The 72,089-nt window shown below is 38.5% G+C and overlaps 3 protein-coding genes and 1 long non-coding RNA gene across 4 annotated transcripts; 3 read left to right on the top strand and 1 right to left on the bottom strand.

The window, feature by feature from the left end:
• Positions 1-17,321: 17,321 nt before the first annotated feature.
• Positions 17,322-20,114, top strand: LOC114480320 (uncharacterized). The gene is made up of 3 exons (XR_003676084.1): positions 17,322-17,381; positions 18,857-18,964; positions 20,055-20,114. It is a non-coding gene; the product is annotated as an uncharacterized LOC114480320 (long non-coding RNA).
• A 643-nt stretch (positions 20,115-20,757) lies between these two features.
• On the top strand, positions 20,758-23,577 carry LOC114480318 (E3 ubiquitin-protein ligase TRIM21-like; the record flags this gene model as incomplete). The annotated part of the gene is made up of 2 exons (XM_028474348.1): positions 20,758-20,790; positions 21,533-23,577. Coding segments are annotated over 2 exons (1,371 nt in total), but the record flags the coding sequence as incomplete, so codon positions are not given.
• A 16,236-nt stretch (positions 23,578-39,813) lies between these two features.
• LOC114480313 (F-box/WD repeat-containing protein 7-like) lies at positions 39,814-59,596 on the top strand. The gene is made up of 13 exons (XM_028474341.1): positions 39,814-40,036; positions 44,408-44,490; positions 45,261-45,396; positions 46,884-47,018; positions 47,903-48,026; positions 50,560-50,669; positions 50,848-50,961; positions 52,019-52,200; positions 55,200-55,425; positions 56,594-56,660; positions 56,734-56,877; positions 58,087-58,236; positions 58,781-59,596. Exons 1-13 carry the CDS (start codon positions 39,998-40,000, stop codon positions 58,912-58,914), a joined length of 1,644 nt encoding a protein of 547 aa, XP_028330142.1. The 5' UTR covers positions 39,814-39,997; the 3' UTR covers positions 58,915-59,596.
• A 5,998-nt stretch (positions 59,597-65,594) lies between these two features.
• On the bottom strand, positions 65,595-70,281 carry anapc10 (anaphase promoting complex subunit 10). The gene is made up of 5 exons (XM_028474349.1): positions 70,130-70,281; positions 69,024-69,138; positions 67,297-67,508; positions 67,169-67,222; positions 65,595-65,889 (listed from the first exon to the last, which is right to left on the bottom strand). The coding sequence occupies exons 2-5, from the start codon at positions 69,136-69,138 to the stop codon at positions 65,710-65,712; spliced, it is 561 nt and encodes a 186-aa protein (XP_028330150.1). The 5' UTR covers positions 70,130-70,281; the 3' UTR covers positions 65,595-65,709.
• Between the last annotated feature and the right edge of the window lie 1,808 nt (positions 70,282-72,089).

Genomic DNA, 72,089 nt, shown 5'->3' with positions numbered 1-72,089 from the left:
ATAATTCTCCCAGCTTTATATTTTCATAAAGGCAAAGGTTGAGAGGTTCTCCTGCTTGTTCGGAGGTTTTCTTAAATCTCCGGAGTTACTAGTGGTCGAGGGTATAATTCTCCCTGGTTGAGAGGTTCTCCGGCTGATTCAGATATTTGCAGCTGTTAAAAGAGTTGAGTTTTAGTGCACGGCCGTGCCAATTCTGCCTGATCAGCAGCTAGCAGACTGTCAGTACTACCATGGGAAATAATCTAAGTGTAGACTCCGCCAAGGCGGAAGTAAAAAGGAGCGTACCTCTTATTAATCGGATGATACCAGTAAAAAGCAATTAATAAACGCTAAAAGGTTGCCAAGCATGGGGGGACAATAAGAGCTCATTGACCCCAAGAGAGGAGGTGGACTGCTATCGCCGCTGGTGGGTTAGATGAGGCCTATATTCTACTTAGACACTATGCAGCAAAACCTTGTGAATGCATGGACGTGAAAATTGAGGCATGAACGTGTGCGGTGCATGAATGACTGAATGATGACACGTTACGTATGCCTGAGAGAACCGCGTTGTGAGTGCGAATGTGCCGTGGACGTGTCATTGAGTGATTGACCGATGAATGGCTGTTTGACTACACATGTTCCTCTGTTTCACCTTCCTTTCCTCCTGGGTTTTTTTTGCACTAGATCTTCTCCCTGTTTTTGCCAATTATGTAGTGGGGTGTTCAGATCTCACTGCTGCTTGTTAATGGAATTATGATTTTAGGCCTTGGGCCTTCTAAAAAAGTTTACCAGGTTTTAAAGGTTACTTTTCTGGGTGTTTAAAAACACAAACGACATTTTCAATATATAATACCACTTTCAGTGGAATGACTGGCTTTGACCTTGACTGACCTTACTGTTCATGTTCAGTGTCCATGTTTTTGTTGTTGTATGTGTATACTTGTTGTTGTGTGCACTTGTCTATGTCTTCGTCTTAGTTGTTGTTATTGTGTTGTTTTTTCCAATATACAGGTCGCTGGCTGTATAATCAAAGGAGACGAATCAAATCCAACTAAAGAAAAGGGATATTTTAAATTATTCATTTAAGTCTAAATGTTTTCCTCTCTTTCTGTTTCTGAGTGTTTCCGAACAGAAAATGCCACCGCCTTTTCGACTCCGATCCTACCTCCTTCAGCCGTCATGCCTGGTCACTGCTTCTTGTGATGAAGGATGAGAATTAATGGGAAGTATTGTCCATAACTATAACTTGGAAGCAAAGGGGAAATAGATTGAAATAGACACGTGACAATATGACATATTGTGGATGTTCTAACATAATATCTATTCCAGAGACTACAGAGGCTTCCAATCCAACTGCGAAAGTGGGGACAGATCTTCAAATTTCCAAAAGGAGCGTACAGTTGACCCTGGCTTTGACCTTTATGGCTGAGGAGGAGGAGGTCGAGGAGGCTGGAGGGCACAAAGGCAGGCGGACACAAGGGAGAGGAAAACGGAGACACATCCAAAATGATCAGATAAGTGATTTTCCAATGATATTTATCATATGGTTTTAAGAATCCAAATGCATTCTTATGTAAAAAAAAAAAAAAAAAAGGGAAGGGAGGGGCCAACGTCCCTCTGATTTTTGATTTATATTTTATCATAGGAAAATATACCTCAAAACCCTCCAACCATTTTTTTTTTGTTCCACCAGCACTTAGCGTGCAAGACCATAAAACACCTTCACTGGGTTTAGACACTTTTAAGAGTAAAATTAAGTGTTCTCAACATTGGGTTGGTGGCCCAATCTGGGTCGCCTGAGATTTAAAAAGGGTCCTCCTGAAATTCTTGATAATTGATTGATATAAGAGATAGTTTAAAGTTAAGTAACTTCCAAGCATTTAAGGAAGCTCTCCAAACCGTGCTGGGGCTCGTCACTCCTACGAATGGGATAAACACAGAGAGCAAAAGACAATATGATTGTTTGACTCAACTTAACTTTAATTCTGTCTAACCTTAAAGGGCCAATAATCTTGCTTAACTCTGGTTCAGACACAGAATAGGAGACACTTTTGCCACCAATTGACCTTCAAAATTAAGTAAATTACATCTCAAATAATAATTATGAGGGAAAATAATGAAATAAATGAATTGACAAATTCAGCTCTATAAAAGAATTAGGCTATGTAATTAGGTGTGGAGTGTTAACATTATTCAGAATAAATAAAGGATAGAATAAGATTTCTCCTTCACAAATAAGAGATAGAAAAATAAAACAAACAATTTAAATAAATAAATAACATTATTTATTTATTTGGTTAAACTTATTTAGCTTTCTCACATCTCCATGTCTCCCAATTGTATGTATTTATCTTGAGAAGACATGTAGTCACACTCCACACTTCTCCGTCCGACTTGCATGTCCTTCTCCGTCTGACTTGCATGTCCTTGTAAACAGTGGTTCTCAAATTGTTGCTTCTCACCAGGTATCAGCGTACCACTGGTAGTAGACGTACCACAGTTTGAGAATCACTGCAACTCCAGCTATGCTTCTCCTTGCTCCAGGAAAGGAGAATCGAATTAATACTTCCTGCTTTTCTTTCAGCCTCATATTTTCCCACTCACGTGTGAATGGGCTACAGATAACGTTGAGCTAGCATGGCTAAAAGCTCACTAACCCACACCTAACCATTGTGTGATTGTGCAGCAGCACCTTTTAGGATCTGAAAAGCTCTCAGATCCTGACCTCTGACCTGCCTCTGCCTTCCTGGAAGCTATAACTGAGCACCAGAGCCATACTAACTATTCATTTAGTTAGTTAACTAACCCTAACACCCCGACTCTTTAAAATTTTATTTTATTTTATTTTATTTTATTTTATTTTATTTTATTTTATTTTATTTTATTTTATTTTGTTTTGTTTTGTTTTGTTTTGTTTTGTTTTGTTTCCCAGCCCCCCCCCCCCCCCCCCCCCCCCTTTTCTTCTGTTCAGGTACCAACCGATCCCAAGAGAGGTTGCCAGGTGTGTGGAGACTACCCTTCCTCAGACAACAACTGATTAAAGGGTGGACCGCTGTGAAGGTCGCAGAGCAAACCACGTGGCATCACACTGGAGGAAGGTGCCAACACCAGCCGACCCTGATCTTGAGGCGACTGGTCCAACGGAGGAAAAACCAACATCAGCACTGATCGAGGAACCGCAGTAAGGAGCGTTTCCTCTCTTCTGGATCGGGAGCAGTGCTTTGATGACCTTTCGTTTGCTTTGAAAGTTGCAAATGAAAGGGAAAAGGAAAAAGACCTCGGGGGGTCACGAGCTGACCTTTCTAACGGGGCATATGGTCTGTTGAAGCTTTTGAAATCCAACCTTGAGGACATCGTGGGAGTAAAGACGTCACAAGCCTTTCTCGCTGCGATTGAAGAGGTCACGAGCCCCTCTGTTTATGCCCCAGGAGCAGGCTGAAATCATGCCACCATTCTGTCGTTTCATGTCACTCGTGTTCTGGCCATCGATTGGCACGATGGTCCTGTCCGCAATTCCAGTACTCTTCTGGCTCCTGGCCTCCAGGGGGGCGATCGAGGACACTGGACTTGAACCAATGAATGCAAGTGTTGTTCCTAATGTGAATGCTTCTTTTTACAGGGTGACTAATGCAAGCAGAAATAAACGCTGGATAAACGACATCGTCCTGCACGACACTTTAGTCTCACGTAATATTCATTATGTGTTTATGGGGTTCTTTGCCTTTTCCTCCCTTTTCTTGCTCCAACTTTGGGGATGCCTGTGTCCCCTGAAAACAAATAATGCTTATATCCATAGTGTTATGACGGTGTCAATATCATTTGTCCTACGGACCATGAGGTTGCGCTACAATTACACTAATTTTTATTAATGTTTTATGTGTTTTGGGCTGTGCTTTGCTAAAGTTAAACAACTTACTAACTAATTTTGCTTTTTTTTGTGTTGGACTTTGTCCAAAAAGAGTGGATTGTTATGGCAAAATTATTAGTTATGCTTAATAATATATTTACTCATATATTTTAATCCTTAAGCCTTGGGTTGTAACTTTTCATTGCTTCTAGCTCTGGGTCAGGCCATCTCTTCAAAAGCACATGATGTCTTACCAAAACAATACTGAAATCTCACAAGGTTGAGACACACAGGCACCCTCTGTGTACGCACTCACATGCCTACACACACTCACATAGTCACACATACACACCCCATACACATCCATTCACACATTCAAACACATAAACGCACACACCTCCACTCTCATGGCAATCAGCAGATACCAAGAGAACTGGCTGTTTTGACTCAAGAAGAAACTGTTTGCTTTTCTTCACCCTCTGTCCTCACCTCCTCCCTTTCTCTCTCTATCTTTATCTCCCGGGGGGAGGAGGGAGGGGGGACTGAGGGGGAATATACGTGATGGTTTGGAATTGTGTTTCACTCTGTCTTTGGATCGCCTGGCCGGGCAGTCACTAATTTTGTCCATCTTTGTACTCTTTTTTACTTATTTTTATAATAAACCTTTTTTATAAAATCATCAATGCCTCGCCTGGACTCCATCACTCAACCAGAGCAATAAATCATGTCTCCAAATGAAATCAACCGCAAATTTGCCGTGACAACCTTTAATTAAAGTAAAACTGTGAGGTTTTGGTGTTTAAGATATTGACATTTATTCAACCATCCTTTTACAACACATAAAATTATAATTAGTAATTAAATAAATACTCAGTGTAATTATCATTTAATAAAAATCAAATCTAAAAGAATAACTAATTTTAATAAAATAACTACATTTTTCACATTGTGCCTCAGATCATTTACACATTTTTACCTTTTTTACTTCATTTACTTCAAGCTGTTGGAGATGCAGCTGAAACCCATTTAATTCATTTTTCATTTGTACATTTATGTCTGACTTACACTTTTTATATTTTTCCACTGTTATTTTGTATTTGTTTCATTTGGACTGTGATATTATTTGATGTACATGGGGAATCTATGTTGGTTTGCATTTTCATGAAAGGAATAAATACATTTATGTTGACATTTACTTTGGTTTTTTACCGTCTGCTCTTGTTTAATCGTGTTACTGTAACAAGTGAATTTACCATCAATAAAGATCTATTCTATTCTATTCTATTCTATTCTATTGTATTCTATTCTATTCTATTCTATTCTATTTTATTCTATTGTATTTCTTTAACCATCTCAGAAAGATGAACAACAGAATGTTATTTCCAACATAAACATTGTGTTGTATCCTAGGCTCACTGAAACAGAGCGCCCCCTGTGGTCAAACATGAAACTTATGTGTCGTAAAGGAATGTCATGTTGTAGCTGCTGCTCTTACAGTTTGCCCCCTGGTGGTCAAATAAAGCCATTGCAGTTGATTTCATCACTTCCTCATATCTAAGATTAGTCCTTAGATTTTTTAGACACATTAGCGTTGCAGCAACAATTGGTCAATGAATGTCCACTGGACATTTATGTTAATCATGTTACTATAAAAACGTAATAGAATCGTGGGAGTTTTTCTCTCATTTTGTGTGTTTTTGTCAAATGTCAGCACAGTTTTCCCACGCTTTTATCTAAATATTGCAGTCATTTTTAATCACAAATTGTTGAAAAATAAATCTTTGTCTTTTCTAAAATACTGCATAATTATTAAATTTATTCCACACATGTTTTCCCAAATTAAATAAAACAAAAATTGGTCACAAACTCAAGGAAATTTAAATATTGGATTTTGTCTGTAACGTCCAGTATTTTACATTTATTTTTTATTTCTATTTATTTATTTATTCAGTTCATTTCCGACATGGTTGCATTCACAGAAATTCATTTGACATTCAGAGCAAAATCACATCATTGTTTTTTTTTTTTTTTTTTTTTTTTTCCTTTTTCATGCCGGAAAGGGCGACGGAAAAAAGCATTATGCTTATCCAGATCCGTCCCCTAATTTGAACACAGATCATTTTACATCCAACCTCGTTTCTTCCTTTTTTTTTTTTTTTTTTTTCCTTTTTTATGTGATGTGTTCTCGTCTGCAGTCATTGTTCCTGTTGTTACTCCTCTTCACTGTCCTTTTTCTCCGTATCTCCTCGGGCTTTCTTTTCCAGTCGTTGTTTACGTTCCTCCAACTCTCCAAACGTAAAGTTCTTCTTCTTTCGGAGTACCTTCATATCCTCTGAAAGTCGCCTCAGCATACGATACATCAGAAAGGCACATGCACAGACACATACCCCCATCATTAGCAGGCCAAAGATCATGACCCCTAGCAGATAGATGTCCTCCACATCTTCCACTGTCAGCAGTGAGAGACAGAGCATCTGGCTTCTCCCTCATTCATCCATGACATATCCACCTGGGTATGTGTCCTTTGGACACGGTATTTCGTGCTGAAGCAATTGCCTCGTCGTGAAGATTTTGTCAATGGCGCTCAATGACCAGTTGATGAGTTCCATGTCGTCGCTGTAGAGTTCAATGAAGAGTTGACTTGAGATCTGTATGTGTGTAAAAATGTACTCCTCGTTTTCTCCTTAAATTGTTTCAGATTAATGGACTGTTGTGTCTCTTCGTCAAGACTGTTCCAGAGGTTCATGGCTCTATACACAGTACTATGTTTGCCAACGTTTGATATGACCCTGTTTGGTCTAAACACATTATTATGTCTGAATTCATAGGAATTTTGATTGTATGTGAAACGTTTTTGTATTTGATGTGGTAGTTTTTTAGATGAAGCCCTAAATGCGTGTATTTGTGTGTTGTAGTGTATTATTTCTTGCAGTTTTAGGTATTTTGACTTCTCAAATAATTCGTTTGTGTGTGTGTTGTGTGGTGCTTTATGTAAAATTCTTGTAGCTTTTTTTTGTTGTTTAAATAGTGGTTCAAGATACGTTTTGTAATTATTACCCCATATTTCGGAGCAGTAATTTAAGTGCGATGCTATGAGTGAAGAATAGATTGTTTGAAGTGATTTGGTATGTAGGATTTGTTGAAGCTTCCATAGGATGTAACTGCTTTTGGCAACTTTGTTTTTAACTATTTGTATATGTTTTTTCCAGGTCAGCTTGTCGTCCATCCACACTCCTAGTACCCTATATTCTTTTATTTCTTCTATTATTTCCTTGTTCAGTTTCAGTCTTATATCTACCATTTTTTTTCTCTTTCTGAAATTAATGAATTTTGTTTTACTGACGTTTAGGGCTAGTTTATTTACATCTAACCATGTCTGAATTTTTGATAGTTCTTCATTTGTTGACTCTATTAGAGTTTTAATGTCTTTGCCTGTGCGTAGAATGGTTGTGTCATCTGCAAACAACGTTAGTTTGAGGCTATGTGAGACTTTGAAAATGTCGTTTATGTATAGAATGAACAGTTTTGGCCCTAAAATTGAACCCTGTGGAACACCACATTGTATGGTTTGGCATTTTGATGTGTGTTCTTCAAAGTCAACGTTGTACTTTATTTCGTAATTTTGAAGTTTTTCTTCTAGAATATCGTGATTAATTGTGTCAAAGGCTTTTTTTAGGTCCAGAAAAATTCCGAATACAAATAGTTTTTTTTCTAATGCTTCTCTTATACTCTCCGTGATGTCAATTATAGCCATTGCTGTTGAACGTCCTTTTCTAAATCCGTATTGTCCTTCATGTAGTATATTATTGTCTTCTATAAATTTGTCGAGTCTGTTCATAAACAGTTTTTCCAGAATTTTTGATAATTGTGGTAATATTGATATAGGTCGATAATTAGTGAAATTCCATTTTTCTCCACCCTTGTAAATCGGTCTGATTTTTGCAATTTTCATCTTTTCTGGGAAAACACCATTCTTGAATGAGAGATTACTTATATGTGTTAATGGCGGGGTTATTTCAGGTGTTATGGTTTTTATTAGAGTCATAGTTAGATTATTAACGTCTCTGGATTTTTTTGAGGTACAGGTAGTGATTATTCTGTCCACCTCTGCTTCTGTTACTTCTTCAAGTACAAGGTACTTATCAATGTCTTTCTTCTCATTGTCAAAATGGTTCCATTTAAGTGTTGGGTGTTTATTTATCCCTTTCTCTATGTCTTTTCCAGTATTTATGAAAAAACTGTTGAGTTCTTGTGCTATTATGTTTTTATTGTATTCTTTTACATTGTTTATTATAAAATGGTCTGCATTTTTTTCTTTGCATTTGCGCATGGTTATGTTGTTTATTATTTCCCACAATTTTTTTGTTTTTGTTTTTATTCTCTTTTAATTGTTTTTCATAATATTCTCTTTTTTTTTCTCTCAGTAAATTATTAACTGTGTTTCTGTATTTTTTGTAACGTACTTCTGCTTTTAATGTTTTTTCTGTTATATATTTTTTATATAATATGTTTTTCTTTTTGCATACGTTGGCTATTTTCTTATTAATCCATGGTACATTGTTTATTTTACTTTTGGTTGTTATTTGTTTCAAAGGGCAGCATTTATCGTATATTGTCGTTATTGTGTCTGTAAATGTGTCATATGCTACGTTCACGTCTCCTTCCTTGAAGACACTCTCCCACGTCTCTCTTTTTATCTGTTGTTTAAAGTTTTCTAATTGTTTTTCTCCTTCCAGTCTCCTGTATGTCTGTGTGTTATGATTTTCACGGTTCTTCTTCTCTTTTGTGTTTAGTATCATAAATATTGGTAAATGATCAGAGATGTCATTTATTAATATACCACTCTTTAGATCTGTGTTTTGTATGTTTGTGAAGATGTTGTCTATCAGTGTTGAGCTGTGTTTATTAATTCTGGTTGGTTGCGTTATGAGAGGTTTTAATCCATTTGTGTACATGCAATTAGTAAAGTCTTCAATGTGTGTATTTTTTAAAGGATTTAAAATGTTTATATTGAAGTCTCCACATATCAGTAATCTCTTATTTTTAATTTCTTCTATCATTTTGGTTAGTTTCTCATTAAATATGTCTATTTTACAGTCAGGTGCACGATATAAACAACAGATTATTATCTTACGTCCCTCTGGACTTGTAATTTTCACTGTTATACATTCCATTACTTCTTCCACAGTTAAACTCAAAGACTCTATAATCTCCATCTCTATATTTTCTTTTATGAATAGTGCTACCCCTCCTCCTGGCTTATGTAATCTGTTCTTATAGACAAATTTATATCCTTTTATCATAAAATCCATGCCTTTTTTTCTTTCAGCCAAGTTTCTGATAGTGCTATTATGTCAAACCTATACAAAGTAGAGATGTAATCCTTAATGTCTTCAAAATTTGCATACATACTGCGACAATTACAGTGAACAAGTGACAGACCTTTTTCCTTCTTATTTTCCACTTTGAAGTCATTCTCTGTGTAGTAATGGCAGTTCGTGTATTGTTTCCAGTGTGAAAAGTTGTTTGGGTCCACTTCGTCTACTCGATTAATCTCCCGTTGTTGATGTTGATGATGTTGTGGATGATTTTTAGTGATTCTGTCCATATCCATGATTTTTATCAGTGTTCTTGACTTTTAGGTACCTCATTCGTATTTTTCCAGGTCTTCCATCCTTTGGACTAGAACGGGTTTTCCATTTTCTCCTCCTGGGGGTGTGACGTAAATCCTGCAGCCTCTGGTCCAGGTTTTCACAATTTTTCCTCCTTTCTTCAGTTGGCGTGCTTTCCATGCGATACTTGCATTCTGCTTCGTCAGGTTCTCGTTCATAAACACCATCGTTCCCACAAGTTTTCTTCCTTGTTTCATTATTTCAGCTTTATATTTCACGTTGGTAAATGTCATTTTCACATCTCTGGTGTCTTTGCGTTTTGGCAGCAGCTGGCAGTAGTTGATGTTGTCAGGGTTCACTTCAATACCTTTCGAGTCCAGGTAATCAATCACCTGTTCTTCAATCGATTTTTCGTCTTCGATGGTCGGATCCTCTGTTTGTCTTGTTGCACTGGCGTAGCTCCTTGGCCTTATCTTTAGGCCCGTGATGATGACATCCTTTTCTCTTTCTTTTCTTTCCAGATCTTCAACCCTCGCATCCAGCGTTTTTATCTTTTCAGCATTCTTTACATTTTCTTATTTCAGTACCTTGACATCATTCTCCAGTATTTTCAATGATTTCTCCAGGGCATTCGTCATGTTCTCCATCTTCGTAGATAGTTCCTGTCCTAAGGACGTGAGATCCTGTCTCATGTCCTTAATCATTTCTTTAAGCTCTTCCATTTTTGTTGAAGGCATGTTCTGGGCCCAATTTTCTCTCTCTTCAGATGCAGCTGGTCGCTGCTCGCTGGTAGTATATTTATATTTATAGAACATAATAATGGTATTTTTATGTGTTTTTGTCCAAAATGTGTATTTTTTTCTTTAATGTTTTTGTTGTTTTATTTGTTTTTATGGTTTTATTTTGTGTGTTTTTTGTGTGTCGTATTGTGTGTTTTTGTTGTTTAATTTTTTTAATTTAATTTAATTCAACTTTATTTATATAGCACAAATTACAACAATAGTCATCTCAAAGCACTATTATTTAGTATGTTTCTCTTTATTTTTGTGTTTTTGATGTCGTCGTGCATTTTTCGTGTCATTTTTTGTTGTTTGTTTTTGTGTAAAATTCTACATATTTTTTTTCTCATTTTGTGTGTTTTTCTTGTCAAATGTCAGCACATAGTTTTCCTATGGAAGCTTAAAAGAGTCATAATTAAATAAATAAAAACAACATATTGAAATAAATACTATTTTGATAAATAACAGACAAATATATAATATGGCCAATAAATTGTTAAATAAGTTAATATTATTATGAGATACATTTTTATTATTCTTTAATATTTTATTATTATTATTTTATTATAATTAAATATTTCATAATGATTCTTTTAACAACATCATACTTCTTCAAATAATAACTTTTTATTTTTTTTCCAAGATTTTATAAAATAAAAAACTCATGAAAAAAAAATTGACTTTGTTAAAAATGTTTTTTTATTTTTTAAAATCTTGGAAAATAATTTAAAAAGTCATTATTTTAAAAAGTACGACATTGTTAAAATAATTGTGAAATATACAATTTTAATAAAATAACAATTATTAGATATTTAAATTAATAAAACATATTTCATAATAATATTACCTTATTCACAATTTAATGGCCATTACATTTATCAAAATTATATTTATTTCAAAATGTTGTTTTTTTTTATTTATTTAATTATGACTCTTTTGGGTTTCAATATTTTCCCACACTTTTATCTAATGATGGAAGTCATTTTTAATCACAAATTATTTAAAAAAAAAAAATTATCTTTTCCAAAATCCTGTAATTTTATTACATTTATTTCACACATTTTTCCCAAATTAAATAAAAACAAAAATTGGTCACAAACTCAAGGAAATTTAAATATTGGATATTGTCTGTAACGTCCATTAATTTATGTATATTTATAGAACAGAATAAAGTTTTTTTTTGTGTGTGTTTTTATTGTCATTTTTTGTTTTTCTCATTTTTGTGTTTTTGTCTGAAATGTGTATTTTATTTTTCTTTTATGTTTTTGTTGTTTTATGTGTTTTCATGGTTTTATTTCTTGTGTTTTTTGTTTGTTGTATTGTGTGTTGTTTGTTTTTGTTAATTTAATTTAATTCAACTTTATTTATATAGCACAAATTACAACAATAGTCATCTCAAAGCACTATTATTTAGTATATTTCTCTTTATTTTTGTGTTTTTGATGTCGTCGTGCGTTTTTCGTGTCATTTTTTGTTGTTTGTTTTTGTGTAAAATTCTACATATTTTTTTTCTCATTTTGTGTGTTTTTCTTGTCAAATGTCAGCACATAGTTTTCCTATGGAAGCTTAAAAGAGTCATAATTAATTAAATAAAAACAACATTTTGAAATAAATACTATTTTGATAAATAACAGGCAAATACATAATATGGCCATTAAATTGTTAAATAAGTTAATATTATTATGAGATACATTTTATTATTCTTTAATATTGAATTATTATTATTTTATTATAATAAATATTTCATAATGATTATTTTAACAACATCATAATTCTTAAAATAGTAACTTTTTATTTATTTTCCAAGATTTTATAAAATAAAAAACTTATGAAATAAAAAGGCCATTGTGGAAAAGGACAATATGAAATAAATATTGATTTTGTTAAAAATGTTTTTTATTTTCTAAAATCTTGGAAAATAAATTAAAAAGTCATTATTTTAAAAAGTACGACATTGTTAAAATAATTTGAAATATACAATTTTAATAAAATAACAATTATTAAATATTTAAGAATAATAAAACATATTTCATAATAATATTACATTATTTAACAATTTAATGGCCATTATATTTATCAAAATGGTATTTATTTCAAAATGTTGTTTTTATTTATTTAATTATGACTCTTTTGGGTTTCCATATTTTCCCACGCTTTTATCTAATGATGGCAGTCATTTTTAATTGCAAATTGTTGAAAAATAAATCTTTATTTTTTCCTCAATTCTTGTCTGTAACGTCCGTTATTTTACGTATATTTATGGGCAGAATTATGTTAAAATTACTTGTTTTCCCGCCTTAGGGGCCTTATTTGGCCCCTGAACTAAAATGAGTTTGACACCCCTGCCATAGAGGGTAGTCACTATTATATTTTTACAACAAAATACACCAATATTTTGACTAAAATGTCAATCAAAAACAATACTTCAGACCAAATACTTTAGTTTTCAGCAGAAAAATGATGGTTTTAGGTTTAGTTCCTGTTTAACAGCTGGTTTTTATTGAAGTGGGCGGATGTTTTGGAGAGTTAGGGCTGGGAATTGTCTGACAGATCTGGCAACCCTGGGCGTAGTTCCTGAGAATGAAAGTGAAAGTGTGAGAGCAGTAAAAAAGAGGAAGTGTGAGAGCAGAGCTGTGGGAGACTCCAGTCTGTGTTTGTGAGGAGAAAAGCTTGAAGACACTTCCTGTGTTGTTTGTCAAAGACTCAAAGAGTGGTGAGTAAAGTTGTTCACATTGACTGTTTGGCCACAGGCACAAGTATTTATTCATTTTAATGTGACACGTTTAACACGTGATCATTACTTTATTGTTTGATCCCAACATACAGATTGTAAATCACTAAATACAATGAGAAAACATTGGGGCTGTGTCTGAATATTCCCTCCTATCTCTTTTCCTATCCACTTTTCCTACTGCGGTCAAATCAGCCGCTTTACGTTGTTTTCTTGTGCGTGAATATTCTGACACTTACGGTAATCACAATGAGACCGCCCTGAAGAGCTGCTGGAAGAGAGAAAAACACATTTAACAATATTTCACCCAACTTTGACGTGGAATAAAAAGATCATTTTCCATAAGCAGTCAATGATTCATATTTTGATGAACTTAGTACTTCATAGACTACATGCATGAATAATATTGAGTACTTTTACTGTGTACTTTTTGAGTAATCCTCTGTCAAAATCATGTACAGATTATAAATTTAAGGATATTTCACGTCAAAGTTGGGTGAAATCTCCTTAATTTGTGATCTGTATATGTTCAGTGTAAAGTTCAGTGAAATATGAATCATGGACTACTTATAGAAAATGATCTTTTTATTCCACGTCAAATATATATATATATATATATATATATATATACTTGGTGATTTTGCCTAAAAAAATCTGATTAGTTTTTCAATGTTTTTTTTTTTTTTTTTTAATGTACTTAAAAATGAGTACAAACATCAGATATATTGTCAAAAGTGCTACTTTGTTGCTCAAATCTAACTTCGAAATAAACACTTTTACAGTTGTGTGCGAAAGTCAGGGCACCCCTTTAAAAACAGCATATTTTATATATTTAAAAAGTTATATTCATATTTACTGTCTCTCTGGTATATGGGAAAAAAAGACAATATTGTCAGGAAACATTAATGCATAGTTACATTTTATTTTATAAATTGAACAAAATTACAAAAATGAAAAACATAATTTTGGCATGTGCAAAAGTCGGGGCACCCTGAGAGTTTCAAAGTGTCAGATTGTTTTTACAAGCTCAGACCTCTACCAGCTCATTGGTCCTGAAGCATGTGTCAACAATTGTCATTAGGGAGTGCCAGCTGGTGCCAATTTGAGGGTTTCTTAAATACGGCGACTCCACAAACCTTCTACAAACACTCAGCAACCATGGGTTCCTCTAAGAAGCTGTGTAAGACAGAAAAAATGAAAGTAATTGATGCCCACAATGCCGGGGAGGGCTACAAGAAGATAGCAAAGCGTTTTCAGCTTGCAGTTTCCACAGTGCGAGGCATAATTAAGAGATGGCAGGTGAGGGGAACTGTGGAGGTCAAGAAGAGATCTGGAAGACAAAGGAAACTCTCGGAGAGAACAGCTCGTAGTCTGGTCAGAAAGGTAAACCAAAACCCACATTTGACTTCAAAAGACCTCCAGGAAGATTTAGCAGACTCAGGAGTGGTGGTGCACCCTTCCACTGTGCGCCGATACTTGCACAAACAAGACCTTCATGGAAGAGTCTGTAGAAAAAAACCTTATCTACGACCTCATCATAAAATACAACGTCAAAAATATCCAACAGAACATCTACAGAAGCCTGATGACTTTTGGAAACAAGTGCTGTGGACTGATGAAGTTAAAATAGAACTCTTTGGCCACAATAAGCAAAGGTATGTTTGGAGAAAAAAAGGAGCAGCATTTCATGAAAAGAACACCTTGCCAACTGTTAAATATGGGGGTGGATCCATCATGCTTTGGGGTTGTGTTGCAGCCAGTGGGACAGGAAACATTGCTCGGGTGGAGGAAAGAATGGATTCAATTAAATACCAGCAAATTCTGGAGGCAAATATCACAGCATCTGTAAAAAAGCTAAAGCTGAAAAGAGGATGGCTTCTACAACAGGATAATGATCCTAAACATACCTCCAAATCCACCATGGACTACTTCAAGAAACGCAAGCTGAAGGTTTTGGAATGGCCTTCACAGTCTCCTGACTTAAACATTATCAAAAATCTGTGGGTAGATCTTAAAAGAGCTGTGCATGCAAGACGTCCTAGGAATATTGCAGAACTAGAAGCCTTTTGCAAGGAAGAGTGGGGAAAAATCCCAAATAATAGAATCCAGAGACTTGTTGTTGGCTATAAGAAGCGTTTACAAGCTGTGATATCTGCCAGAGGGGGTGTTACTAAGTACTGAAGGTACTGATGCTGTAGGGTGCCCCGACTTTTGCACATGCCAAAATTATGTTTTTCATTTTTGTAATTTTGTTCAATTTATAAAATAAAATGTAAATATGCATTAATGTTTCCTGACAATATTGTCTTTTTTTCCCATATACCAGAGAGACAGTAAATATGAATATAACTTTTTAAATATATAAAATATGCTGTTTTTAAAGGGGTGCCCTGACTTTCACACACAACTGTATTTCATAATGATTATTTTAACAACGTCATACTTCGTCAAATAATAACTTTTTATTTATTTTCCAAGATTTTATAAAATAAAAAACTTGTAAAAGAAAAATTGACTTTGTTAAAAACATTTTTTATTTTCTAAAATCTTGGAAAATAATTAAAAAAGTCATTATTTTAAAAAGTACGACATTGTTAAACTAATTGTGAAATATACAATTTTAATAAAATAACAATTATTAGATATTTAAATTAATAAAACATGTTTCATAATAATATTACCTTATTTACAATTTAATGGCCATTACATTTATCAAAAAGGTATTTATTTCAAAATGTTTTTTTAATTTATTTAATTATGACTCTTTTGGGGTTTCGATATTTTCCCACACTTTTATCTAATGATGGAAGTCATTTTTAATCACAAATTATTAAAAAAATAAATATTTATCTTTTCCAAAATCCTGTAATTTTATTACATTTATTCCACACATTTTTCCCAAATTAAATAAAAACAAAAATTGGTCACAAACTCAAGGAAATTTAAATATTGGATATTGTCTGTAACGTCCATTAATTTATGTATATTTATAGAACAGAATAAAGTTTTTTTTTTTGTGTGTTTTTATTGTCATTTTTTTGTTTTTCTCATTTTTTTGTTTTTGTCTGAAATGTGTATTTTTTTTTTCTTTTATGTTTTTGTTGTTTTATGTGTTTTTATGGTTTTATTTCTTGTGTTTTTTGTTTGTCGTATTGTGTGTTTTTGTTGTTTGTTTTTGTTAATTTAATTTAATTCAACTTTATTTATATAGCACAAATTACAACAATAGTCATCTCAAAGCACTATTATTTAGTATATTTCTCTTTATTTTTGTGTTTTTGATGTCGTCGTGCGTTTTTCGTGTCATTTTTTGTTGTTTGTTTTTGTGTAAAATTCTACATATTTTTTTTCTCATTTTGTGTGTTTTTCTTGTCAAATGTCAGCACATAGTTTTCCTATGGAAGCTTAAAAGAGTCATAATTAAATAAATAAAAACAACATTTTGAAATAAATACTATTTTGATAAATAACAGACAAATATATAATATTGGCATTAAATTGTTAAATAAGTTAATATTATTATGAGATACATTTTATTATTCTTTAATATTGAATTATTATTTTATTATAATTAGATATTTCATAATGATTATTTTAACAACATCATAATTCTTAAAATAGTAACTTTTTATTTATTTTCCAAGGACAATATGAAATAAGGACAATATGAAATAAATATTGCTTTTGTTAAAAATGTTTTTTATTTTCTAAAATCTTGGAAAATAAATTAAAAAGTCATTATTTTAAAAAGTACGACATTGTTAAAATAATAATGAAATATACAATTTTAATAAAATAACAATTTTTAGATATTTAAGAATAATAAAACATATTTCATAATAATATTACCTTATTTAACAATTTAATGGCCATTATATTTATCAAAATGGTATTTATTTCAAAATGTTGTTTTTATTTATTTAATTATGACTCTTTTGGGTTTCCATATTTTCCCACGCTTTTATCTAATGATGGCAGTCATTTTTAATTGAAAATTGTTGAAAAATAAATCTTTATTTTTTCCTCAATTATTGTCTGTAATGTCCATTATTTTACGTATATTTATAGGGCAGAATTATGTTAAAATTACTTGTTTTCCCGCCTTAGGGGCCTTATTTGGCCCCTGAACTAAAATGAGTTTGACACCCCTGCCATAGAGGGTAGTCACTATTATATTTTTACATAAGTACACCAATATTTTGACTAAAATGTCAATCAAAAACAATACTTCAGACCAAATACTTTAGTTTTCAGCAGAAAAATGATGGTTTTAGGTTTAGTTCCTGTTTAACAGCTGGTTTTTATTGAAGTGGGCGGATGTTTTGGAGAGTTAGGGCTGGGAATTGTCTGACAGATCTGGCAACCCTGTGTTTGTGAGGAGAAAAGCTTGAAGACACTTCCTGTGTTGTTTGTCAAAGACTCAAAGAGTGGTGAGTAAAGTTGTTCACATTGACTGTTTGGCCACAGGCACAAGTATTTATTCATTTTAATGTGACACGTTTAACACGTGATCATTACTTTATTGTTTGATCCCAACATACAGATTGTAAATCACTAAATACAATGAGAAAACATTGGTGTTTAGCTGCTAAAAGCCGGAAGTGTCTTTGTTTTTCTGACAGTTTCATTCCTTAGTGTGTGTGTGTGTGTGTGTGTGTGTGTGTGTGTGTGTGTGTGTGTGTGTGTGTGTGTGTGTGTGTGTGTGTGTGTGTGTGTGTGTGTGTGTGTGTGTGTGTGTGTGTGTGTGTGTGTGTGTGTGTGTGTGTTTACATATTTATTATAGTTTTTATTATTATTTCCTCTTACTTTAACTACTCCTGCATCAACAAGTTTTGTTTCAAACTGTTCAAATAATTTAATTTATTCTATGTTTTCAATCATTTCTAACTTTTTCACTTTTTTATCAATTTAACTTTTCATTTTCACATCCACATTTTAAACATTTTAAATCTTCAAATTAGAACTTCAGATGTTCATCCATTCTTTAACTGATTTAAACCATTTAACCTTTAACATGTTCAGTTTTCTGTTCACTTTTAGCTAAAACATAAAACACATTTCAACTTTTTTAACCCATTTTAACTTTAGCTAATGTTCAGCTATTGCGAGGATAATGTTTAGCTAACGTTTAGGTCAATGTCAATGCTCGTTTATTGCTAACGCTAGGTTAATGCTAATGTTAGAATAATGCTTATCTAATGCTAATGTTAGAATAATGCTTATCTAATGCTAATGTTAGAATAATGCTTATCTAATACTAATGTTAGAATAATGATTATTTAATGCTAATGTTAGAATAATGCTTAGCTAATGCTAATGTTAGAATAATGATTATTTAATGCTAATGTTAGAATAATGCTTAGCTAATGCTAATGTTAGAATAATGCTTATCTAATACTAATGTTAGAATAATGATTATTTAATGCTAATGTTAGAATAATGCTTAGCTAATGCTAATGTTAGAATAATGCTTATCTAATGCTAATGTTAGAATAATGCTTAGCTAATGCTAATGTTAGAATCTCTAGCTTAGTAAATAAAGAAAACACAATCTGACTCCTAATACCACTGGTTCAGTCAGTGGAATTAAAAATGTAAAATTAAATAAAATATAAATAATAAAAGAGCTAAAATTGGTGGAAAAACATTAAAAATAAACATAAATCAGCTTTTTGAAATGGTTTAGCACAATTTAAAATGTTAATTAATCTTAAAAAAAAGCATCGCTGTTGTGTGATCGGAGGTTAGTAGCATTTAGCGTTAGCATCACAGTTAGTAGCATTTAGCGTTAGCATCACAGTGTGTGGCACTAACTCTCATCCAGTCAGTGTTCTGTTAAACTTCTGAGCTTTGACATCTTTTATCTTCTCTAATATGTGTTTGAACTCTTTATTATGTAACTCAGGTAGCGCTGTCTGTCTCTGACTCATATTATTGGCTCATCATCTCGTGACGTGGAGATGGATCAGGACACGGTGAAGGAACAACATGAGATCCAGACTGAAGCTCAGAGGTGTGTGTGTGTGTGTGTGTGTGTGTGTGTGTGTGTGTGTGTGTGTGTGTGTGTGTGTGTGTGTGTGTGTGTGTGTGTGTGTGTGTGTGTGTGTGTGTGTGTGTGTGTGTGTGTGTGTGTGTGTGTGTGTGTGTGTGAGGATAAGCTATGAATGAAAGTTTATTTTAATTAGTAAATAATGTTTATTTCTATATCACATTTCACAGACAGAGGTCACAAAGTACTTTACATATCAGCTCATTCACACTCACATTCACACACCAATGGGACAGAGCTGCTATGCAAGGTCAACCACTGGGAGCAACTTGGGGTTCAGTGTCTTGCCCAAGAACACATAGACCAGTATAGACCGGGATTGAACCCCCAACCTCTCAATCAGCGGATGACCCCTCTACCACCTGAGCCACGGTCGCCCCAATTAATTAAATTTCATATCAATTAATATTAAAATACTATAAATTATTGTAAACATAATTTTTACAAATGCTACTGTACAACATTATGATCCACACACACACACACACACACACACTCTCTCACACACACACACCGTCATCTCTTCCATTAGCTCATTATCCAGTTTTCTTCTCCATAGATAAATATTCTCTGCCCTGAAATCATGACATTGTTCTCAAACAAAGAAGAGAAGCTAACGTTAGCTAGTTACGCTGCTCGGTCTTTGCTAACAGTGATTAGCATGTGTGCTAACTCCAGCTGCTGTTTAATGAGGCTCTCCTTTGACACAGTTAAAATATAGCAATAAACTTTTGTCTTGTACAGTTTGTATAAAACTTTGTCACTTTTTAGCACAAAATATTTCTAGACAGAGTTTATAAGTTTACTTTTATTCTGTCATCGTCTCACTCACCTCACAGCTGCTCTTTGCAGGCGCGTGCATGTGAGCGTGCACCAGCATCAAATGTGCTGCAGTTTGTACATTTACCACCCAAACATTGATCATTTAAAATCATTCTTGTGGGTGTGTTTTTCAAATGTTGTTTTATAGATGTTCAGAGGTGAGACCACGTCAGAGCTCAGCACTCACACCTCTGTACATTAGTGTTACACTCTCAGTCTGTGTGTGTTCAAGGAAGCAGCTCCCAACTGCTGGACCTGGACCTGGACCTGGACCTGAACCTGGACCTGGACCCAGCTGTGAGTCTTTTGGAAGTAATGAGTCCATGGACAAACTCATTAACTTCAAAGGAGGTCCATCTACTGATCCATGGTAAGTCCACATAACGAAGGTTGTTTATTGTCTTCCTGATGGTCCAGGTTCTTCTCACTCCACACTGATAAAACATCAGTAAACATGACTCAGCACTTTGTTTGTTATTTGAAGTGGTGTTGATGTAAATCTCAGCAAACAGTGGAAATTGATGAAAGAAAGAAAGTGAGTGATGTCCAGGTCATTTGAAACACCAGCATTAAAAGATCTATGCTGACAAAGGTCAAAGAGAAAAGGCTTTGTAGGAATGTCTCCAGTGTGTAGGTGAGTCTTTGACAGCGTGTGATCTTCAGATTTGTGAAGGATTGAAGCCAAATAAAGCCTCAGTCCAACAGACTTGTTCTCCTGTTCAGTGGAAACATGCTGAGATGTTCCACACGTGAGCTGAGCTCCAAAGGCTGCTCCACACTCACTGCACTGTGGCTCTGCAGGACAGCACCCACTGTTACTGATGTTCACATGATGTTAGCATGTTAGCAGAGCTTCCTGTGCTTTCCTCCAGCTGCTCCTCAGCATGTCTGATTGTCTGTGTCTTCTCCACAGCAGCTTGGAGGGTGTGGATGGTTCCTCTGGAGCTGAGCCTGACTCCATCTTTACGGTGTGTACGTCTACAAAGACACTAAACCTGTGTCAGCCTGTGATCAAAGCACTGTGTACTTCTACACACACACACACACACACACACACACACACACACACACACACACACACACGTGTTCATGTTTAGTTTGAATTCAGGTCAAATGTCACGTTATCCACACTTTTCTCTGTTGTTTATTGGGCGGTCGATTAAATCTGGGCTTCTTTTCACAACATTTGTCAAGTTTTTAGAAAATAATCTGAAGAAAACACAATTTAAAAAGTTTCCATTTCGTGGCAACAAAAGTTAAAACGTAAACATTTCAAATAACTCTTGTGTTCCTCACATCATTAGTTCTTTTATTTTGAAAGTGTGTGTGGTTGGTGGAAGCCGGCCCACAACTTTGGCCCCCTGGGACCAACAGTGACGTAAGAAGCCCCCATAAACATGACAAAGCATCATTCTCAGCCAATAGCAACATTCAAATGTAATAGCCAGGTTTCAGCCCATAGAGCACATGTGTCAAACTCAAGGCCTGGAGCCCAAATCTGGCCCTTTGGAGCATCCAATTTGGCCCTCAGGATGAAGTCAAAATTACAGAAAACATGAATAATTGTTAAAAAATACCAAATAATTCAGTTGTAGATATCTCAGACCTTCTAATTACATACATTTAATGAATATTCAGAATATTTACCAGAGAATTTTGTGATTTTTTTTTTTGTTTTATTATTTATGTGTTTTTTTTTAATCTGAGCAGAAAGCAGCAGCACCAGGAGAAGTTCCCTGTGACGTCTGCACTGGAACCAAAGTGAAGGCCCTGAAGTCCTGCCTGGACTGTGTGGTCTCCTACTGTGAGACTCACCTGGAGCCTCATCTGACAGCATCACGTCTGAGAAGACATCAGCTGGTGGAGCCTGTGGAGAACCTGGAAACCAGAATGTGTCCAAAACACAGCAAACCTCTGGAGCTGTTCTGTCAGAGTGATCAGACATGTATCTGCTTGATGTGTTCTGTTTTGGAGCACAAGAGTCACCAGTTAGTTCCTCTGAGAGAAGAGTGTGAAGAAAAGAAGGTGGACCTTAAGCAGATGATCCAGAAGAGACGAGAGAAGCTGGAGGAGATCAGAGAGTCAGTGAGGATCAGGAAGGATGCTGCAGACAGAGGGAAAGCTGAAGGTGTGGAGATGTTCACTGCTCTGATGGAGCTTGTTCAGAGAGGCCTGAAGGAGCTGATGGAGACGATGGAGGAGAAACAGGAAGCAGAAGAGAAAGAGGCTGAAGGTTTGATCAAAGAGCTGGAGGAGGAAATCTCTGAGCTGATGAAGAGAAGCTCTGAGGTGGAGCAGCTCTCCCGCTCTGAAGACCACCTCCACCTCCTCCAACACTTCTGCTCCCTGAAAGCTCCTCCAGCCACCAAGGACTGGACAGAGGTCATGGTCCGTCCATCATCATATGAGGAGACTGTGCTGAGAGCTGTGGCTCAGCTGGAGGACACACTCAGTGACAAGATGAAGAAGATGAAGATGAAGATGATGCAGCAGTTTGCAGTAGATGTGACTCTTGATCCTCTTACAGCTCATCCTTACCTCGTCCTGTCTGATGATGGAAAACAAGTTTATTGCAGTGATGAGCAGAAGAAACTTCCAGACAACATAGAGAGATTTTCTAAATATATTAATGTTTTAGGGAAACAGAGTTTCAGTTCAGGCAGATTTTATTTTGAGGTTCAGGTTAAAGGAAAAACTGAGTGGAATTTAGGAGTGGTTAAAGAATCTATCAACAGGAAGGGAAAGATCACTGCGACTCCTAAGAATGGTTACTGGACTGTGATACTCAGAGATGGAAATGTGTATACAGCACGTGAAGATCCTCCAGTCATTCTACATCTGAAGTGTGTTCCTGAGAAGGTGGGTGTGTTTGTGGACTATGAGGAGGGTGTGGTCTCCTTTTATGATGTAGATGCTGCAGCTCTGATCTACTCCTTCACTCACTGCTGCTTCACTCACAAACTACATCCATACTTTAATCCCTGTTTAAACGATGGTGGTAAAAACTCATCACCTCTGATCATCTGTCCTGTCAATCAAAGTGAATGATCAGTGTCATGATGAAGTCTCTTCAACAATAGATTCAATGGTTCTCTGTGAGTTCTCCAACCTTTGTGCTCCAGGATCCTTTACACTGATTACACAATTATTAACACACACACATGTACAATGTTTCAATGGAACGAAGGAGTTCAGCCAATGATGTGAATCAAACAATCCTGCTCGTTCCTGATCACTTCTGTAAATGTAATGATGTGAAATTTGTTGATTTCTAAATGGAGTCAGTGCTGAGAACATAGTGGGTTTTTTTGTAAAAATATTCTAAACTTGTTGAATTGTACAAACATGTTACATGTTTCATGATTAGTTAAAATGTGTTAGTGGCTTGTAAACTAGGAACATAGTGAATTTCTTTTAAATGTAATGAAAATGAAACAATATTATTACACATCCTAGTTGTTGTTTTTTAAGTCACTACTAGTCTAGGGAGGAGATGAAACTTCACAGATACGCAACAAAAGGACCAGGAAGCTTTTCTTTATTTAGTTTTCTTACAGTTTCAGAGTTAACCTTCCTTAGTATCATTAAATATGTGAGCACACACACCCAGCAGTTGGTTGGTGTGTGTGGGAATGCGGAACACGCATTCCTCAGATTCACATCGCAACTGTCGGATCATGGGATGTGAAGTCTGCTCTTCTCTCACACGCACACTGTTATGGCAATTTTTATATTCATCATCATATCGTCAAATGTATGTTCATGTGTACAATTTGTCATGTTTTAATACATGATGACTCCATTACTCTTTGCACTTTTGAACAGCTGAATCATGTTAGATTAAACAGTACAGATGGTATTGTACTCAGTGCAACACAGAGTCTCTGCTGAAGGCCAAAACTCAAACTCACATGCAGATATACACGAACGCACACACTATCAAGGATAGATAAGAGTGGCGCCCAATCTTCCTCATAATATACACGTCTTCATCATCCTCACTTGTTTCCACTGTTGGGCATCTGACTCCCTCCTTCTCCTTACCTCAGGGTGGAACTTTTCTGTTATCTGTATAAAAGCTTAAGCTGTGAAACTGTTAGTTAGAGCGGGTCTTGCCTTTTTGCTCTGCCACGAGCCTTTTGCCTTTCATTCTTTCAGGATGGAAGCTTCTTTTTTACTCCTTTTTATTTTATTTTATAATAAATCTTTTTTATAAAATCATCAATGCCTCGCCTGGACTCCATCATTCAACCAGAGCAATAAATCATGTCTCCAAATATTTCCCTCTTTTCCAGCAGTCTGAATGTTATTGTTTTTGTATTTCCTCCCCATAATTATTCCACATTTTGTAAAAAGTCAGCTCCAAACGGGACAGTTGGATTTTCCCCGGTACCTGACGTCACCTCCCGTAAACTCCTCCTCCTGACAATCCTGGCTGCCAGCAGGATGGCTCCTCCCTCTCAAACTATCTTACAGCTAAAACAAACTGCGGTTTAGTATAGTATATATGTTATACTTTAAGGTCATATCGGTGATGGCAGCCCTCTCTAAGCACCCTGTGACTCTGCGTTGTGTTTGTTGTTAGTTTGGGGTGGGTGTGATGCAAGAAGACGAAGCACCGGAGACAGGAGTTCAGATTGCGGCTGAGACCAGGAGCTTTTATTTTGGTTGACACTGCTAATAGAATGGCTCCACATCCACGTTTGACACTTTATAAATGACAGCAAACAATCAAAATAGAAAATGAGTGCAAGAATATTCTTGTGCTTAACATAAATTGTATAGAAAAAATTAATAAAATATAAATCTATTATTAAAAATAAAGTTCTGCACATTTTCTTAAAAAAGTACTTATAACATCAGGAGGTAATCAACAAACTTCCAGTTACAATTTATAAATAAAAAAAAACCCTTGTGAAATTAAAAGCTATTTCTAACACATGCACCCTGTTAACACAATGCTAAAGCTAATCTAAAAAGGTGGTTCATTCTTACCACACAAAACACAAGTACAACTGTATAAAACACACACAAATCAGTACATAAGCATCTAACATTAACACATCCAATAAAGTCACTGGCTGTGTGGCCATTTTAAGATTAAACATTTATATTTTACAAAGAGAACAATATACCATGCTCACCTTATAAATGACAGCAAACAGTGAAACAGAATCGCCCCCACGCTCAGATTAACACACTACAGCGCCCTGTGAGGGACAATCTACTTGTACAGCAGGAACTCCAAAACAAATACAAAGCGACACCATGTGGCCGACCTTACATCCACCCCATCTTTACTTGATGGTCATCAAACCACAAGAAATAAAAACAATACCATCCACTAAACACACAAATACTAAATGAATGTTGACTACAATGTGCTTGTGTGTCTCATATCTCTGTTTACTCTCACTCTGTTGCAACATGTGTGCTGCACGTCTTGCGTCTCGCCTTCTGTCACACAGCCCATCCTCTTTTTCTGTCGTCCGACGGTCTGCCTATGGATCATTGACTTGCAATTTCAAACACAGTTGACACAGACGTGGATTTCTCTGAGGGTTCCTCCTTAAACCACTTGGTTTGGTGGAGAAGTTATTTCCACCGACAGTTCCAATTTCCTCGCCTCCAGTTGCCATTGCTCCTACCTCCACACCCTCTTCCTCTGTTTTGGTGTGTTTACCCATTATCTCTGATACAGTACTGTCCGAAACTGCTTCTGAGCTGTCCACTGCTGTATCCGACTTGACCTCTTCTCTCACCACTTTGCCAGCTTGCACTACAGTGTTCTCTGTATCTTCCATCTCTCCTCTTCTCTTCTTTGGAGTCTGGTTGGTCTTCCTCTCATGTCGCGTCACAGTCCTGCTCTACAGGAAGAAACATGCATTGTGTGAGGAGATTGCGGTTAACCACTCTCTCAGTGCCGCCATCTTCTGCTTGCACCACATATACAGGTATGTTAGGATGCTTCTTTACCACAATGTATGGACGAGACTCCCACTTGTCGGCCAGTTTCTGCCGTCCCTCCACATGACACACTTTAACAAGGACGCGCCCTCCTGGGCTGAAAGCTTCACTCTTGGCCTTCTGATCATAGTATTTCTTCTGTTGGCCCTTGGCCTGCCGAGGGGTCTTATTTGCTTGGGCGTAAGCTTGTGATAGACAGTCACGCAGTGTCTAGACATATTCGCTGTACACACAAGGCTCACTACTCATCTCGAGCCCAAAGATCAGGTCAATGGGAAGCCTGGGATGCCTGCCAAACATGAAGTAGTACGGAGCATATCCAGTGAAATCATGGCGCGTACAGTTGTGGGCATGAGTCATCGCATCCACATGTTCATGCCACCTTGGCTTCAGGCTGGGTTCTAGCATCCCTAGCATGTTCATGAGGGTGCAGTTGAACCGTTCCGTGGTCCCATTTCCCTGCGGATGGTAGGGGGTGGTGTGGGGCTTAACAATTCCAGTACACTTGCACAGCTCTTTTACAATAGCACTTTCAAAGTTGTGCCCTTGGTCTGCATGCAATTTTGCAGGAAAGCCAAACCGGCAGAAAAAGTTTTTCCACAGCACCTTCGCCACTTTGCTAGCTTTTTAGTCTTTTGTGGGGTAGGCCTGCGCATAGCGGGAGAAGTGGTCGATAACAATGAGCACATTTTCTATGCCACCCTTTGACTTTTCCAGAGTCAAGAAGTCCACACACACAAGTTCCATAGGGGCATTGCTATGTATACTGATCAGGGGCGCCCTGACACTTGCAGTTGGAGTCTTTCTGAGACATCACTTCTCACACTGCTCACACCAAGCCTTGATTTCCTGGAACATCTGTGGCCAGTAAAATCTCTTCCTTATCATCTGCACTGTTCTTTCAACCCCTAAGTGCCCGGAGTCGTTGTGGAGGGCAGTCTGGACTGGTGCACGTAGCTTCTCTGGTAGTACTAGCTGCTCAACTACCCTTCCTTGAGTGTCTTGGATGCGGCAATACATGATGCCATCCCGAACCACTAACCTCTTCCACTCTTTTAAAAGAAGGCGCTCCCCCACTGACCCTCTCACTGCGGCGAGGCTTCTGGTTCAAACTCTTACAGCGCAAGATGCGGCCAATGACAGGATCCTCTTTCTGCTACTATGTTGTTGGGGTTCTTAGAACAAATGGAGATGGGTGAAAAATAGCATAATACTGGACCTTTATATCAGTTGGAGCTTGATAGTGAAAGACTTTTAAAAATGTCTCCCACTATAAGGCCTTCTGCATGTGCGCTGAGGAATGTATGCATTATAATGGTTGTTTCCTGTAGTGATGGATGTAACATTTTGCCCCATAAGCTCATTTTATATTTCATATTTCATGCACCAAATGTCTTTCTTTGTAAACAAGATTTTTCCTCATCTTTTTCAGTCAATTCAACCGAAATGAATGTAATACAGTAAAGGGATTTCTAAGGAAAAGAAAATCTAAAGCTGATGTTCAATTCCCTTATTACCATTATAAGAACGAAGCGCAGAAGCGGAGCAAAGTGAAGAGTTGTAAGTTTATGTTTTACCCTCCATTTGTCTGTTATTCTGTGTCAGTTAGCAAGATAACTTGAAAAGTTATGAACGGATTTGGATAAAATTTTCAGGAAAATTGATAATCAATCAATCAATCAATCAATCTTTATTTGTATAGCGCCAAATCATAACCAATGGCATCTCAAGGCACTTTACAGTAGAGCAGTCTTAGGGATGGACTCTTCATTTTATGGATACACACATATGCATATATACGTATATACACATACATATGTATCCCACACCCAACATGAATTCATCATGGCGGCAAGGAAAACCTTCTGTTAAGCAGCAGGAACCTTGTGTGGATCCCATTCCTATGATGAACAGCCATCCACGTTATGCTGTGTTGGGTGTGTGCAGAGAAAAGGGTGGAGACAGAGCCGCTGAGTCTCTGTAACTCCACACTGAGGATCCCACGGACCTGCAAGACAAAAGCCAGAAGGAGTACAGGAGCAAACACACAAGGGAAGAAGCAGACATAGAGGGAGTGTTAGAGAGAGGAATGGGACCCTCTCCGGTCCCTCTCTAACCTAAATGACCTCTCTCTTAACGCCCTCTCCAACCTCTCTCCAACCGAGCATGCCAGACCCCCCCACCGGCAGTCTATGCCTATTGCATCTTAATTATGAGCTATGAGCTGGTTCCTAACTAAAAGCTTTATCAAAGAGGAATGTTTTGAGCCTAACCTTAAAGGTAGAGAGGGTGTCTGCCCCCCGAACCGTGGTTGGTAGATGGTTCCAGAGAAGTGGGGCCTGATAACTGAAAGCTCTTCCTCCTATACTACTTTTAGAGATGAATGGAACAACGAGTAGTCCAGCATTTTGAGAGCGTAGTGTTCTGGGGGGATTGTATGGCACTACAAGCTCCTTGAGATAAACTGGTGCCTGTCCATTTAGGGCTTTATAAGTGAGAAGAAGAATCTTGAATTCTATTCTATATTTTATGGGAAGCCAATGCAGAGAGGCTAATACAGGAGTAATGTGATCTCTTCTCCTAGTTTTAGTCAGTACACGTGCTGCAGCATTTTGAACCAGCTGAAGTGTCTTAAGCGACTTGCTCGGGCAGCCTGCTAAAAGAGAATTACAATAATCCAGTCTAGAGGTAACAAAAGCATGGACTAGTTTTTCGGCGTCGCCCTGAGACAGGATAGATCTGATTTTAGCAATGTTACGGAGATGAAAGAAGGCAGTTCTTGAAGTTTGTTTTATGTGAGAGTTGAAGGATAAATCCTGATCAAATAGAACCCCAAGGTTTCTAACAGTTGTGCTTTGTGCCAGAGTAATGCCATCTAGGGCAGTTAGGCTAGCATAGGTTTCTCTAAGGTGTCGCGGGCCCAGTACAATGACCTCAGTCTTGTCTGAGTTGAGAAGAAGAAAATTTTGGTCCATCCAGGCCCTAATGTCCTTTAGACAGGCCTCAAGTTTAGATAGCTGATTTGTCTCACCTGGCTTCATTGATACATACAGTTGGGTATCATCAGCATAGCAGTGGAAGTTAACAGAGTATTTTCTCATAACATTACCAAGGGGGATCATATAGATACAGAAGAGGATTGGACCCAGCACAGAGCCCTGAGGAACCCCGTAGCTTACTTTAGTGTACACAGAAGACTTATTATTCACGTGTACAAACTGGTACCTATCAGATAGGTAGGACTTAAACCAGTTTAGGGCAGTCCCTGTGATTCCAAGTAATTTCTCTAATCTCTCTAGTAGAATATAGTGATCTATAGTGTCAAAAGCTGCACTAAGATCTAATAAAACCAGCACTGAGAGTCGTCCTTCATCTGAAGCCCAGAGTAGATCATTAGTTACTTTAACTAAAGCAGTCTCTGTGCTGTGTTGAGCTCTAAAGCCTGACTGGAAGTCCTTGAACAGGCTGTTGTTTTGAAGAAATTCACAGAGCTGAGCTGCCACAACTTTCTCAAGAATCTTTGAAATAAAAGGAAGATTAGATATAGGCCTGTAGTTTGCTAAAGTGCTGGAATCAAGAGTAGGTTTTTTGAGAAGGGGTTTGATTACAGCTACTTTAAAGGACTGTGGCACGTAGCCTATTGATAGGGATATATTTATTGTCTCCAACAAAGATGGGCAGACTAGGGGAACAACTTCTTTAAACAGCTTAGTTGGGATCGGATCTGAAAGGCAGGTCGATGGTTTGGAGGATGAAATAATAGAGTTAAGTTCCTGAAGTCCTATATGTGTGAAACAGTTTAGGTTAGGCCTATTTACATTTAATGGTACAGCAGGCCCAGGTGAAGGCAGGGAGTGGCTAATTTTATCTCTAATCTTGGGAATTTTATCGTTAAAAAATGTCATAAAGTCCTCACAGCTGAGGGCTAGAGGAATCATGGGCTCAATAGAGCTCTGACTTTGTGTTAGCCTGGCTACAGTGCTGAAAAGGTACCTCGGATTATTTTTATTTTCTTCAATTAGTGAGGAGTAGTATGTAGATCGACTATGTCGTAAGGCTGTCATGTATTTACGATGGCTTTCTTGCCAGAGTATTCGTGACTCCTCTGTTTTATTGGAGCGCCACATTCTCTCTAATTTACGGGTTGTTTGTTTGAGTGTGTGAGTTTCAGAGCTAAACCACGGAGCTTTCCTCTGACGTTTAATAGTTTTTTCCCTCAATGGGGCAATTGAGTCCAAGGTGGATTTTAGTAGACTAGCAGAGCTATCGACAAGCAGATCCAGTTGAGAGGGGTTATAATTAATGTCATAGTTATTTATTGGATGGTGCACTGAGTGTAAGGCAGCAGGAATGGCCTCTTTAAATTTAGCCACAGCACTGTTGGACAGATTTCTACTCCTAACTATTTTATTGCACAGTGCGAGATCCTCTAGGATAATGTTAAAAGATATTAAAAAGTGATCTGATAGCAGAGGATTTTCAGGGTAGACTTTTAGTTCATTAATATCAAGGCCATATGTTAGAACAAGATCAAGAGTATGATTTAAACGATGAGTAGCTTCATTAATAGTTTGAAAAAAGCCAAATGGGACAAGGAGCAGGTGATTAAATGTTGGTGATGTTCTAACTACCAAAATAATATATATATATATGTAATGTAGTGTTTTGATCATATAGGCGGGGTATGTTGTGTCCCAATTTTGTTGAATTTATTTTGCATGTGATCTAAATGTCAACTTATGTCTTTCTAGACATTTAGATGTTTCATAATTTTATGCCATGAAACAAAATAAAGAAAAGTGTTTTTCAATTTCAAAACTACTGTAAGTGTTTATTTTGCACACTTATGTTATTGGCATATTTAATTTCATGCACGGCAACATGAATGTTTAGTTTGGGCCTGCGGCCCTTCACCGTGGTTCACCCCAGCTTTAGATACTGGTTCAGATTGTGGTGTGTGCAGTTTCCTATGTGGCCACTAGGTGTCGGCCTTTCTCTCCTAACTCAGGTCTGTCGCCTGCTTCTGCTGTTGGGGTCAGGTGATTGGTGTGCACACCAGGGTCGCCATGGCATGTCTGGTATGTGAACACACACACACACACACACACACACACACACACACACACACACACACACACACACACAGTGTGTAAGTTCTCACAGAAGGTCTGACCCTGCTAACAAAGTGGGGCTGATTCTCATCCAACTACAGAGGTTTGACATCAGAGATGGTTTTTAGGTGGCGCTCTTCGTTGGGTTGGATATGGTGTTCATAGAGGATCACATTTCTTCTTCTGTGACCGTGGATTCAGGTGCTAAAGTCTCTCACTGTGGTGACGTCTCCATCCTCCACAGCTCAGTGCTTCTGACCGAGACGAGGCCATAAATCACTTTCACACATGCTCAGTCATAGCCACGGTTCATGCAACGCATTCATATTGAACCACAGATTGAAGATAGTTTGTGTGCAGTACTAAGTTTGTTGACTAAAAAAAAATTGCCATTGTTTTCGTCATTTTTTAAGTGATAATAGTGAGACTGACTATTTTTTTTTTTAAAAAAAAAAGAAAAATGAATCAAAACCATATTAAATTATATTGATATTTCTGTTAACTAATTAAAGCAAAACTATAAAATGTTGATGACAAAATGTTACGCAACTCTTATGCATTGATCTCATCCATTCTGTGTTTACAAACATTAATACCATCACATTTCAGGTTGATCAATGCTAATCAAATCTATAAAAAAAAATGCATAAACTCGTGTTTTATATTTTAGTCGACTATATCTATAACAGGTTTCGTCGACTCAAATCTTGATGTAATTTAGTTGCTAAAACTAGGCTATGACTGAAATAGTCCTGATGACTGAGTTGTGTTTTAGTCAAAACACTAAAACTACAACTAAATCAAAATTAACACTACTTTTGTGTATTTTTTTCATTTTGTTTTGAGTTTTTTCTGTTTTGTGTATTTTTGGAGTTTTATGTAAATTTTGTCATTTTCTGTATATTTGTTGTTTTGTGCATTTTGTTATTATGCTGTGTTTTTGTTCTCAGTTTGTGTTCTACAGTCCAATGAATGACCTACATACTGCAGCTACCAGAGGTGAAAGTGTACTGAGCTGAGTGTAATTCCTGCTGGTTACCTAGGTAGCGACGTGCATATACCTTGAAGTGGGTTGCATGGTAAAACGTGGCGAGCCATCCAGGAGTCGAACGCACAACGGACTCCGTGCGAACTGTCCACGCTCCTCCGACCTCATATACTCTCGCGGACTTGGAGCGGAACGTCACATAGTGGTTTCCTGTGAAATTTCCTGAAAATCCTACATTTCCCAGAATCCTTTTCCCTCAATCCTACAGTTTCCACAATCCTTTGCATGCTGTTTATATTTTCAGTCATGGCATCCTACACTGACAACGAGGAAGAGGAGCTCCTCGTGTTGCTTGTCCCATCTCCACTTCTCCCTTTCATTTTTGGTTTGGCTTTAATAAATCTGTCGCTCATATACTTCCATCTCCCTCTGCACGCTGCCTCCTCCTTCCCCAGTGTGGATGCAATCTCTTTCCAAGAGTTGCTGCTTCTCTGGAAGTCATTGTATTCTTTCAAGGAGGTGTCGAAAAGGGTTAAATACAGGTCGGTGTTACATTTAATGCAGGTCAATACATGCCGAGCAGTGTTTTGTGTGACACCAGGTACACCAGGCGGCAGTAAAATGTGAGCTCTGCAGATGATTGGCCTGGCGGACTCCCGCTACGCTGATGTACGTCCGAGTATGTTTGAGCCTTAATGTTAAAGTTAACGGGCTTAGTTATATTTTTTGTGAATTATATTCTGTAATTAATTAATCATAATTAACGCGTTAAAGTCCCAGCCCTAGTTTTTACATTTGTTCTCCTGTCTCCACAGTTTAATATGTTGGTGTTTCTGTTCTGCTCAGGACTCAACACTTGCAAAAGCCCAAAGTTTCTTGTAATCAGTTTAAAGTGTTACATTTACAGTCTTAATATTTGATTTATTCAAATACATGAAAACCAGGATTTCGTCCACTTCCTTATAAGGTGTGTGTTGTTGTCATGGATACGGGCTGTAGATTTATGAATGAGAACATTAGTGTTGACATTAGTTGTTAGGTGCTCTCTCTAAGCAGCACACATACTGCGAGCCTCGTGATGACCGTTAAGTGTCGGGTTCATTAAAGCTTTCAGCTGACCAGAGTAGCTTTTACTGGTTTCACTGGAGCCAGAGTGGGCAGAGAGTAGCTAACAAGCTGTCAGCGGCCACGTCGTTTCCACTGGGAAGGATTAGAGAGACGCACTGCAGCAAAACAACAAGTGGCTCTTAAAGGAAGTAAACACAAACGGCGCGGGCAGCGAGTGGGTACGTCCATAGTCCCCCTATCTCCTTTCCTAACAACTTTTCCTTACCCTGTGACATCATCCACAGGGTGTTAGGAGACTTCCTAAAGGAGTTAGGGAAAGGCCATTGCACTGTTTTGACAATCAGACGCACTTCCATGAGGTGACGTAATAATCTGACGACGGCGAAGGTTTAGTGATGAAAAAACTACAAATTTCCTAAGATGGACAAAAAGCACATTTATAACACTTTTTTTGTGGGTCAGCCTTATCTGGGGTGTGTCTGGATAGTCCCTCGTATCTCCTTTCTTATCAACTTTTCTTTAACTCCCTGGAAATGTTTAAGTGGCAGCCATGATAAAGAGCGTTCCAATTTTCTAAAAGCTAAGGAAAGGACGCTCAATACTTCGTTTATATCCTCCTTTAGCCTAGGAAACACTGATGCATCCTTTACCAAAGGATACCATATAATGCTGACCCACAATTCCTTGCGGCAACAACATTTAAGGGGACCCACTCATCAGGGTGTTCATGGATATATATTCACAAAGACATAAAACAGAGCCCTCTGTAGTTCAAGAAAAAGGGATCAGAGACATTTTTAGCCACAATATGTTTTATTCAACATATTTCCTTCACCAAGGAATGCTTTGTGTGGTTGTACGTTTGTATGCCGACAACGTTATGTTAACCTATATCTTGCATAAATGTAACAATTTTATAAAATCCTACTTGTTTAGAATTATTGCTGATTTGTGAGTGTGAGCAATAATTCTCATTGTGACGTTCTTTTAGTTTCACTTGTTCCTCGTAGCCTGGTAGCCTCTTTTCCTTTGATTTACATTCAAAACCAAACATTTGAGATTATATCAGCGGTTAGAGGCACAGTGGAAAGTGTTATAAATGTGCTTTTAATTTATTTTTGGAAATGTGTAGTTTTTTCACCACGGCAGACGTCACTAACCTTTGCGGCCGTCAGATTATTAGTGTTCATCAAAACAACGTGATGGCCTTTCTCTAACTCCTTTAGGAAGTCTCCTAACACCTTTCCTTAACCCTGTGGCATCATCCACGGGATAGGAGGCACTATAAGGTGTGTGTGTGTTTTTCCCGCTGTTGTTCTCTGACGGGAGCGTAAACATCTGCTTCATGTTCACCACTAAACAACCATATTGACCTTATAATCTGACTTTTGTGTCTGTGAAACTGTATGAAAGTAAAGAAATGTGCTGATTAGAGACAGAAATACCACATTTTCCTCGGTGCTGAAAATGCTGTTTTGGTGCCTGAAGCATCAACACTGACGACTTTATTACTAACATCGATATGTTGTACGTTAGAGCTGGGTCACGTGAGCCACAATCTTTTCTTCATGATCTGCAAAGTTTTATACACATTTTATCAACAACAGCTGCACAATATCCACATTTGACCCACTTTAGTCTGTAAAGGACAGCACGTGTGAGTAATTTGTGTGGCGTAGCTTGTTTTCAGGCCAGAGCTGGAACAACCTTCAGGGTCCAACACAACACAATACACAAATTAACTAAAAAAAAAAACACAAAAAATTCCACAAAAGTACAAAATACAACATAAATGCACAAAATAAGCATACAAACTCACAAAATGACCAAAAAAATACACAAAACAACATTAATGCAAAAACCAAAGGAATAGAACAACAAAAATACACAAAGTGAATCACAAATAATTGATAAATGCTGACTACAACAAAGCTACAGCATCAAAAACACACCAAAAAACACAAAATAACTTTCAACAAAAACAACAACAAATTACACAGAAAACATGCAAAACTAAAATGAAAAAGAGTTACTCATCACTAGGGGTGGGAACCTCTGGGTACCTCACGATATGATACGATACGCGATACAAAGCTCACGATAATGATATCTATGACATAACAAGAAAAAAAAGATTAGGTGAAAAAATACAATTTTTATTTTACATCTCTGAAAGACAATAAATTGAAAAAGTGTCCTATGAACAGTGACACTATTTTAGTGCCACATTTCTGTAAATAAGTGTCAATATACCAATGTAAACAAATAATTATCTCTAATAGTGCTTTATGTAAACAAAAAATAGGGTGTTTCTTACCAGTGACACCAGTATAGTGCAATATTCCAGTAAACAATATATTGGTTCCTTTTCTGTGAAGACGTACCTGCACATTTTAGTGAAAAATCAGAAAAGGTTTTTTGGAAAAAAAAATGAAGAAAACTACAAAAATACACTAAAAAGCACACAGAACCACAAATTAATGACATAAAAATGACACAGCAAACATACAAAACTAAAACAAAAAAATACACAAAATGACTCGGAAAAAACTGAAAAATACTCATCACTACAAAAAAATTAAGAAAACGGCATCAAAAAAAATACTCAAAAAGCACACAAAGCATTCACTTACAACATGAAAATGACACGAAAAAAAAAATACACAATAGGACAAAACAAAAACACACAAACCCTTTGATCTTTCTTGTAAAAATGTTTAAATTGGTCATTGTAAATGCTGACATTATTCCATCTTTTTATTGTTACATTTTCTTTTCTTAAGTTGATTTTCTTATTCATTCATTCATTCTTTTTTCATGTATTTATTTCTTTTCTTTTTTCCTGTTGATTGATTTGACAATTTGTGTTAAATTGGATGTTGAGTGACGTAAAGTGATCAAAGTCAGAGTTCAAACATCATCTGCTGTAAAATCAATCGTTCCTCTGATCCTCTGCATTCACACACACACACACACACACACACACACACACACACACACACACACACACACACACACACACACACACACACACACACACACACACACAGCCACATCTGCCTCAGTCTTTGAAGTGTTTGTGCTTTGAAGTGGTTTTTCTCTGCTCGGAGCGTAGAAACACACACACTCGCTGGTATTGAAATGAGCCGCACATGCAGAGTAAGTTTTCTCTCTTCTTCTACTTCTCTAATGAAAGTCCAGCATCCCTCCATCCTCTGTTCTCCCTGTAGTGCAGGAGGTGGGAGTGAACTTTTATGTCGTTTCTCTTATTTTTTAGAATTTGTATTTTTGACATTTGCATCATTTTCCATTTCATTTGTTTTATAATGTTTGTGTGTTTTCATGCTACTCGTGTGTCTTTTGCAGTGATCGTGTGTGTGTATTTTTTAAGGCTCATTGTGTGTGTGTTGTGGTGGAGAACCTTGCGTGGTCCAATGATCCTAAAATTGATGCCGTCGGGAGCCTAGCTCCTGGTAGGTTCAACCAAGGCGGTAAGGTCGAAGGTGAGGTTCCAGATGAAGTGTGATCCAAAGACCTCAACGGTAGAAGTGGCGAAGTCCTGTGGCGATCAGGAAGTGATAACGGGGGCTGGACAGTGAAGTCCGGCAGTTCCTAGCCACAACCTGGCACACAGGCGGTGGGTGTCAGATTCAGTCTTTAAGTTCTTGGACTGAGGCAAAAAGAGCTTCTCGGCAGCTGTACCCATGACTAAGCAGTCCTTTTGAGGATCCACTCTGGTCACCCCAGTAGGGGAGGGGGTTAGAAAAAGCACCCTAAAAATTTTTTGTCTGGAATACCGCATCCAGAGGGATCACCACCATGCGGTCAGAAAAACAGAAGACAGTTATACATTGGAGCCTGGAATGTGCGGACCATCACGGACAACCAAGCCAATGATCGACCTGAAAGACAGACTGCTATCATCTCCAGAGAACTAAGGAAATTCCAGATCGACTTTGCAGCACTCTCTGAGGCCCGACTGGCTGATGAAAGGCAGCTGAAAGAGGAAAAAGGTGGATATACTATCTTTTGGAAAGGAAATCCTGTAAATGAGTCACAAATACATGGTGTGGGTTTTGCTATTAACTGCCTTATCAACCACCTACATGAACTCCCTGTGGGGATCAATGAGCGCCTAATGACCATACGCCTTATGCTTGCCAGCAGTCAGATGGTCACAGTCATTAGTGCCTACGCACTAACACTTGATGCACAGGACGAAGTTAAGGACTCCTTCCATGCTGACCTGGACAAAATTCTATCTGAAGTCCCCAAGGAGGACAAGTTAATCCTACTTGGAGACTTCAATGCCAGAGTGGGAAGAAATCACCACCTATGGAGGGACACGCTGGGGAGAGACGGGGTCAGAAACACAAACTCCAATTGTACACTACTGCTAACCAAGTGCTCAGAGCACAACCTGGTTATCACCAACAAACTTTTCCGCCAGAAAACTAAGTTAAAAACATCATGGATGCATCCTCGCTCCAAACTGTGTCATCTCGATGACTACGTCATTGTCCGCTCCAAAGACCGCCGTGAGGTCTTTAACACCAGAGCAATGCCTAGAGCAGACGACTGCTGGACCGACCACCACCTCATTCTCTTTATCATGTCGATATGCTTAATGCAGAAAAGATGGAGGCAGATAAGACAGAGCAGGCCAAAGTTTAACATTGAGCTGCTGGGTGACACCACCTACCAACAAGAGCTACAGTATGCTCTTAGCACAACGTTGCCCAAACAGTGTCCTGTCCAAAGGATACAGAAAAACACTGGAGCACACATTCCATGAATTCCTGCAAAAGCATCCTCGGTCACAAAAAGCGGAGACATCAAGACTGGTATGATGAGAATGACACTGAGATTCAGCAACTAATTGACACCAAGCGGCAAGCTTTCATCACCTGGCAAAATGACATCCATTGCAAGCCAAAAAGAGCACCCCATGCCAAAGCAAAGGCAGTCATCCAAAACGTAAATTAGGAAACTGAAGAACTAGTGGTGGACAAAGAAGACTCTGGAGATCGATCAGCTTGCTGACTCTGGTGACACAAGAGGTTTCTTCGATGCCATAAGAGCGATATACTGTATGTCCCCAGCTGCCGCTGACTAACCCCCCTTTGCTCTAAGGTTGGTCTCTTGCTGCTGGAGGACAAGGAGGAAATTGCAAATAGGTGGAAGGAGCACTATGAGGACCTCTTAAACAGGGATACCATTCTTGAGATGGAGGCTCTTGAACAACTCCCTCAACGGCCCATAGTAGAAAGCATGGGAGGACCACCCAGCCTGGATGAGGTGCGAAAGGCCATTAGGAAGATGAGGAACAACAAGGCTGCGGGACCTGGCAGCATTTCAGCGGAGGTCCTGAAAAAAGGCAGATTTGATCTTCTTAAGCACAGTCATACCCTGCTTCTTAAAATATGTGGAAAAGAGGAAATCTTGCGCTGCTCAGGGATAACTTAATTGTGTCCATATTTAAGAAGGGAGAGAAGGCAGACTGCGTGAATTACCATGGGATTTCTCTCCAATCGACCATAGGGAAAGCCCTTGCTTTGGTTTTGGCCAACAGACTCAATCCTGACAGAAAGCATTCTTCCTGAGTCTCAGAGTGTATTTTGCCCAAGCAGAGGCACCACAGACATGATTTTCATCACTCGACAGCTGCAAGAACAATGCAGGGAACAAAGTCGACCATTATACATGGCCTTCATAGACCTCACCAAAGCTTTCGACTCAGTAAACCGTCAGGTCCTAAGGGGGTCTAACAAGGATGTGTCATCGCTCCAACACTATTCTCCATCTTTGTTGCTGCTATCCTCCACCTTATCTGCATGCCTGACTCTCGCCTCCCAAAACAAGTCCTTTATTGCCAGCTTGTTGAAGGGAAGCGGGCCCCGGGAGGCCAAAAGAAGAGGTTTAAGGATAACATCAAGGCAAACCTGAGGAAGTGCCACATAGACCGCAAGTCTTAGGAAGACAAGGCAATAGACAGGACGAGATGGAGAAATCTTGTCCGTGAGGGTGCTGCACAATATAATGATGACCTCCACCATGCTGCACAAGACAAGCGCAGACTCAGGAAGGAGGGAGCCACCACCAAACAGGTCATTCCCATGTCAATACTGCACCAGAATAATTGGGTCCAGAATTGGCCTCTATGCCCACCTGAAGACCCACAAGGTCCAAGAAGGAGGACAGTCATACTCGACTACGAGTGACCGCCGATGATGGTGTTTTATATTTATGTATTTTTATGCCGCTTGTGTGTGTTTTTAGGTTTGCATGCGTTTTTTAATGTCTGTGTATGTTTTAGGATGTTCGTGTGTGTTTCATGATTTTTGTGTGTTTTTAGGAGGTTTGTGTGTGAGTTTTTTATGATGTCTGTGTTATATTTCTGTGTTTTATGAAGTTTGTGTGTTTTTATGCTGTTTATATGTATTGTATGATGTTTGTGTTTTTATGAAGTTTGTGTGTGTGTGTTTTACGCTGTTAATGTGTGTATAATATTGTATAATTTCTGTGTTTTTGAGCGTTTGGACGTTGCCACTTTGGACTTTGGAGGAAACCAGAGCACCTGAAGAGAACATGTAAACTCTGCACACAATGCTCCCAGGGTTAGGTAAATTATTTAAGAAATGTAATTAATAATGTTACTCAATATTTATTATAATGTGCTTCTTTAATTTTCTTCATATTATGAAAATTATACTTAAAATTAAAAAAAAAAAACTGATTGTTTGGTTCCTGTGACACATTTCTGTGTCAGTTTAGGCAAGTCTGTGCTTGTCCCTGAGAGAGAGAGAGAGAGAGAGAGAGAGAGAGAGAGAGAGAGAGAGAGAGAGAGAGAGAGAGAGAGTCGTTCGTCAGACGCTCGTGAAGCAGCGGTTCCAACGACCCTCACGCGGACAGTCCCGGATGTCCCTCTGACGTCACGCGGTCCGTTGACCGGAGCCGGTTCTTCCTCGTGCCGTGGGTTCGTGTGTGGATTTAGCTGACGGCGGGTTCGGGTTTTCCCGGCGGCGCTCGGAGCTCTTCGTCATGGGTTTCTACGGCACGTTGAAGCTCATCTTCTACAAAGTGAGTGACCGACGCCGGTCCGGGACCACCGGGACCAGCGGGAGGGCCGGGTTCGGGTTTGATTTACTGCAATGAAGGAGCTGAAGGGCGCAGAGCGCGTGCGTGCGTGCCACCGAGATGACGAGGCGTTTCTGTGCGCGCGTGCGTGTGTGAACCACTGCGGAACCGGCATCACGTGACCACCTCCATCCTAATAATATTAATATTAATAATAATATTAGTAGTAGAAGTAGACAATTAGGTTCCCTCCCACCACAAAACTAATTTCATAACAAACCTGTTTTTTATTATATTATTATTGGGTTTGTTCTCTTTACAAAACAAATGGTACTGTACATTTTACATGTTTTATTATTATTATTATTATTATTAATAATAATATTAGTAGTAGAAGTAGATAATTAGGTTCCCTCCCACCACAAAACTAATTTTATAACAACCTGTTTTTTTTTTAAGTCTATTTATTTTTCTATTTTATTATTAATATTAACGGGTTCGTTCTCTTTACAAAATAATGGTACTGTACATTTTACATGTTTTATTATTATTATTATTATTATTATTATTATTATTATTAATAATAATAATAAAAATAATAATAGTAGTAGAAGTAGCCAATTAGGTTCGCTCCCACCACAAAACTAATTTTATAATACATCTCTTTTTTATTTTGCTATTATATTATTATCTGGTTCGTTCTCTTTACAAAATAAATGGTACTGTAATTTTTACATTTATAATTATTTCTATTATTATCATTATTATTATTGTTATAAATCTTACAACAATAATAAAAAAAAAATTGTTCTTTTTTTTTTACCATGTCTGCATTTGTTGTCACAGGTTGACACTCCTTGTAGTGTGTATTATTATTATTATTATTATTATTATTATTATTATTATTATTATTATTATTATTATTATTATTATTTTGCACTATGCTGTGTTCTGCTGTACCAGTGACATATATTATATAGTAAAGCAGGGGTTCTCAACCATGGGGTCGGGACACCATTTAAGGTCGTGAGACACTGGGAGGGGGATCCCAGATGCCCTCAAGAAATGAAGAATATTTTTTGAACATTTTGAACTTATTTTTACCCTTTTTCTGCAACTACACCAAACTTGCCACATTTTAACTTATTTTCATCACTTTTTCTTGCCATATTTTTGCTCCTTTTGCCATTTTAACCACATTCACCATTTGTCATGCCCATTATTTGCCAGTTTAAGGAATTGTTCCAATTTTGACACTTTGAACCCTTTTTAACTATTTTTCTGTCTGTTTTTGCCCACTCTAATTTTCAACTTTTAACCAATTTCTGTGGTTTTTAAAATCCCATTTCACCACCTTTTCCACGATTTTTGTTCACTTTTAACCCATTTTATGTCTGATTAAAACAAGTATTTACATCTTTAAGATCACTTTTTACTATGGCACAAATAATAATAATTTTCCTGGATAACAGTGGATATTATTCAGATGAATAAATAAATGTTGACTATGACTAGAGAGAGTATTTAAAGATACTTTATAATTTATGTCACGACAAAAGCTGTTCTCACTGCGATAGAGAATGTAAATATATATGATAAACGCAGATATTTTAATTCATTTATTATTTTCCTATTATAATAACAATTATTTATTAATTAGTTACTGTAATTAATTTTACTAATTTAAATGTGTGATTTTGATTCCAATATCAGGTTTGATTTGATGCGTAAAACTAATGAAAACCCCCTAAAACCGAGAGTCTTAAGCTTGTTTATTGTTTACATCATTACTGTAATTATTATTCTTACTGCTGTTGTTAGCGTTAGCATTAGCGTGCAGCTTTTGGACCACAGTTGGCTTTCTCATGCTAACACCTGAGCTAGTGTGGAATGAGCTGAACACACAGTTTTACACACACACACACACACACTCTGGGCTGTCAGTGTGTGACTACATGAGCCGCTCTATTTTAAAGCGCTGCTGCACGCCAACATTCCTGTGATTTTCTGCATTCCTGCGTTCATTCAGGGTCGTCTTCTCATCTGTGTCTCACAGAAAGAAGAAAGAAAACTAACACAGATTAAAGAAAAAAAAGAAACTCAACCAAACCATTGATTATTTACGCCCCAGGAAACTTTTCACGGCGCTCTGAAATAAACTGAAACATTCCGATTTCACGTTCATTAAATCTACAACGTAGAACAGTTCCTGCTCGTGCTGCATCTGTCTTTGCTGCTCTGCAAAACCAGACACTTTTTATTTTGAGAAATCAAAACAATCCCCCTTCAGAATAAAAGCACATTTCCCTTCTTTGTGAGAGCGGGACGTGATGTTAAACTGTCCTTTGTGCCAAAAAATGCTATAGTCTGCTCTGTTAGGGGAAGAAATGTGCAAATTTGTCGACCATCATCCACAGGTACCTGAACGCATCACAGCGTCACCACAGGTACCTGAACACATCACAGTGTCATCCACAGGTACCTGAACACATCACAGTGTCATCCACAGGTACCTGAACACATCACAGTGTCATTCACAGGTACCTGAACACATCACAGCGTCACCACATTACCTGAATGCATCATAGTGTTATCCACACTGGTACCTGAATGCATCACAGCATCACCACAGGTACCTGAACACATCACAGTGTCATCCACAGGTACCTGAATGCATCACAGCATCACCACAGGTACCTGAACACATCACAGTGTCATCCACAGGTACCTGAACACATCACAGTGTCACCCACAGGTACCTGAACACATCACAGTGTCACCCACAGGTACCTGAACACATCACAGTGTCACCCACAGGTACCTGAACACATCACAGTGTCACCCACAGGTACCTGAACACATCACAGTGTCATCCACAGGTACCTGAACACATCACAGTGTCATCCACAGGTACCTGAACACATCACAGTGTCATCCACAGGTACCTGAACACATCACAGTGTCATCCACAGGTACCTGAAAGCATCATAGTGTTACCCACACTGGTACCTGAATGCATCATAGAATTACCACAGGTACATGAATGCATCACCACAGGTACCTGAACGCGTTACTACAGGTGCCTGAACACATCACAGTGTCATCCACAGGTACCTGAACGCATCATAGTGTTATCCACGCTGGTACCTAAATGCATCATAGCATCACCACAGGTACCTGAATGCATCACAGCGTCACCAGAGGTACCTGAACACATCACAGTGTCATCCACAGGTACCTGAACGCATCATAGTGTTATCCACAGGTACCTGAACGCATCATAGTGTTATCCACAGGTACCTGAACGCATCATAGTGTTATCCACAGGTACCTGAACGCATCATAGTGTTATACACAGGTACATGAACGCATCATAGCATCACCACAGGTACATGAACGTGTTACCACAGGTACATGAACGTGTTACCACAGGTACATGAACACATCACAGTGTCATTCACAGATACCTGAATGCATCATAGTGTTATCCACACAGGCACCCGAATGCATCATAGCATAACCACAGGTACATGAACGCGTTACCACAGGTACCTGAACACATCAGTGTCATTCACAGGTACCTGAATGCATCATAGTGTTATTAACACAGGTACCTGAACACATCACAGTGTCATCCACAGGTACCTGAACGCATCATAGCATCACCACAGGTACCTGAATGCATCACACTGTCATCCACACAGGTATCTTGAAGGGTCACGTCACATTTTCAAATTGGGATTTTCCAATATGGCGAGGCCATATTTAGAATCCCTGAGGTACAAAACCTGAGAAAAGTGTTTTTGATTTTTGGTTGGCTAAAGGCTAGTAACAGAAAAACCTGTTTTTGGGTGTCTGCCATTTTTGAATAACCCAATATGGCGACCCATTTGAGAATGGGTTCTCGCTCCTCACAGATTACAATCCAGTAGGTCATGTGTGCAAAATGTCATGCTTTTAGACAAATTAGCACGATCCCTCCTTTAAATCCCCCTATCACCAATAGTACTCAAAGAAAAAGTTACTAGTTTCTCTGATTGGTCTGCTGTGATGTGATGCATTTGATTGTTGTCTGGTCATTTTATTTTTTTTGTAGTTTCACAATGTCTGTTTATCATTTTAAAACAAAAAAAAAAAATGATTTACTCAGTAACGGTTGGGTGTAGAAATGTAATGAATTACTTTACTTCTTTTAAAACATACTTGAGTACAAGTCAAATGACTGATTTAAAAATTTAGTATGCATAACATGAGTACTTGTAATCTGTTACTTTCACCTCTGCGAGACACCCTCATCAACGGTGGCCAACTACAGGGTGAACAAGCTCTGCTAAATCTCGTGTATTTGAGCTGTTTTCTGTTTTATTTCCACAGATGAAGAGGAAGTTGGATCACGGCCCAGACGGACGGCTGTTTCCATCGGGGAAAAAACACTGCAAAGGCAGCGGATACCTCAGGTAAGCCCCGGCCCTCCACACAAGGTAGAGCTACACTATTGGACATTCTCTTTTAATTTTCCTTTCAATGGATTATTTTATTTTTTATTTCATGAAGAAAAAGAAAGAAAACATGAAATATGAAAACAAAAAATCCCCAAATAATACATAAAAATATGATAAAAAAATAAAGTAAAACATTGTTGAAAAAATATAAAAACATAAAAAAATAAGAAGAGGAAAAAAATGAAAACGTAAACATGCCATAACTGCTTTGCTAAACATGCTTTAGCATCTCTGCTAACCTAAACATGCTGTAGCTGCTTTTCTAAGATAACGCTCTTACAAATGCTGTAGTTGAATATAGAGCTGAACGATTTTGGAAAATATCGTTCAGCTGACGCAGGGTGGGGGTTCCGAGCGATGGACCGCATACCCCCGCAGACGGCGGTGCATCCCCCACGAATGTGCCCGTGCCGAGTCCGTTGTGGCCCTCAGAGCGGGCAGCGAGACGCTTTGCTTGTCACTTTTTGGTTCTTAACTTTATGCAGTGTCAGCATCTGTCCAGCCTGAGGCAGTTGTGCCACAGCGTTCTTGTCTTATTTTTTTCAAAATCACAGCCTTTGTGGTCAGGAAATGTCATTTTATCATATTGCGATTTATTTGCAAATGCAGTTAATCGTTTAGCCATAGCTGAAGTGAAAACGTAAAGGAACAAGAAGATATAAAATGTAAAAATGGTTAAAACACTAAAAATCTCCTCATGTCCTCTGTTGGTTTCTTTTCCTCAGCCCCTCCAGCCTGGTTCAGGCTCCGCCCACTACCTTTGGTGACCTGAGGCTGGCCAATGGGCATTCAGCTCAGCGGCGGCGTGTTGCGTCTGGCCCGCCCCCCTCTGGCCTCCAGGACTGGCTTCACACCTTCCAGGTGGGTTAACGAGTTCAGTTTAGTGAAATTTAAGCTTTTTTTTTTTGCTGTTTTGTGACTTTTTGTTATTTTTTGTTCTGTATATTTTGTTAGTTTTTTTTGATAATTTTGTTCTTTTTGTTTTTTGTTTTTTTAATATTTGTTGTTTTTGTATTTTTGTTATTGTTTTGGTTTTCTGTTTTACAATCATTTTCATAGTTTTCTTGTATTGTTGTGTGTGCGTGTGTGTGTCCACTCACTGCACACACACAAAGCAAACACAACTAGGAGCCTCCAGCTGCTCTTATGTAACTCAGTACACACACACACACACACACAGACGCAGGTACGGTACTTGGGTTTTTAACAAAATAAAACACCAGGAAATGTTAAAAATATTTTAAATAATACATTAAATAAGTGGATTTAATCTTTTTTAGGTGAATTACTGCCACCTCCTGGACTGGAGTGCAACCTCTGGGTTCGAACCCAGATACTGTAGTTCATTAATTACAAAAGGGATTCTCAACCTTCGGGTCGCCATACACTGGGAGGGGGTCACCAGATGCCTTTGAGTAACTAAGAATATTTCTTAAACAATTTGAGCCCATTTTTGCTCATGTTTCCCTTTTTTATGCAACTACACCAAACTTTTTTAACCTATTTTCATCACTTTTTCTTGACATATTTTTGCTCCTTTTAATGAATTTTTGCTACATTATTCCCATTTCTGACTCTTCTCCATCACATTTCAACGTCTTTTTTGCAAATTTTTTCCACTTTCAAGACTTTCCACCACTTTCCCACCTAATATCGCATATGTTGACCCATTATTGTCACTTTTAACCTATTTTCATCATATTTCATGCTTTTTTTTTTTGCCAATTTAGCCACATTCACTTTTTGTCATGCCCATTATTTGCCAGTTTAAAGTAATTTTTCCAATATTGAAACTTTGAACTGTTTTTACCACTTTTTCTCTCTGTTTTTACCCACTCTAATTTGCAACTTTTAACCAACTTCTGTGTTTTTTTAAATCCCATTTCACCACCTTTTCACAATTTCTGTTCACTTTTAAATTAAAACAAGGATTTGCATCTTTAAGATGACTATGTACTATGGCCTAAATAATAATAAACGTTCCTGGATAACAGTGGATATTATTCTGATGAATAAATAAATGTGGTTGTCACAGATTCATAGAACAATGGACCATAATTTTACTGACTTTATGGATGGACCCCAAAAATCTCTCCCCTTTATTCCCCCTTATAGATGGTCCTGTCTCCACATGACTGTTCTTCAATGTTCATGTCTGTGTTCAACCACCTTCAGCTACAGTGGGGGACCTTTATTTTGGGGGTCACGGCCTGAAAGGGTTGAGAACCACTGCCTTAAAACATCAACATAGTTCACTTTGACCTATCTGAACATCTGAACATCTGCGTCTCTTCTCAAAGTTTGTGCAGTTGTTTCTTCACGGTTGTCCTCTCGTTGGTGTCCTGCAGACGTGGAGCGGCCCTGAGAGGCTGTTGGCTCTGGACGAGCTGATCGACCGCTGTGAGACCAACCAGGTGAAGCACGTGATGCAAGTGATAGAACCGCAGTTCCAGAGAGACTTCATCTCACTGCTGCCCAAAGAGGTACGACACACACTCCCGCTAACCACAGCTAACAACAGCTAGCATTGTCGACTTTAGTCAGCTGATATATGCTAACAACAGCTAACATTAGGTAACATTGATTCTAACCAGCTGACGTTTGCTAATGTCAACTTTAGCCAGCTGACGTTTGCTAACATCAACTAACGTCGACTTTAGCCAGCTGACGTTTTCTAACAACAGATAGCATTAGCTAATGTTGACTTTAGCCAGCTGATGTTTGCTGACGTCAACTTTAGCCAGCTGATGTTTGCTAACAACAGCTAGCATTAACTAACAACAGCTAGCATTAGCTAGCCTTAGCAACGTAGACTTTAACCAGCTGACGTTTGCTAACGTCAAATAATGTCGACTTTAGCCAGCTGACATTTGCTAATAACAGCTAGCATTAGCTAACCTTAGCCAACATAGACTTTAACCAGCTGATGTGTGCTACCGTCATCTAACGTCGACTTTAGCCAGCTAACGTTTGCTAACAACCGCTAATGTCAACTTTAGCCGATGGACGTCACCTTTAGTAAACTAATGTTTGCTAACAATAGCTAACGTTGACTTTAGCCAGCTGGCATTCACTAACAACATATCGCATTAGCTAAACTTAGCCAATGTAGACTTAAACCAGCTGATGTTTGCTAACAACAGCTAGCATTAGATAACGTAGACTTTAGCTAACATAGACTTTAACCAGCTGACGTTTGCTAACAACAGCTGCCATTAGCTAATGTCAGCTTATGTTAGCTGATGCTGAAGACAGCCTAAAGGGATGACTTGGATGTTGAAGTGCTGCTGTTTACTTCATTGTTTCCATGTTTGTTTACTTGTATTTTTCCATGTTTCTTTGTGTTTGTTTACATGTTTGTTTACAGCTGGCCCTGTATACACTGACCTTCCTGACTCCCAAAGACCTGCTGATGGCGGCTCAGACCTGCAGATACTGGAGGATCCTGGCAGAAGACAACCTGCTGTGGAGGGAGAAGTGTCGCGAGGAAGGTGAGGTTGGTTAGCTAGTTAGCTAGTTGTTTGTATTGTTTTTCTTTGTTAGTGTTTTCTTTCTTTTAAATATTTCCTCTGAAACTCATACAAACTACTGAGACTAGTAGTGCGTAAGTGTTGAAGATGACAGATAAGACGCTAGTTTATTATTCCCAAATGGAAATTAAAACATTCAGCAACATATTTTGTTTGTTTTGGCACAAAGAGAGGACATGACTGCTTTGCTAAACATGCTTTAGCATCTCTGCTAATCTAAACATTCTGTAGCTGTGCTCTGCAAAGCTAACTCTACTATTCATGCTGTAGCTAATCGGCTAAGCTAACTCTCTTAATCATGCTGTAGCTGCTCTGCTAACCTAACTCTCCTAAACATGGTGTAGCTACTTTAATAAACATGCTGTAACTAATCTGCTAAGCTAACTCTCCTAAACATGCTATAGCTGGTCTGCTAGTCTAACTCTCCTAAACATGCTGTAGCTAATCTGCTAAGCTAACTTTCCTAAACATGCTATAGCTGGTCTGCTAGGCTAACTCTCCTAAACATGCTGTAGCTAATCTGCTAAGCTAACTCTCCTAAACATGCTGTAGCTGCTCTGCTAAGCTAACTCTCCTAAACATGGTGTAGCTACTTTAATAAACATGCTGTAACTAATCTGTTAAGCTAACTCTCCTAAACATGCTGTAGCTGCTTTACTAAGTTAACTCTTCTAAACATGCTGTAGCTAATCTGCTAAGCTAACTCACCTAAACATGCTGTAGCTGCTTTGTTAAGCTAACTCTCCTAAACATGCTGTAGCTGCTTTAGTACGTTAACTCTTCTAAACATTCTGTAGCTGATATGCTAAGCTAACTCTCCTTAACATGCCACAGTTGCTTTACTAAACATGCTGTAGCTGCTTTAACAAATGTACTATAGCTGCTCTGCTAAGCTAACTCTTCTAATTACGCTGTATCTAATCTGCAGAGATCGGGTAAATCTCACTGTACTTGAACGTTCCTTGCTCAATGCTCGTAAATAACTTGTAACTGCTCTGCTAAACCTGCTACTCAAACTACAGTACGACAGTGGCTGCATTTCCACTACCCTTGGAAATGCGCAAAATCTAAATAGCGCAATAAAAACTGGTAATGGAAACATCGAAATTTCGAAAAAACTCTCAAATTATCGCAAAAAATGTTTTTACGCTTTGATGAGGAGGTATTTCAGTCGTTTCGATATTGAAATGTGTCGCAAAAGTGTTATGGAAACACTTTTTCCGCAAATACACGACATAGGACGTGACGTACCTGATCACATGACCACTTCTCTCAGAGTAAGCATGACGCTGTACGGTAAGTATGGACAGAAGAGGAGACCCAGACATTTCTTAGTAAAAAAATTATTAGTGCCACATTAGGCGTGAATCAACAAAGGAATGTAGAGTGTTATAAAGAGGTGCGCCGAAGTCTCACGGGATGAGATTTCAAGGGATTTATGAGGCTCCAGCCCAAAACAACGTTTAATGGAAACATGTTCAAAGTGCAATTCTACGTTGTCGACATTTAGAAATATTGCTTTTATTTTGCGAAAATCTGTAATGAAACCCAGCTATTGACATTCCATAGTTAACTAGCATGTTATAATCATAACATCTTTCTTACGTGTCTGAGCTAAAGTTTTCTTTATAAACATTAGGGACAGCATTGATCGTTAGCCGTGTGGCGTGTTTTAATGCTAATAAAGTTGTGTTGGTTTTTGAATGTAAAGCGGACGAGGCCGTCGTCGCTCAGCAGATACCTTCAGGGTGCGGTCGAGTTAATCTCCTGAAACTCTGTGTGTGTGTGTGTGTGTGTGTGTGTGTGTGTGTGTGTGTGTGTGTGTGTGTGTGTGTGTGTGTGTGTGTGTGTGTGTGTGTGTGTGTGTGTGTGTGTGTGTGTGTGTGTTTTCAGCTGCAGGAGTTTGAGTCTCAGGTGTGTGGGTGAAAAAAAAACCACACACACAATTAGAAAGCAGTATGTCACAGACGTTTCTTTCTATGAGTGTAACACACACACGACTACTGCATTGCGCTGAATGAAGGAGGAGTGTGTGTGTGTCGTTGTGTGTGTGTCTGGGCGTTCTGCCAGTCAGTCGGGATCCGTTGGCAGCTCAGCAGTCATACCAATGAGGCAACTCTCACTACCGCGCTGACATACTAATGAAGCTAGCTGCAGTACTTCATCATCATCATCATTACCCTTTTATTATACTTTAGATTTTATATTATATTATATTTGGTGGTGGGACTTGATTTAAAAAAAAAAAAATCTAATTAATTAGAGACTTTGTAATTAATTAATCTCGATTAATCTAAATTAATCGGATAACAATATTTGACACAAGAAGCAACGTTTTTCCCATTTAAATGTATTTTGTTATCTGACTGAATCAATGTTGTTCACAAAGCACAAACCTAAATGTAACTGAGCTATATTCATGCTTTTTGAGATTTATTTTGTAAACTTTCTAAAGCAAATGATGAGTTTGTGACGTTTGATTTTATCCCCGCAGGAATCTCGGAGAACGTGGCGACTTCTCCGGTCAGCCCGTGGAAATCGTCCTACATCAGACAGCACAGGATAGAGTCCAACTGGAGGAGGGGCGACGCACGGGAACCCATGGTACACACACACACACACACACACACACATACACACACACACAGACACAGACACACACACACACACACACACACACACACACACACACACACACACACACACACACATACACACACACACAGACACAGACACACACACACACACACACATTATCTGACTGTGTGGTTACTACGTGCAGGTGCTGAAAGGTCACGACGATCATGTGATCACGTGTCTCCAGTTCAGCGGCAATCTGATCGTTAGCGGCTCGGACGACAACACGCTGAAAGTCTGGTCCGCCGTCACAGGAAAGGTATACAAGCTTTTACTTTGAAGGGTCGCGTTTTAATTCTCAATTCAAACAAACTTTTATTCACTTCTCCACTTTGAAGTTGGCCGCTTTCAATGAATTTAGCGCCGTCAGTCGAGGTGTGTGTGTGTGTGTGTGCGTGTGTGCGTCCGTGCGTGTGTGTTTGCATGGGTGTGTGCGCGCGTGTGTGTGTGCGTGTCTGTGCGTGTGTGTCAGGTTGTCATGGAAACTGGTTAAACTTATTTTCAGTTGAATTTAAAGTCGTTGCTTCGTCCCTGAAAAAGGGGGCGAGCGAGCAGTGAGTGAGCAGAGAGAGAGAGAGAGCACACACCTGCAGGCCATGGCCATCACCATGGTAACCAGCTGCTCAGAACACACACACGTGTCACGTCAGTAAAGAATGTGACACAAACCTGTGTGTGTGTTTGAACAAACATGTTCAGTTTGTGCTAATAAAGCACTTTAAAAAAAATCAACTTTGTAGCTGTTTGGCGCTTTAAAAAGCCCTGCCCCCTCCCCCCTCCACTGTTACCATGGTAACTGCCTTTCACTAGTTTCACACGTGTTTATTTATTTATAACTCAGGATAAAGCTTAGTTTGATAGGTTGATGTAAATCAGACATTGGAAACTGGTGAACATTTTAAAACGTCGTTATTATGAGACAGTAAGTCTTAATTATTTGATATAAAGTCATTGTAATGAGATAAAAAGTTGTAATAATGAAATAGAAAGCCATAGAACATGTAGGCCCCAAAGCAAACACACAAAATAACTAAAGAAAAACCACTAAATGAAAAACATGCAGAAAATCAGAGAAATACACAAATGGAAAACAAAAGTACACAAAATAACAACAATAGTATACAAGGGGGCAACAAATATACACACAAAAATACAACAAATGACTCAAAAAAAGTCTAAAAAATTGCGGAAGATAACACAAAAATGAACATACGAAATTACATTTGTGTCTCTCTGTGTGCGTGTGTGCGTGTACATGTTAAAGTAAACTGTGCGTTGAACTGATGACATCATCAACATCTTTGCCCCTTTCTCAGTGTTTGAGGACGTTGTCGGGTCACAGCGGCGGCGTGTGGTGCAGTCAGATGGCAGTTGCCACGGTGATCAGTGGCTCCACCGACCGAACGCTGCGCGTGTGGGACGCCGAGAGCGGGGAGTGCACGCACACGCTGTACGGACACGCGTCCACCGTGCGCTGCATGCATCTCCACGGCAACAGGTAACACACACCTCTGACCTACAGCAACACTCGTCTCCATGACAACAGGTAACACACACACCAGGGTTGGGGGTCAATTATAATTGTAATAGCGTACTTGGTAATTAATTACAATCATAATTAGGGGGCCAAGCCCGCGGGGCCAAGGAACTGCATATGTAAGCATACGCGGTTCCTAGGACCAGCGGTGCTAGGAACCCTATTGTAATCGTTCCGATTATTATAAACGTTACATTTTATTTTTCCCCCGGTAAAAGTAGTGCTGCAGGCTAAACCGTGCAAGGTAGGGCCATGCCCTTTGGGGGTTGGGTCCAGACCACCCCGCGTACCTTGGACGCAAAAATTCACATATGTCTGCTAGCAGGTGGCGCTATAACAAAGGTCAACGCGTTTTGGTCAATAACTCCCACACCGTTTGTTGCAAATTTAAAACCTTCATATCCACAGATTCCTTGAATAGCACTGAATCACCTGGGCTAGGCCACGCCCATTTCCGCCTGAACTTTTGTCGGAGCAAAATTGCAAAAACTGTAAAACATACTTTTTCGAACTCCTCCTTGGGGTTTTGTCCAATCAGCGTGAAACTTGGCACATAGAGTCTTCAGTTGGACGTGATATACAGTTAACTAAATGAGTTTGTCCGGGTAAATTATGCGCAAATTATTAATGAGTAAAGTTTTCTAGCTAGCGATAAAAATGCGAACTGGCGCATATCTCGGTCAAAATAAATGCTAACAACACCAAATCTTAGATCCTTAGTTGGCATGTGACTGTGAGGAAGTGCGCCAAATTTTAATGATGTAGGCCACTAGGGGGCGCTACAAATAATGAATATTTATATCTCCTAAATGACAAGACCAATTTTTACCAAATTTGGAGGGTATGATCTTGGGTCCCCCCTGAGGCAATATCTCAAAGTTATTTGCGATTGGTCAAAGTGGGCGTGGCTTTTTACATCATAACACATAAATAAACAAACATTTATTTCTGCTGAATTATTATGTTGAGGGCAGTGAAATTTACAGGGTAACTATAGAAGAGCACAGAGATCACCCATACCAAAAAGTGCACCACTAGGTGGCGCTAAAATGGGTGCAAGCGCATTTTGGCCTGTAACTTTTCCACTTTAAATAACATCTTCCAAAACGTTGTATCCACCTGTTCACTGCAAATGGCACGTTGGCCTGTGTCCTGACGCTCGCCACAAGCCCGTCATCCTTCGTGACGTACTTCCACGGGCCACAGTTCTAGTTGTAATTGAGTTCAGATACTTTACTTTGTAATTGTAATTGAAATGGAAATTCTATAAAAACTGTCAATTACAATGTAATTAAACACAAACCTGTGGCAACTATGTTACAGCTCTATGGTTTACACATACGTAGTTAATAATTATTCAAATATGTTTCAGATCAACTTTTTCCACTTGCGGTCAGTTCATTTTTAACTTGTAATTATGAAATAGAAATGAAAAGTCACAAGATTAAAAAAGTTCTTTTAAGATAGAAAGTTTTAAATATTAGTAAGTTGTATTTATTAGATATTAAGTCATTATTTTGAGATAAAAAGTTGTAATTATGAAATAGAAAGCCATAATTGCGAGATATGAACTGGTAAATAATGAAATAAAAAGCCAATAAAAGCGATTGGCCGATCTTTGCATATTTTTTTTCCACCGATCTTTTCTACCTCTGCACACCCCTTAAAGTTTGTCATAGAGTAATTCACTGTCCTCTTCTACTGTGAGATGACTGACAGGCCCCACCCACCAGCTCATGTGTGCATGTGCGTGCTGCGCATGCCTCTGCTACACAGGACAACAACAACAGTCACCTTTTGGAGCACGGTTAGCTTAGCATGTACGCAGTAATACACAAAAAAAGAGAGCATAGGATCGCAATTTCTAATTCCTGTAACGAGGAAATAAGTCATGGTGGAGCTGCAAACAAAATGCTGACTCATTCACTAAAAGACACCACCACACCGCTGAGTGTGGAGCATTTGAAGCTAGAAATCAAGCTAATGCTAAAGCTAAGCTAACGGAGCAAACAGCCAGTGGAGTGCTGTTAGAGCTTGTGATCAGTGAAAAGAACAAAACGACTATGAAGAAAATGATGGAGTTTACGGCTTTGTACATAAATAAAAACCTCACACTAATGTATAAGTGACTGTAATAAGTGTGAGAACAACTAACCTGTGTCATGTTTATTCTGTTATTACACGTTGACTTATGAAAATTTTACACATGCTGCACTTTATTTGTTTTTAGAATGTTTGACTTTTAGAAGCTTTTATCTTGTAAACTGTTGCAGAATATTTTTAGATGAATAATTTGACTTTATTGGTCGTTTAAGATGTTTTTATAGTTTGTCCTGTAGATTATTATTATACCATCTACCCCAAACCCTGTCATTTCCTTTATTTGTTAAACTAAACACTGCTGTACGCTTTATTTTAGCCAAAGAGCTCTAAACAGGTCTGTAGTGTAACTTGTTGGACACATTTATTTAGCTTTTTAAAATAAAAAAAAATGAAAGGCTAAAAAAAGTGATATAATTTAGTATTTTGGACAGCAATGTTCTAAACTTTTAATTTATATTTGAGATAACTAGCTCATGTGGAGTTAAAACAACACGTTTCGTAGATATTGTTCAATGTTTTACAATAAAATAAAAAATATTGATGATCTGCCAGTGCACCCCTAATAGTAAGTCTTAATTATTAATTATAAAGTCAGTATTATGACATGAAAAGTTGTAATTATTCAATAGAAAGCCATAATTGTGAATTGAGAAATTAAGTCGTAAATAATGGAATTAAAAGTGATTATGAGATTTTAAAAAGTCAGTATTTTGAGATAGTAAGTCTTGATTATTGGATATAAAGTCCATATTTTTACTTGTCACACTTTCATTGGCCTCCCCCTGGTCTCCATGGAAACCATTGAAGACATCTACACACACACACATAGTCCCATGCTGACGGTGTCTCTCTCTTAGGGTGGTGTCGGGGTCCCGGGACACCACGCTGCGTGTGTGGGACGTGTCGACGGGCCGCTGTGAGCACGTGCTGACGGGACACGTGGCGGCGGTGCGCTGCGTGCAGTACGACGGGCGGCGCGTGGTCTCGGGAGGATACGACTGCATGGTGAAAGTGTGGGACCCCGAGACAGAGGCCTGTCTGCACACGCTGCAGGGACACACCAACAGAGTGTACTCGCTGCAGGTGACCAATCACACACAGGCAGCACCTGACCAATCACATGCAAGCTGCATCTGACCAATCATGGACTAATAATAGACTGATAATGGACTAATAATGGACTGATAATGGACTAATAATGGACTAATAATGGAATAGGACTAATAATAGACTGATAATAGACCAATAATGGACTAATAATGGACTGATAATTGACCAATAATGGACTGATAATGAACTAATAATGGACTAATAATGGACTGATAATAGACCAATAATGGACTGATAATGAACTAATAATGGACTAGGACGAATAATAGACTAATAATGGAATAGGACTAATAATGGATTAATAATGGACTGATAATAGACCAATAATGGACTGATAATGGACTAATAATGGACCAATAATGGACTAATAATGGACTAGGACTAATAATAGACTAATAATGGACTGATAATAGACCAATAATGGACTGATAATAGACCAATAATGAACTAATAATGGACTAATAATGGACTGATAATAGACCAATAATGGACTGATAATGAACTAATAATGGACTAGGACGAATAATAGACTAATAATGGAATTGGACTGATAATAGACCAATAATGGACTGATAATAGACCAATAATGGACTAATAATGGACTGATAATTGACCAATAATGGACTGATAATGAACTAATAATGGACTAATAATGGACTGATAATGGACTAATAATGGACTGATAATAGACCAATAATGGACTAATAATGGACTGATAATAGACCAATAATGGACTGATAATGAACTAATAATGGACTAGGACGAATAATAGACTAATAATGGAATAGGACTAATAATGGATTAATAATGGACTAATAATGGACCAATAATGGACTGATAATAGACCAATAATGGACTGATAATGGACTAATAATGGACCAATAATGGACTAATAATGGACTAGGACTAATAATAGACTAATAATGGACTGATAATAGACCAATAATGGACTGATAATGGACTAAAAATGGACTAGGACGAATAATAGACTAATAATGGAATAGGACTAATAATGGACTAATAATGGACTAATAATGGACTAATAATAGACCAATAATGGACTGATAATGGACTAATAATAGACTAATAATGATGGATGAATGAATGATTTAATGCTAAAGTGTAGCTGTTGTCTCCACAGTTTGACGGTGTGTTGGTGGTCAGTGGATCGTTGGACACGTCCATCAGAGTGTGGGACGCAAACACAGGTTCAACCATCACAACACACACACCCAACGCTCTTTGAAGCCAGTCAATCATTGGTGGGCGTGTCTTCCTCAGGTGGGTGTGTCCAAACGCTGACGGGCCACCAATCGCTGACCAGCGGCATGGAGCTGCGTGATAACATCCTGGTGTCGGGCAACGCCGACTCCACCGTGCGCGTTTGGGACGTGCGTACGGGACAGTGTCTGCACACGCTGCAGGGTGAGAGACCACAGTGGGTCACCTGACATCAGGGTCACTTGATCAACATTCATATCAGCGTTTAGAAAAACCACCAATCAGAACAGCAATAGGAAAACAGGGTCGCTTTAGGTGTTCATGTTGTTGTTTCACGTGTTTGTAATTTAGTGTTTATGTTGTCGTTTTTTGTGCTTTTAGTGTAATTGTGTATTTTTAAAGTCGTTTTGTGTATATTTGTTGTTGTTTTGTGTGCTTTTGCAGACATTTTGTGGGTATGTTCTGAATCTAGATTGGCTCTTACCACGCAAACTTCCAGGATTTAATCAGTATGTGCTGGACTACGAAGCTCGCTAACGTCTTACTGAGCTAAATCATCATGGAAACTTATGCTGAATGGATAGCCTGGTCGGGAGCAGGTTTAGCTCTGGCTAGGATTTTAGCGAGTGATGAAGTCCCGCCTCCTGACCAATCAGTTCTCTTAGAAAATGTGCTGTCCAATAAAAGGTCATGTGTTTCCATTGCTTTAGTCTGATATGTGTTTCCATTGCTTTAGTCTGATATGTGTTTCCATTGCTTTAGTCTGATATGTGTTTCCATTGCTTTAGTCTGTTATGTGTTTCCATTGCTTTAGTCTGATATGTGTTTCCATTGCTTTAGTCTGTTATGTGTTTCCATTGCTTTAGTCTGTTATGTGTTTCCATTGCTTTAGTCTGTTATGTGTTTCCATTGCTTTAGTCTGTTATGTGTTTCCATTGCTTTAGTCTGATATGTGTTTCCATTGCTTTAGTCTGATATGTGTTTCCATTGCTTTAGTCTGATATGTGTTTCCATTGCTTTAGTCTGTTATGTGTTTCCATTGCTTTAGTCTGATATGTGTTTCCATTGCTTTAGTCTGATATGTGTTTCCATTGCTTTAGTCTGATATGTATTTCCATTGCTTTAGTCTGATATGTATTTCCATTGCTTTAGTCTGATATGTATTTCCATTGCTTTAGTCTGATATGTGTTTCCATTGCTTTAGTCTGTTATGTGTTTCCATTGCTTTAGTCTGATATGTGTTTCCATTGCTTTAGTCTGTTATGTGTTTCCATTGCTTTAGTCTGTTATGTGTTTCCATTGCTTTAGTCTGTTATGTATTTCCATTGCTTTAGTCTGATATGTGTTTCCATTGCTTTAGTCTGATATGTATTTCCATTGCTTTAGTCTGATGGACTCCACCCTCTCCTTCAGGTCCCAACAAGCACGGGTCGGCCGTGACCTGCCTGCAGTTCTGCAGAGGTCTGGTTTTATCCAGTTCTGATGACGGAACGGTCAAACTGTGGGACCTGAGGACCGGGGTGTGGCTGAGGGACGTGGTGGCTCTGCAGAGCCGGGGCTCAGGTCAGGACACACACACACACACACGCTCTGTTAAATCATTAATAAATATTTTTGTTTCATTTAGTGTATTCTTTCATTTTCCTGCTCTTTGTGTGGACTTTTTTCTCTCATATTGTGTGTTTTTGTTGTCGTTTTGGATGTTTTTCATGTTCTTATTTTTTCTGTTCCGTGTGTTTATTAGCATATTTTCTTTGGTTATTTTTGTGTATTTTTCTGCCATTTTTAGTTTATTTTGGTTTTCATTTTGTGTGTTTTTACCGTCATTTTGTGTTTTAGTCATCAATTTGAGGATTCTTTCATTTTTTGTCTTTTTGTCGTCGTCTTGTGTATTTTTCCAGTTCTGTTTTGTGTGTTTTCTTGTCGTTGAGTGTTTTTGTGTCTATTTGCATATTTTTTTGGTGTTTTTTTTGCCATTTTGTGTGTTTTCTGAGTTGTTTTCTCCACGTGTGGCCCATGTCCAGATGTAGCACATGTACGACAGTAAAAGTGAATGATCCATTTAGAACCGGATCTATGTTTTAACCAATAACGTGCCCCCATACAGGGGGCGTGGTTTGGAGGATCCGGGCGTCCGACACCCGGCTGGTGTGTGCTGCCGGCAGCAGGAACGGCACCGAGGAAACCAAACTACTGGTGTTGGACTTTGACCTGGAGGACAGCCGACAGGAGGCAGACTGAGTGGGGGGGGGCGGAGCCTATTAAGCTTCCTCCTTCAGGCTTTTTGAGACATTTTAACTTTAATCCTACGAACTCGACCGGATCTGTCCGGAATGCGGCGAAAAAGCATTGAAGAAGACGACGGCTGAATGTTTGATGGACCAAAAACTCAAAACGTGGATGTTACAGGTTTCCATGACAACGTGGGAGTGTTTGAGTCGTACCGGAACGTACGGATTACTTGAATGTAAGGAGGGCGTTTACATCGTTTACTGCTGCTGAACCATCGACGACCAATCAGAAGCTACTCGATCTCACGCCGTCGCGCAACATACGCTAACCATTACCGACAACCATTGCCGACAACCCAGAGTCAGTATTCTCCACAACGTGCACGCGACGCTCTTTCACGTTTAACGGATTAACTAAAAACATTTTTTTTAAAAGCCTGAAAGGCTGAAGAAACCACAGGTTGAACACCATTTCCCTGCTTTGTGCAACACAGAGGGTTAACCAACGAATCAGAGCCTCACAACTGCAGCTCTGATTTAAAATGATCTATAATCAACCTGTGGTCCATGGACTGTTTTAGATATGGGTCATTCTATGACATTTCAACAAATTTTCAGGACATCCCACACACTTTGGTCTAAAAAAATTCAGAGTTTTTTACCAATTGTTCCTTAACTATTCAATAGTCCCACTGTACAGTTTTAGTTTAGTGAGGGGGGGGTGGGGGGTTTGTGTCGTTTTTTGTGCGTCTTCATTTTTTCTTCCATTTTCAGCTTCCTATATCTCAGGAACTACAGCACAAGGAAACTGAAATATGGTATAGTAATACAGCTCCACCTACTCTCTCAGAATATACAAGTGAAAAATGAATAAACAATACAGGATTATATGACACAATGGCCTCATGTAAAAGATTTTCAATATTTGCTGTTATTTGAGTGGCTAAGTTGTTTAATGAAGGGCCAAACATGTTCCAGACAGACATGTCCACCAGATCGGACATATAGCAGATATTTTTATATATTCGGATAGAGTAGGTGGAGCTGTATTACTATATTAAATTCCATTTCCCTTTGTGATGTAGTTTCTGAGATATTGGAGGCTGAAAATGAAAGAAAAATAAGGACGTGCAAAAATTGACACATGGCTCCATATCTGAAAAAGTTGAAATGACATGGAATGACCCATGTGCAGGGGTGGACTGGGACAAAAATTCAGCCCTGGCGTTTTGTGTCCAGACCAACCCACTACATTATCAGTGACAACACCTAGAAGCCATTATTACGTCAGTGATTCTCAACATGTGGCTCTTTATGTTTTCATTTTAATCATTATTCCCCCAGAAAACCTTAAAAGGGGGGAAACTTTTAACTCCTTTTTACCTGTTTTCATTTGGTCATTTTGCAACTTCCTTTGTCCCATTTTTGCCCTTTTTCAAAAAGTTCTGACACTTTTTTCAGACATAAGCTTCGTTTTGTCAATAAATGTCCCTTTTTTCTATTTTTTTATCCATTTTTGCAAGTTCTTTTTGACACTTTTATCCATTTTTTTGTCCTTTATTTATTTTTTTGGCCACCTTTTAACCAAATAATCTATCTTTTGCCCAATAAATACCACTCATTTCCTTTTTACCCTACATTTAGCCTTTTTTGTGCCCTTTTTTTTACTATTGTTTGCCACATTTTGCCTATGTAACCTACCTTTTTCCATTACATACCAACTGGTTCCTCTTTACTTGCCCATTTTTTGGCCACTCTTGACTGCTTTTGGCCCATTTTAGTCACTTTTCACTCTTTTCTTGCCACTTTTGGACCATTTTTGGTCACCTGTTACCATGTTTGGTAACTCATCAAAAAAATAAAAAAACGTACCGGACCGGTTCACTTCGTGTTGATGACCGGTATGCCAGATGACCAGTCCACCCCTGCCCATATGAGAGATAAAAGGTGCCAAACGAGTGCGTCCAGACCTGGAAACTCTCACATCTCAGCGCATAAATACAGAAACGATAACTCTTTTTCTTTAAATAAATGATTCCAGCACGGTTGCCTAGCAACACGTGCAGCCGGTAGTTTCCTCGGCAACAAGTAGAGCAGTGAGCAGGCGTGAGGCTCTGCAGTCGAGTACAAATCGTGTTAAAAAAAAAAAAGAGAGGAATAAGAGTGTAAATACAGAGATAAGATGTATATATTCAGGCTTTTATAAGAAGAGAGAAGAAGCGACGCTGTTATGATGAGGCATGAGGGACGGACGGAGGAAGAAATCAAACAATAAAGATGATTTTTGATTAGCTGTTGGTGATGTTTTCTACTGCTGTCGTTTCCATTTCTTCTGATGGGAAAAAAAAAACAAATGTTTTAATAATGTTAAACAGCAACACGTTAATAATAGCACAATGTTTGTACGTTCAGGAAGAGATTTATTCCTTATACGTCTGTAACAAAGGACCCCCCCCCCCCCCCCCCCCCCAGAGAGGGCAGTGTTACTAAACCTGAGTAAAGAGGGGGGGGAATACATCGGAAAGTTGGCCACGCCCAGAAAGAACTCGTAAGGACACATCACAGTGATCAGCAGTTGCCTCTGAGGAAAAAAAGTTGTCTGAATAAATGAAACCTTAACGTATTAATTAATTAAAAAAAAAAAAAAGAAGACAAAATTAACTTATTGGAATTATGGGAAAGGGAGTTTGGGAGGGTAAGAGTAGAGTCATATTTGATTGAACTGTTGATGTAAAGTGTTGCGTGCGTGTGCGTGCGTGATCCTCCACTGTTTTTAAAAATGTGTCCTAAAACCTTCTAGATATCCTTATTAGTAGATCTATGTCTAACAAAACACATCATTTTGCACCGTTTTTACTTTACAGTTGTAGAGCCTGTGTTCCTCCATCTTGAAATCACAAGATTGATGATGTCACATGGCTCCACTGCCTGTAAACATCCCATTGTTTTCTATTGGAGTGAAACATTCAGTGTTCACATGGAGTGTAAACATTCACTAATAGTTTTTAAGCATAACAGTAAGAAATGCCTCGGGCTCCTCTTCTGTCCACACATACCGTTCCATGTTTTCTCAGAAAAAAGTGACCATGTACGTCACGTCCTGTGACGTGGAATTGTGGAAAAAGTGTCTTTGTCACACTGTTGTGAGTGAATACTGAAACGTCTGAAAAACCTCCTGATGAAAGCGTAAAAACTCCAAATTCAGGTGTTTCCATGACCAGTTTTTAGAATAGAATAGAACACACCTTTATTGATCCCCAGAGGGGAAAAAAACAAAAAAAATACTAACATAGGATACTAGTGCAAAATGTCAGAAAACAACAGCAGAAAGAAAAACTAAAATTGTGCAAATGACAATTGAGGAACTGGGTTGGGGTGGTCAGTGTGGTACAGTTATTGAGCTAAACTGTGGTGTTAAACAGTCTAATGAAAGTGGGCACACATGGAATGCCTGAAGTGCTCCGTGTTGCTACACTAGTCCAGTTTGTTGTTGATGTGGATCCCAAGGTACTTATGAGTCCACCCTCTCCACTTCCTGCCCCTGGATGAGGACTGGGGCTGGGGGCCTTCTATGCTAGTGTTGAGTTTCAGCTGGTTGTTGTTTCACTACGTAGTGAAGCTCTCTATCAGACATCTGGTTCCCTTCTCGTCATTGTTGCTAATGCAGCCGATGATGGAAGAGTCATCGGAGAACTTCTAGGGGTGGCAGGGATGTTTCAGGTGTTGTATCGGGTGTTTGATTAGGGACTGGGTAAAGTGTTGTATCGGATGTTCCAGGTGTTGTATCGAGTGTTGTATCATCTGTTTCAGAAGTTGTATCGGGTGTTTCAGGTGTTGTATCGGGTGTTGTATCATCTGTTTCAGAAGTTGTATCGGGTGTTTGAGGTGTTGTATCGGGTGTTGTATCATCTGTTTCAGAAGTTGTATCGGGTGTTTCAGGTGTTGTATCGGGTGTTGTATCATCTGTTTCAGAAGTTGTATCGGGTGTTTGAGGTGTTGTATAAGGTGTTGTAGCAGGGTTAGGGTCCTTGCCATCACTATCGGGATGCTGTGGAGGACCACTGTGGGCCTACACTCTGATAAGTGGCCTCCTTGAGAATCCTCTGCTGGTTGAAGTCCAAGTACAGCCAAAGCACAGGTTGAACCAGTGTTTTCTTTCCAAAGCCAAAGTCGGCGGTGTGTTCTCGTCCCACAGTGCAGAGACGTGTCCCCTCCAGTCGTCTGTGGACTAAAGTGGAAGTGTTGGAGTAAATCTGACCCATGGCTCTCCTGGCTCTGAGAGCAGATGTTTGTGGACTAGGTATGACACGGTTAAACTCCTTCATCTGCTTCATCGCCTGCTGCTGTTTACTTCCACCTTTGACATTGGTGAAGTCCCCACGTGTGACGCCTATACCCACCAAACGGGTCGAAAGCCTTAGTTCAGCTTCAGCTTTAAATGTTGTGTTCCTCACAGTGCTCCATCCTGAGGAACACGCTGCTTGGAAGCTTTTGGTCAGCTCAGGGAGAGAAGAAGCAGGGCCTATGCAGTAGTTGCAGGTTCTCCCACTCGTGGGCTTGGTGTGTGTTGGGGCTGTGGGTGTGATGGGCTTAAATCCTACCAGGTCGCCGGCCCACCAGACCCAGTTTGAAAAGAAACGTCGAGCAAACATCTCGATTGTCTTGCCGATCTCCTGTTCCAGTCAAGAACTAGGACCAAAGCAGCGCAGTGTGACGTCACACTTGCGGCACACGGTCTCCTCTCAATCCACACAAACACTGTTTTAAAGGTTTAAGAACTGTTTCAAAAAGTTTTTTGGGTATGTTCAGCATTGTTTTAATAAATAATGCTGTTTAGATCACTACGTTAGTCAAACTTTATTATCAGTGATTTATATTCTTATGAAGTAAAGAGGGTTTAGTTCATGTCATTAATTACTGTGATGAAACTGAGCTGCAGGGGGAAGTAATTAACATGTATATATATTATTTATTTATGAAATATGTTTCATAAAAAAAGCAGCATGAGAGAAAAGTCTGCACTCCACGTGAATCAGCTAACAGGCGCCATCTAGCGGATAAATAGTGTCACTTTAAATGATTTACACATTTTAGTGAAGGAATAAATCACAAACGTGATTAAATACAATAGAAACGTGTGTGTTTAGTTCATTTGTTGAATGATTTAAAATCGATGTACAGCCTCAGTATAATTAAATCAACATTATAATCATTATCTAAAGCAGGGGTTTTCAATCTTGGGGTCAGGATCCCATTTGGGATCGTGAGACTCTGGGAGGGGGTTGTCGGATACCTTCAAGAAACTAAGATTTTTTTTTTTTTTTAACAATTTGAGCCATTATTGTTTATTTTAATCTTTTTCTGCAACTAAACCAAACTTTCCATTTTTTAACCTGTTTTCACCACGTTTTCTTGTCATATTTTTGCTCCTTTTAATGCATTTTTGCTATATTACTCCCATTTCTCACACTTTTCCATCACATTTCAATGCTTTTTCTGCACATTTTCCCACTTTCAAGACATGTTCAGCACTTTATAAACACTTTCCACCTAATGTCACATATGTTGACCCATTATTGTCACTTTTAACCTCTTTTCACCATTTTTCTTCCCCCCAATTTAACCACATTTACCATTTGTCATTCACATTATTTGCCAGTTTAAACTAATTGTTCCAATATTGACACTTTGAAACCTTTTTACCAATTTTTCTGTCTGTTTTTGTCCACTCTAATTTGCAACATTTAACCAATTTGTGTTTTTTAAAATCCCATTTCACCAACTTTTACAACATTTTTTGTCTGATTAAAACCAGGATTTCCATCTTTAAGATGACTATAATAATAATAAACGTTCCTGGATAACAGTGGATACTATTCAGATGAATAAATAAATGTGTTTATCACATATTCATAGAACAATGGACCATCATTTTACTGACTTTATGGATGAACCCCAAAAATCTCTTCTTTATTCCCCCTCATAGATGGTCCTGTCTCCACATGACTGTTCTTCAATGTTCATGTCTGTGTTCAACCACCTTCAGCTACAGTGGGGGTCCCCGCTCTCTGGGACCTTTATTTTGGGGGTCACAGACTGAAAAGGTTGAAAACCACTGTTTTAAAGAAACCCTAAAAAAGTTCATGTGTAAAAATGACGGCAAAATTACAGAAAAACACAAAATGACAACAGAATTACAGAATATTTACAAACACACAGAAAAGTCGACTAAAAATACATGTCAGAAATGTACAAAATGACTGAAATGTACAAAATTAGAAAAACACACAAAGGCAAAACAAAAAATATACAACAGTAACAGAGAAATACATAAAATGACAAAATGACAACAGAGATACTCAAAAATTTACAAAATTACAGCCAAAAACAAAGAGAAAAGTAAATGAAACCACGACACAAATAACTCCAAAAACAAACCGGAACCCATTGTTGTTTTCTGTGTTAATGCTCTGATTGGTCATTGTTCTAATGCTAACATTAATGTTGATCATGTGACCCTCAAGTCAGATAGTTTGTGGCCCCACCCACTGTAATAAAAGTTACTTGTGTCTGCAGTAAATTTTTTTTATCACATTTATGTTTTTTCCAAATGTTAAAAACATTAAAGAAGAACTAAAGAAAACAAAGAAGCTTGAAATGTTAGCAATAAAACGTTTTATTTAATGTTTATTAACAAAGTGATGGCACGGGAGACTTCACGCAGATCAAAGGTTTTGCTCTGTTTGCGATTGTTTACAAAGTGTTCAACCAATAAAACCTCCTTTTACATCAAAGGTTCCTCCGGTCACCTGATGGTTCGGTACATCATGAAGTCCACCGTGGTGCATCGTGGGAACTTGCCGATGGAGCTCTCCTCCACCGGTGTGTAGACTTTGATCTGCCTCATGTGCGTGTCTCTGCCGTTCTGGTGGTTGGCCAGCACCGCGATCTGGATCATGAAGGTGCTGATTGGCTCGTTGGTCCGCTGAAATCCAACCAGGAAGAGAGAGCTTTTAATTAAAGGGATCCTCAGTTGTTTTTACAAATGTGGCCAAAAATCTTTTAAATGTACTTATTAGTAGATCTACTGTATGTCTAACAAAACACATTATTATGCACCATATTTGTTTCATTAACTTTTAAAAATGGGACTACTTTACAGTTTTAGAGCCTGTTCTCCATCTTTAAATCATGTGATTGATGATGTCACACGGCCCCACTGCCTTTAAACATCCCATTGTTTTCTATTGGATTGAAACATCCAGCCTGATTTTTAGATCATTTAGTAACTTTTTCAGTCCAAATAACAACTTGTGCTGCTTTTGGTTGTTATAAATAATCAGATAAAGTTAAAGATGTCGATATAAACTTTTTTTTTTTTACAGAAAGAGGATAAAAACTGTTGGGACTGGAAAATAATCTATGACCACAGGGGGCGACAGTTCCAGCTCCGAGGTTTGGTAGTAGACAATGAAACAGAGAAGAAGAGCTCTCCGAAAGGACCTTTACTCTCCTTCAAACAGTGCGCTGACACGCTCTGGTGGCTGAAGTTAGCGAGTAAATGACAGACTGTTGAAGGACTTCTATCCTCAGGGATTGTCTGTCTTCAACAGTCCGTGATTTACCCGCTAACTTCAGCCACCAGAGCGTGTCAGTGTACTGTTTAAGGGAGAGTAAGGGCCCCTTAGGAGAGCTCTTCTCTGCTTCATTGCCTACTAAAAAGTCGCAGAGTTGGAATTGTCGCTTCCCCTACGATCACAGATTTCTTTTCAGGTCACAACTGTTTTTATCCTCTTTTTGTAAACAAGAGGTTTCCATCCACATCTTTAACTTTTCCTCATTTTTTTAGAGCAACCAACAGCAACATAAGCTGTTATTTTGACTGAAAAAACCCTTTAAATCAGGCTGAATGTTTCACTCCAATAGAAAACAATGGGATGTTTACAGGCAGTGGGGCCGTGTGACATCATCAATCACATGATTTAAAGATGGAGAACAGGCTCTAAAACTGTAAACTAGTCCCATTTTTAAAAGTTAATAAAACAAATATGGTGCAGAATAATGGAATTTTATTAGACATAGATCTAAAAAGTACATTTTAAAGGTTTTTGACCACATTTGTAAAAACAGTGGAGGATCCCTTTAAAGACTTGTCAAACTTTTGCATTTACTGAACAAGCAGTGGTTCTAAAGCTGAGGTTCCCAATCTGTTTATGTTTGGGTTTGTGCAGATGGAAATATTTGTCGTTGCTAAACTTGATCACCTGATTCATCAGTGAAATGTGAATCCAGCCGCTGGGTTCCACCATCTCCAAAGACTGCAGAAGAAGAAGAAGTAGTGGTGAGCAGACTGGGTGGGTGTGACACGTCCATGTGGTGGTCCAGGACTCACCCGGACCTCCTGCAGGTTGTGGAAGTTGTTTCCCACTCTAACTGAGATCTTGCTGGGCGTGTAGCTCTCGTCTGACTTGTAGTCGGCGTAGATGCAGAGCATCTTCACTGTGGTTCTCCTCCTGAACTGAATGTTGACCAGGTGAGGCTGGGACCCGTCCGACTGCCAGTACGTCTCCAGGTTGTCGTCCCTCAGCTGGTCCACGCCGAACCCTGAAGACCCCAACGTCAGGGTTGTATCTCTTCAATTATCCATGTTCAATTACAACTCAATAATCATTACAATGACCAGCATTTTTTTAGAATTATAATTATTTTCCCCTAAAAGGCAATTACAACATTCTAAATTACTAAAGTAAATTACTATTAATCACAATTACTGTGCCTTTAATAAATAAGTCCATAAAACGTAACCTTCCTCTTGTGTTAGCTTGCTTGTGTTAGCATCTCTTTTGTAGCGTTCACACCAAACGTGTTTCGGGCGTCAAAATCGTGCCTCACGCCCCTCGTTGGACGCTTGTGCTCAATGAATTAGACGCTTGTCACCAGCATCAAAGATGCTCTGGACGCGCATTCAAACAAGTTGGAAAGAGAGCGCGTTGAGTGCGTTTAGGGGAGGGGCTTCTCTGTTGCTGGTGGTGTTCATACAATGGATGATAATGTGGCGATTAGTTACGTTCATAATTCACCAGTGACTGTGGTGGACTGTGGTGGAACATTATTGTGTTGAGAAGGCGGTGTTTCCGGTCGATGTATTTGGTGTGACTCAGTGTGATGTCAGAGGGTTATAGAGAAGTGTGGTTGGATGGAGAATAAAGTTTGGAGGTCCTTGCTGAACAGGCCGCCTCCAACTCCCGTTCATCAGCTCTACATTATCCAGAGAGTGGCTTGGTTTTATTTGCACCTCGGCGCCGTTTCTGGATTCATTAGAGCTGCAATAGGATGAGAATCGCTTTCAGCGCTACTTCCGTTTCTCCCGTGCCCAGTTTGACGACCTGCTGACTCGCATCTCCTACCAGGACACCAACTACAGGAGCTCTATTCCAGCAGAAGTACGCTTGTCCATCTGTCTCCGCCTCTGTTTTTTTTTTTCTTTTTTTCATTATTCTGAATTCGTCACGGTGCAACGATCTCAACTCTAGCATCAGCCGCGTTAGAGGGGCCGGACGCACGTCAAAAGCTTGAAATTTCAAGCTTCAAAACGCAACGCAAAGCGGGACCTCTGACGCTCCTAGCAGCGCGTCCACCATATATTGTGTATGTAAACCTGACGCGTTTGGTGTAAACACGCCATAATGCTAACGGGTCAGTTTTGACCAGGGTCGGGGTCAATTACATTTTTCAATTACAACTCAATTCTGATTAAGGTGGCCAACATATTTTCCAATTACAACTAAAATTACAATTATTATTTTTCCTACTGAAATTCAATTACAATTATGTTCTCAACTACTATTAAAGTTCAAAATTTTATTGATCACAATTACTGAGCTTGAAATAAATGACCTTATAAAACATTTGTATGCCTTACAATAGCCTTATCTTAGAAAAAAAGTTACAAAATGCCTTATCTAAAAAAAAAAAATCTGTCTTTTTTTTCTTCCATTTTTGTGCCTTATGATAGTGATAAATATATATATATATATATATATATATATACTGACCCCAACTCTGGACCCTGGTTTTGACCCATGTCTTAAATCAGCTTTAAATACATTTTTTTTTTACCAGGTTTGCAGGAGGAGAGCGACCACACGGCCTGAGAGCCGATTTCACGCACCGTCCCCGTCCGCTCCAGCTGCTTGGGATTGGCTCCAGGGGGAGTCTTACTGGGCGTCGCCATCTTTAAGGAAGGCAAAACAAGACTTAAGTGAAGATTGAGGAGCGGAAAGTTTCTAAAGATTTAACTTCAGTAAAAGGAAGCTTTCACATGTTTACATCAGGTGTCAAACTCATTTTAGTTCATGGTGCTTTACATCATGAATGAAAGACATAATTTGGAAAAGTATATGAGGTTGACCTGAGACTTTCAACATGGCTGCTGCTTGGTTCAAGGGTGTGCAACGTCAGATTTGTTTGGACTGCAATGACACCGTTCATAAATTATTTCATAAAATTATCTTAAATGCAGCTTTGCAGAACAGCACAATGTTGACAGGTAGTCATCGTAATATGTTGAAAGCTGCACAGAATATTTCCTTGCCTTGGTTGCCAAACGCCGTAATCTACACAGAAGAAGAAGTGACTGCACAAAGGGCTTTTAAAAACGACTAAAGTGGGTCTAATATCCTTAAAAAGAAAAGAAAAGTAAAACAGCCCGTACATATTGACCTGCAGGTGTCCACTCCTCAGTGACCAACGTTTGTAACTAAGGTGAGTAATAATGATCATAAACATGTGTGTAATTCAGCATTAGGAATTGAGTCAGTTTAAAAAGGATTTGACTTTTATTCTGAATTAAAGCTCCCATTTTAACCATCCAAGAAAAAGCTACTTAACCTCTCATTTTTCTATAGGAAGACATACAAGGACTAATTTAAACTTTATTTTGTGGTTTTATTTTTGTTGCAACAAACCGATTTTTTTTTTTTTTTTTTAATAATAATAATCGGTCGCATACATTTCAATGTGAAATAGCAAAAATAAAAAAAAACAAAAAATAAAAAAATCCGATATGAATTGTACATTAAAGTGTTCATATTTCCAACGCAAATTCCGTCATAAATCGATCATAATTTGAACGGACTCTGGTTGTGAGCCACCATGGCTAACTGTTAGCACTTAGCACCTTTCTAAAGCTTCTAAAACCTTTTCAAACACACGCTGGGACTTACGTTACGTGTTACGTAAATTCCTCACACTCCCATCAGTTTGTATTAAAACCGAGATGTTAATTAAGAGCAAAGTTGAAACCCGACTGTCTTTAAACCAAAACATGTAGCTTCGGTTTCCCAGTGTGGGTCGCAGATGAATGACGTCACTTTCCAGGTCGCGGGATACATGCGTCTCATCCGCCATCTTTGCAGCCGGCTTCAGTACGTGAACACGTTGCTGGGAAAAAAACACATTTGATTCCTTTTTTTGGTTTGAACGAACTTTTCTGCGTGTTTTTTTTTCTGAAAGACGACCTACGGGAGCCGAGAAGGGGTGAGTCTGTGACGTGTTGTTGGGATTTCATCGCCGTTATTGTCGCTTTTATTGCCATTGAATCGAGTGTAGCTGTCAGAACCACGGGGGCCTGAATGCCACCCGCCTTTTAACAATCAGATTCACTAATCTGATCAAAGATTCACATCCTATTCGTGAGTTCGTTCTGTCTTTCCGCGTTCTGTTCCACCAACAGCGGCCTGTCTTATCGGAAACAGACCGGGCGTTGCACTCCAGACTCCACCCGTAAAAACAACAAATAGTAGTTTTGCTCGTTTTGTTAATTCAGTACACACAATTATAATAAATAAATCTGATTTGAAAGCAAACGTAAGCTAAGATCTATTCGGCTTGTGATCGGGTGTGAAAGCTGCAGGTCATATGAGGACAAACACGAGTTTGAGGCTTCACGACACCGCCCGACACCTGCCTAAAGTTTGTTAGAAAATAACTCTTATTTTACATTTATCTCAACTTGGAATTGATCTATAATAACCGAATAGATCACAGGGGCAGTATTGATCAGCTAAAAGGTTTTATTCAATTTGTATTCAACCATAACATTCCAAGATGGAGGATTATTATTATTAAGGTGAAATTGACAACGGAGTCTGGTGTGCGTCACGGAATTGTTCAGTAGATAAGAAGGTTCACATTTATCATTGGTTCAGTCCCTAAATGCTCTATTTACCTGTTATTAAAATGTATTACTTTAAAATGTTTATAAACATAACAGAGATTTCCCCTTCTGCTCAGTCTCTATCAAACTGAAGGTTAGCGGTCCACATTTGGCCGCCGTAGCAGCCAATCCGGCCCACAGAACAATTACACATACAGGAAAGCAACAATAAATGTTAAGTACAGTTTGATTTTCCTATTTTTTTTTTTTTGCAATGTTGTTTTTGTGTCTTTTTATAATCTTTGTGTATGTGAGTTGTCTTTCTGTTATGTGTTCTTGTAGTCATTTTGTGTATTTGTCTGTTTTTTGTTTGTTTGTGTGGTCGTTTCATGTTGTTGATTTGGGCTACACACACACACGATTAGACTATTTGTTTTTGGAGTCATTTTGTGTATTAAAGTCATTGTTTTGTGTGTTTTTCTGCCTTTTTTGTCTTTTCTGGGTGTTTTTGTTCTTGTGTATCTTTGTTGTGGTCTTTTGTGTTTTTGGAGTCATTTTGTGAATTGTCAGTTTGTACATTTTTGTGTCCTTTAGTGTGTTGTGAGTCTTTGTGTTTTAGTCATTTTTGGTTATTTTTGTTTGTGTTTTCAGAGCGTTTTTTGTGTGTGTTTTTTTTTTGTCAGTTTGTGTATTTTTGTGTTTGTTGTCTTTTGTGTTTTCGGAGTAATTTTGTGTTGTTGTTTTTTTGCCAGTTTGTCTATTTTTGTTATTGTTTTGTATAATTTGATTATCTTCTGTTTTTGGAGTCATTTTTTTTTTTTTTGCAATGTTGTGGTTTTGCAGTGATGTTGCTCGGTACGCGACCTGCGTCCCTGACGCATAAAAACCTGAAAGGACGCGGTTAATCTACTGTCCATGTGTCACAGGGACTCACCTCATTTTTTCCCACGAAAAAACGACACATTGTGAACATCAACTTGTGTTTAAAATCACAGTAACTAGTAAAAGACCCTTTTACGCATTAACTC

Source organism: Gouania willdenowi, chromosome 18, assembly GCF_900634775.1.
Source record: "Gouania willdenowi chromosome 18, fGouWil2.1, whole genome shotgun sequence".
In the NCBI taxonomy this organism is placed as follows: domain Eukaryota; kingdom Metazoa; phylum Chordata; class Actinopteri; order Blenniiformes; family Gobiesocidae; genus Gouania; species Gouania willdenowi.
This window is presented reverse-complemented; position numbering and strand designations above follow the sequence as displayed.

Bases quoted from the DNA above. Each gene is read 5' to 3' on its own strand.
- LOC114480313 (XM_028474341.1), top strand. From the start codon at position 39,998: ATGGGTTTCTACGGCACGTTGAAGCTCATCTTCTACAAA. The intron at 40,037-44,407 runs GTGAGTGACCGA...TTATTTCCACAG, and splicing joins TGAAGCTCATCTTCTACAAA to ATGAAGAGGAAGTTGGATCA. The intron at 58,237-58,780 runs GTCAGGACACAC...GCCCCCATACAG, and splicing joins TCTGCAGAGCCGGGGCTCAG to GGGGCGTGGTTTGGAGGATC.
- anapc10 (XM_028474349.1), bottom strand. From the start codon at position 69,138: ATGGCGACGCCCAGTAAGACTCCCCCTGGAGCCAATCCCAAGCAGCTG. The intron at 67,509-69,023 runs GTAAAAAAAAAA...TGGGGTCTTCAG, and splicing joins GCTCTCCTCCTGCAAACCTG to GGTTCGGCGTGGACCAGCTG. The intron at 67,223-67,296 runs GTGAGTCCTGGA...CTTCTTCTGCAG, and splicing joins ACAACCTGCAGGAGGTCCGG to TCTTTGGAGATGGTGGAACC.